The sequence below is a fragment of the Gracilinanus agilis genome, chromosome 2 (genome assembly GCF_016433145.1).
Source record: "Gracilinanus agilis isolate LMUSP501 chromosome 2, AgileGrace, whole genome shotgun sequence".
Classification (NCBI taxonomy): domain Eukaryota; kingdom Metazoa; phylum Chordata; class Mammalia; order Didelphimorphia; family Didelphidae; genus Gracilinanus; species Gracilinanus agilis.
This window is the reverse complement of record NC_058131.1, coordinates 332,576,872-332,648,960: the sequence shown is the minus strand read 5'-3', so window position 1 is coordinate 332,648,960 and position 72,089 is coordinate 332,576,872. Positions and strand designations below refer to the sequence as shown.

The 72,089-nt window shown below is 38.3% G+C and overlaps 1 protein-coding gene across 2 annotated transcripts; it reads right to left on the bottom strand.

Moving 5' to 3' along the window:
- Positions 1 to 26,110: 26,110 nt before the first annotated feature.
- Positions 26,111 to 62,984, bottom strand: NSFL1C (NSFL1 cofactor). 2 transcript variants are annotated; one of them, XM_044664275.1, is made up of 10 exons: positions 62,619 to 62,720; positions 60,940 to 61,037; positions 51,775 to 51,849; positions 48,826 to 48,831; positions 48,585 to 48,750; positions 46,660 to 46,752; positions 44,277 to 44,386; positions 41,399 to 41,536; positions 29,415 to 29,579; positions 26,111 to 26,534 (listed from the first exon to the last, which is right to left on the bottom strand). In XM_044664275.1, exons 1-10 carry the CDS (start codon positions 62,718 to 62,720, stop codon positions 26,372 to 26,374), a joined length of 1,116 nt encoding a protein of 371 aa, XP_044520210.1. In that variant the 3' UTR covers positions 26,111 to 26,371. The 2 variants fall into 2 exon arrangements, with proteins under 2 accessions (XP_044520210.1, XP_044520209.1); XM_044664274.1 differs by lacking the exon at positions 48,826 to 48,831 and having other exon boundaries at positions 62,619 to 62,984.
- Positions 62,985 to 72,089: the final 9,105 nt, after the last annotated feature.

Below are 72,089 nucleotides of genomic sequence, written 5' to 3'. Positions count from 1 at the left end.
TGCTTTGCTTGAAGTATTACTTTCTATGATCTCCCCTTTTTAAAAAAATGTTTGTATCTTTGAAAAGAGAAGCCAATCAGGAATGAAGCCTAGCTTGATAATAATGTTAAACTGAGGAACATGGGACAATGGAAGAAGAATGACAGAAGAAAGGCAAATGGGTAATAAAAAACAAACTTCTCTGACTGACTGGAAACCAGAGATATAGCAACCACTCTATCCTCTGCTACCAACTCAGTGGGTGGCCTAGGCAAGTCATTTTCCCTCTCTTGGCTTGTTTCCATCTTTATAAAAATAAGGGAGTTGGTTATGGCCCCTTCTAGTTCTGATATCCTATAGTTTGATGAAAAAGTTGGGATGAAAGCAGTGGTGTACTAGTAATTATTTTAAAAAACTACTCCCTGGGGGGCAAACAACACTTTTAATTTGCATTATTAATATTTTTTTCTATCTCTTTCTTAAGTCTAGGCAATCCACAATACAATAAATCTGGTCCTTATTTGTAGTGTTTGTAGTCCTGATTTTGCCAATTTTCCAGGCATAGATGCTCATACTGAAAATTTAACAATTGGGTCTACTAAGCCAGTTCAAACTTACTTTAGCACACCCCTGCCTGGTTGAAGATGACAGGGAAGACCAGGCCTGTGACTTGATTGGGACTTTTAAACTCTCAGAATAGCTCCTGAGTGAAAGAATGAGAGAACTGGAAAGGACCTCAGGGATCACCAAGTCCAGTTCCTGCTTGAAGAGGAGCTTCTTCTACACATTTCCCAGAAGTTGTTATCCAGTCTTTCCTTGGAGACCTGCAGGGACAAAGAGGCCACTACCACCAGTCCTAGTGTTAGACAAATGCTGTTGGGAAATTCTTTCTTATAGTGAAATGGACTTCTTTCTCCTCTTAACTTTTATACATTACTTGCAATTTTCCCCTCTAGGACAGTCTTTGCTTCATCTATGATGTGAAAGCCCTGGGAAAAGGCAGCACAGGGCTGGAGCTGCTAAATTAGTGTGCCTCCCTCTTGCTGCTAGAATTATAGAGGAATAACAATCACTCAAACTGCAAAGGATCTTTAAGATCATCTGGTCCAATCCTGAGAAAACTGAGGTCTAGAAAAATTAAATGACTTACCTAAGGACACACAGGTCATACCCATCAGAGCTGAGATCAGAACACAGTCTTCAAACTCATAGATCTTAAGGAATCTAATTTTACAGATGAGAAAAGAGGCAGCAAGCATCAGAAACAGACTTTGAATTCATTATCTTGCTTTATATCCAGTGCTTTCCACTAAAGTCAAGCTGTATTGGAAGATATACTCATTGGACAAATAATAAAAGTAGACAATTTAAGCATGTTAGTTTTGCTGCTTAGAAGAATATCTTGCTCTCTTCTAAGGACCTAGAAAACCAGAGTCAGTTTGTCACATTTTTTCAGATGGGGAAGTACCTTAGGATATGATAAGCATCATGGTACAGTAAAAGGAGCACTGAACTAGGAGTCAGGAGACCTGGGTTCTATTCCTAGATCAGCCATTTTAAAGCCATGTGAACCATTAGTTCCTTTCTCTAAGCCTCAATTTCCTCATCTATAAAATGGAGACAACAATCCTTTTATTATTCTTCTCTTGGTGGTTGTATAATTAAAACTCTTTGCAAAATACTGTAAAGCATCACAGGAATGTGAGCTGTTGCTATTACTGAACCTGGGGAAGAGAACACTGTGTCCTTCCTTAGCCCTTGGGCTACAATGCTAGAAATCAGACCAAGTAGACTATCAGAAAGTTAAACTTAATTGATGCCACAGAGGCCTGTGAGAAGTCAGGGCCTTCAGGAAGTAGAGTGTCTCATCAAAACTGAGTCAGGGAGTAGAAGAATAGCCACGGTATAGCCAAGATGGCAGAGTCACAAGAAGTTCTGCCAAGCTCCCACCAGACAACTGCTTTACAAAGATCTAGAAAATGTATTGGACTAAGTCTTGACAGGGAAATCCAAGGAAAAAAAACCACAGTGAATTATTTTTCCAGCCACGTTTGGCATGAGGAGACTGAAAGAGAGGTCTATGGCCACTGGAGGTGAGGTCTGGCTAGGAGAGCAGCCCTGCAGAGCCCAGAGCCTGAAAGAGGATCAGGTTGTGTCCTGGCACAGGAAGAGGTCCCAGGGGTTCCCAAACCAGTGCAGGGTGCAGGGATACCTGGCAGTTCAGCAGTTTACCACCCAGTTTTAAATCATAGGTCAAGGGCTGACGAAGGAGGGGTCCTCTACATAGGGTGTGGTGTTCTGCGATGATGAGCAGTTATTAGCCTATCTACTGAACAAAGAGACTGTTCAGAAGCAAACAAAAACATGTATCTTTGGACCCCAAGAGCAAAGCAGAGGCAGATCTATCCTCCACCCCAGTATGAAGCCTTCAGTAGAATAACCTGGGTAAGAATCTCAGACCAAATGGAAATCTATAGTTCTATCACTCTGAATCAGCAGTTTCCCAACTGGTTGATAGTGGCTGTCTACTTGAACTTTTGCAGGCTACTAGCAGCCACAATCTACTAGAACTACAAAAAAAGGGAAAAACCACAGGTCAATTATTGTTCAGACCCAGAGACAGGTCAGGAACTTGCAAAGCTCAGACCAGGAGGGCAACAATCAGACTTTGCTCTAGACTAGATAATTTTGGGACCCCTGAAAGTTTACAGGTTGTTAGGTTGAGGGAACCAAGAAAACAAGGTCTCAGTTTAGACATTTCTTCTCAAAAGTGCATAGAGTCTGATCCTAATATCAAGTCCATGTCCAAATAAAATTATCAAAAAGTTATGATTTCAGCAAAAAACTCAAAACACAAACCTAGAAGGAGAGAATGACTCCAAAATATCTATAAGCAAAGCCTCAAAGGAAAATACTGTTTGGATGTGTATCCAATCAGAATTCATGGAAGAGAAAAAGCAAGAGTTTTTTTTTTTTTTAAGAGCTACAAATTATTTAAAAAACTAAATGAGGAAAGAAAAACTTTGGAAGAAAAATACGGAAAAAGAATAAATATCTTTGAACAATAGGCACAAAACCTTATGTAAGGGGGAGGGGAGGAAACTCTCTGAAGATTATAATTGACCAAATAGAAGGTAATGACTCCATGAGATAAGAAGAATTATTCAGCAAAAATGTTGAAAAAAATCCCATGAGGTCTCATAGCAAAGTCAAATTACCTGGAGAATAGATTAAGAAGAGAAAATAGGAGAATCGTTGAACTGCCTGACCAAAAAATGAACCTAGATATTTGTTTCAAAATCTTCCAGATCCTTAGAGCCACAGGCCAAAATAGAAATAGAAAGACACCAGCAGTTACCACTTCTTAACTCCAAAATGGAAACTTCCAGAAATCTTTTAGTCAAAACCCAGAGCTTCCATGTTACCCTTCCCCCAACAAAATTCTTCAAGCAGCCAGAGAGAAAGAATTCAAGTACTAATTAGCCACCATCAAGATCACACATGATTTACCACTAAACAAGAATAACTTAACCCAGCAAAAGACAGTACAATCCTAAAAGGGGAAAAAGCGGATCTTTGATGAAAGAAAGTACTAAGAATTTTTATTAAAAAGAATAGAGATGCATAGAAATTCTGAAATTCAAACACAGGGAGCAAGAGAAGCATTAAAAGGCAAATATGAGTGATTAATTATAAGGGACTTAACAATGATAAACTATTTACATTCTAATATGAATAGATAATACATGTTTCCATCAGAACTCTATCAACCAGAAGAATTAGATAGAAGTCTGGAAGTGGTTGTGTTATATTTTGATGACCTTAAAAGAAGAATAGAAAGGGAAGGGAAGAGGAATACTTTTGGGGTGAGGGAAGGAGAAGAAAATTATTTTACATATACATATATACACACACATATACAGAGTTGGCTATAGAAATACCTTCATCTAACAGCTTATCAGTAGGGAAAAGATTTAAGGGAAAGGGGAAATAAGAGGACAGATAGATGAAAGAAGGGATTTGTTTAAAGCAGTGATTCCCAAAGTGGGCACCACCACCCCCTGGTGGGTGTTGCAGCAATCCAGGGAGGTGGTGATGGCCACAGGTGCATTTATCTTTCCTATTAATTGCTATTAAAATTTAAAAAAATTAATTTCCAGGGGGCTAAGTAATAATTTTTTCTGGAAAGGGGGCGGTAGGTCAAAAAAGTTTGGGAACCACTGGAAAGCAAAGCAATTTTTAAGGAGGTGAGAAACAAAGAGAATGAAAAATATTAGAGAATAGGATAGAGGCAAACACATAATTAATAATCATAATTATGAATGTGAATGGAATGAACTTACCCATAACATGTTAGAATGTAGCAGAATGGATTTGAAACCAGAATCCAACAATATTCTGTCTACAAAAAACACACTCAAAATAGAAAGAAACACAAAATCAAATTAAGGGGCTAACCATGATGCTATTATGCTTTAGCTGAAAGTAAAAAGTGGCAGGGTTAGCAATTATGATCTTAAATAAAGTAATAATAAAAATAGAACTAATTAAGAGAGATAAATAGGGAAATTAGATTTTACTATAAGGTACTATAAACAATGAATTAATATCAATGGTAAATATATATGCATTAATTAATTAATATTAGTGGTAAACATGTATGTTCCAAAATGCATAACATTTAAATTTGTAAAGGAAAAATTGTTATAGGGAGAAAAAGACAGTAAAATTATAAAAATAGAGGACCTTAATTTATCTGTCTCAGATTTAGATAGCTATATCTAAACAGAAAATAAACAAAAAAGAAGGAACCTTATAGAATTTTAGGAAAGTTAGATATGATAGACCTCTAGAGATTATTTAAGGAGAATAGAAAGGTATATGCCTATTTCTCAGTTGTGCACGGTACCTTCACAAAAGCTGATCATGTAACAGAGCATAAAAACCTTATATATAACTTTAACTACAGAGAAGCAGGAATATTAAGTACATCTTTTATGAAGCAAAATGCAACCAAATTTACAAAACAGAGCCTTTGGAGCAATGAGTAAAATTAGTTGGAAATAAATAATTCAATATTGAAGAATGAGTGGGTCAAAGAACACAACATACAAAAATCAATGATTTCACTAAAGATAATGACAACAATGAGACAACATACTAAAACTTTTAGAATGTAGTGAAAGCAGTTCTTGGAGAGAAAATGAATATCTCTAAGGACTTTCATTAATAAAGTGATCAAGAGCAGATCAACAAATTGGGCATGAAAGAAAAAATTAATGAACAAATTAACTCTCCAATAAACACTAAAAATAGAAATCTTGTAAATCAAGGAAGAGATTTAGAAATTGAAAGCAAAAAAATAGAATGAATAAAACTAGGAGCTTTAATTTCTAAAAACAACAAAAAATAAAATAGGTAAACCATTAGCTAAGTTGCTTTAAAAGCATGAAGAAAATCAACTTACCAGTATCAGAAATGAAAAGTGAACAAATAAAATAACTTATTAGAAACTATTTTGACCAATTATATGCCAATAAAACTGGCACTCTAAATAAAAAAAAATCTTTTACAAAAATATAAAATGCCCAGATTAACATAACAGGAAACAGAGGACAGAAATAACCCTATCTTGGAAAAAAGAAATTGAATAAGTCATAAATCAGCTGTGAAGGGAGATGGGGGACCAAAGGACTAGATGGATTTAAAAGTGAATTCTATAATGCATTTAAAGAACAATTACTTCTAATGCTACACAAACTAATTGAAAAAATAGGAAAAGAAGGGATTTTGTCAATTTCTTACTACAATACAAACATGGCCTTTTAAAAAAAGTATTAAAAATTTTTTATTTTCAGTTCAAATTTCTTTCCCTTCTTTCATTCCTTCTCCATCCATTGAGAAGGCAAGAATATGAAACTCATAAGTATGAAGTCATGTAAAATATTTCCACATGGGTCATGTTGCAAGAAAAAAAAAACAAGAAAAATAAAATAAAAAAAAAAGAATATACTTCAATCTGTACTCAGAGTTCATCATTTCTCTCTTTGGATCTAAATAGCAATTTCCATTATGAATCCTTTGAAATTGTCATGGATCACACTGATCGGAGTAGCTAAGTCACAGTTAATAGTATTACATTATTGCTATTACTCCTCACTTCACTTTGTATCAGTACATAGAAATCTTCTCAAAGTGATTTTTTTTTAACTCTTACTTTTTGTTTTAGTAACAACACTAAGACAGAAGGGCAAAGGCTAGGCAAATGGGGTTAAGTGACTTGCCTAGGATCTGGGCCTGGTACTCTGTGCCACCTAACAGTCCTTTCCCAGGTTTTGTTTTGTTTTGTTTTGTTTTGTTTTGTTTTGTTTTTTTTAAACCATACCTTTAGTCATTTCTTACAGCATAAAAGTATTTTTTCACAATCATATAACACAGCTTGTTCAGCAATTCTGAACTGACAGGTATCCCTTCAGTTTCCAATTCTTTATCACCACAAAAAGAACTGCTATAAATATTTTTGTACACGTGGGTCTTTAGGCCTTGTACACATAAGATCTTATAGACCTTTTAATGGTATTGCTGGACAAATATGGTCTTAATACTGAAACTAGGGGAAATTATATCAGAGAAAGAAAAGAATAGAACAATATTCTTAAGGAATATAATGTAAAATTTCAAATAAAATATTAGGAAGTAGATTAGAGCAACATACAACAAATATTATATGCCATAACCAGTTGGATTTATATAAAAAATGATAGATTAGTTCAACATTAGGAAAATTAAAAACAGAATTAACCACATTAATATAAAATAAATTATATAATTTATATCAATAGAAATAGAAAAAACTTTTGACAGGATACAACTCCAATTCTTATTTTAAAAACTAGAAAGCATAAGAATAAATTCCTTAATTTTAATAAATGATATCTATACAAAGCTAAGAGTCAACATTTATTTATTGGGGATAAACTAGAGGCCTTAACAATAAAATTAGGGGAAAACAAGGATGTCCATTACCACCATTACTATTCAATATAGTGTTAGAAATGTTAGCTATATCAATAATATAAGAAAAAGAAATCAAGGTAAGAAGTATAGGCAAAGAAGAAACAGAATGATCATTTTTTTGCAGATAGTATGATGATTTACTTAGAGAATCCTTAGAGAGCCAACTAAAATACTAATCAAAACAATTAACAACTTTGGGAAAGTTGGAGAATATAAAACAAACTAACAAAAATCATCGGCATTTTTTGGATATTACCAACAAAATCCTGCAGGAAGAGATAGAAAGAGAAAATCTACTTAAAATAGCAGGCACTATAAAATAATTGGGAGGCTACTTAACAAGCCCACAAAGGAACAATATCAATATGACTATATATCACTCTTTATACAAATGAATACAGTCCTAATTGATCATGAGTAGTCTGAGCCAATATAATAAAAATGATAATGCTATCTAAAGTAATGTGCTAATTCAGTGTGATACCAATAAAACTACCAGAAGATTACTACATAGAACTAGGAAAAATGATTACAGAATTCATCTGGAAGATCAAAAGATCAGAAACCTTAAAGGAAATAATGAAAAAAAAATAGGAAGAAAAGAGGTCTAACAGTATTTTTTATTTCAAACTATATTACAAAACTCTATTATATTACGAATATATTAAAACAATTTGGTAAATTTGGTACTGGGTAAGAAATAGATTGATTAGTGAAACAGGCACATAATAATATAGAAACAATTGAGAAAAGTAGCCTAGTTTTTAATAAACCCAAAGATTCCAACTACTGGGGCAAGAATTGCTATTTGACAAAATTATTGGGAAAACTTGAAGCAATCTATCAGAAACCTGATATAGAGCAACATCTTGAAATATATACTAAGGTAAGCTCCAAATGGGTAAATGATTTAATAGGGGCATCATAAACAAATAGAATAGCAAGGAAGATATTACCTTTTAAACCTATGGATTCAGCAAAAGCTTGTGACTGAAGAATTAGAAATGATCATAGAAAGTAAAATGGATAATTCTGATTTCATAAAATTATAAAGGTTTAAAACAAGTAAAATTGAAAAATGAGCTGGTAAATGGGGGGGGAAACTTTGTAGCAAGTTTCTCTGATAATATTCTCATTTCTAACATAAACATAGGGAACTGATTCAAATTTGTAAGAATCATTTCTCAATTTTTTAGGAGAAAAATGCAAATTATAAAGAACTATGTGAATAAATACTCTAAATTACTAATAATTAGAGAAATGCAAATTAAGCAAATCTGAAGTACCACCTCACACCAATCAGATTGGCATAGTTGACAAGTGACAAAAGTTAGAGATATTGTTAGAGAATGGATATGTAAATGCACTGTTGGTGGAATTGTGATGAATAACATTGTGCTATAAGAAATGATAAAGGGATGGTTTCAAAGAAATCTGGGAAGACGTATGAAATCTGATGCAAAATGAAATGTGCTGAATTAGGAAAACAACTCATTCAAAGACAATGAGAAGACAACCCTGAAAGACTTAACTCTGATCAACACACTAACCAACCACAATTCCAGAGGAGATGAACTCAGATTGACACTTGTAATAAGGAATAAGTCAAGGTAGATAGGTGAAAAATTTAGGAAGTATATTGGAAAATGCAAGTTTGAGCTGAACATTCTAAGGGCTTTTGGAATGTAGCTGAAAGGTCACAGGGCTTTTGAACTCTGGGATAGCTGGGAGTTTTTTTGCCACTGGTGGAGGAGCTTGTGCCCTGATCTCATTGGAGAAACCCTACTTGGACTGCATTTTGAGGAACTACAAATAGGTCTGGATCAGTAGCTTTGGAGGGTGGACCTCCAGGCCTGTGACAGTCTATCGGAGTGACCCAGTGGAGTCTGTGGACCATACCAACACCCTGGACCCTAGGACAGCTGAGAACATGGTTGGAGAAAGCAGTGAGATCCCCCAAACCCTGTCAAGATTGCATTTAGCCTAGTATAGTGTAGTATTAGTTTTATCTTCCTTGCCCTGATTTCCTGAACCACCTAAACCCGTTTCTTCCCTCCTGTAGCTGTTAAGAATAGTTTGCCACATTTCCCATTTGCCCCACCTTATTTTATTATTAAAATCCTTTAATGTTACTTCCTACTGTCTCAATATAACCCCAAAGGACTCCCAAAAAATTAATTAGTTTCCCTGGCCACGTTAAGTGTTTAATGGTCACACCAAGTATTCCTGTCTTCCCCATTTCCCTATTTCAGTTGGTACAACCCAGATGGGTGGGGAGACAGCTTAGGAAGTGAACTGAGCAAAGTCCAATTTAAGACTGAGCTCCAACATTCTATTGGGCTCTTCAGTGGTTGGTTGAGGCTTCAACATTCTAAGCCAACCAGTAAAGACTATTCTCACCACTGAGCTCATTCACAAACTCTCTTGAGTATTTTTACTGCTCCAGAACCATTTTTAAAGCTGCAGGAAAGGTACTTTAACTTTTTTTCTGGATTTTTTTTCTCCTGGTTTTTTCTTTTGGTGTTTCCATTGTTCTTGGTCTATTGTATTGCTATTGCTTTTGTGTAATTACTGTTCTATGTGTTAATTAATTGTATAGCAGTGGAGTTAAATACCACTAGTGCACTGTTACCAAGTTTGTGGAGTTTACTACCAAGCATGATACTAACAACAATGGAGGATATAATGGACAATTGTGTACTGATGTTATGGAATGTGTTGTGGGGTACTCTTTATTTTTCATTTAAAGGTATCCCTAAATATATAAAAGTAGGGCTTAATTTTGAAGGGATAAGGCCAATGTGGGAGGTAACTTTGTTGGATATGGTAGCACACATATCAGTGGTGCTTCTTTGTGGATATATAATATATAGGATGCATTGGCTATTAAAATGTTATATACCACTAGAGTGCTGGTAAATTGGTGGTACAAAGAGTCAGAATTGAAATTAATGTTATGGTTGATGCAGATACATATTAATAACATAGAAGAGTATGTGAAACAGGATAGATTACAGGATACTGGCTTTGGTCTGGCACAGCATTTAAAGGACAATAAAATGAAGGATACTGTTAAGGCTTCTGGTACTAGGGCAGAGAAAGAACAGAAAGCCCAGGATAATGGTGACATCCCTGTTAATTTGTTTCCACTTAGAGATTTACCAATTGTACAAGATGATGGGGTTTTCCACATAAAACATATAAGATTAAAGGCAGGAGAAGTGGAAACAATTAAGAGAAACACCCCTAATTACCATGATGACCCATGAAGATTTATACAAAGTATCAGATCCTTTATTAAGATGTAAGATCTGTTTTTCAGACATATGGTATATCTTGGGAGAGGTTATGTCTAAACATGATAGAGCAAAGATTGTGGAAGAAACTAGAACTACAGATGGATTAACACCTTGGCCTGAGAATTGGGAGGAGATGGAACTAAATTTGGTACCAGCATTTAGGACACTAAAAAAAGCTAGAAAGGCCATATCAAAAGTGCTAGAAAACAATGCTAGGTGTCCAAATGTGTGGTCAAAATTTGAGAAAACAAGGCAGACTGGTCAAGAAACACCAGCTTCATTCCTGGACTGAGTGACTGAGGCCACAGAGACACACTTACAGCTCAACACTCAGGAAAAGAGTACAGTAGAGCATATCAAAAGGATTTCCATATAGAATTCTGTCCCTAGTGTCAGGAAATTTTTTCTGGACAATTACCCAGATTGGGAGTTGCTTTCCTCAGATCAGTTAAAGCAGAAAGCTACTTATGAATATTCCCTGGAGAAGGATAGATCCTCTGAAGACAAAGATATGCAACCATCTGACAAGAGAAATACCACCTATAGCAGGGGTCGGCAACATATGGCTCTTTCTGCAGGAGCCATAAAGTCAATTTTTTTCAGGCACTGTTACAGGAACATGCACTGTTACAGGAGCACGCACTGTGAGCACTGTATGGCTCTCACAAAATTATATTTTAAAAAATGTGGAGTTTATGGCTCTCACAGCCAAAAATGTTGCCAACCTCTGACCTATAGGAATAGCAATGATAATAGCAACATATATCAAGGGCCAAGATGGTGTTTTTTGTGTGACAGAGTTGGACATCTGGTGAAAGACTGTAGATTTAGATGGCAATTTAATAGACAAAGATTTAATAATAGATACAATGGATATAATAATGGTTACAGATGTAACAATTGGAATAATGGAAATAATTATGGATTTAATGCACAGAATAATTTTCAGTGTCCAAATGCCTGTTGCCAGGGTATTCAAGCTCCATATATAATGCAAGATTATATAAAGGCCAGAGAGAGACCAAAATACAGCCACATTGTCCAGGGAAATGGTAATCATGGTAACCTGAATGGTGGGACAGCTTCATTATGAAGGTGTGCCCAAAATTCAGAAGTAATTAATCAAGGTAATGGGAATAAAATGAATATTGATGAAATTGTATGTATTAAAGATATTGATAATGTGATTGTGGATAATGGAGATGGTGCATTTGGTGTTAGTAATGATTTAATTGGTGATAATAAGAATTTAATTAATAATGGTGATGATTTGATCAGTGTTAATGTTAATTTGAATGCAATCAATGAAATTTAATCAATGTAAATGGTAATTTAAAGGGAATTAATGATACTTTAATTGGTTAACTAAATTAAACGGTGTTATTAATGGTAGTGGCAATTTACTTAATGTTAATGGTAATTTACCCACTGTTAGTAGTAATTTAACTAGTGTTTGTAATAATTTGAATAAGATTGATAATAATTTACTTGGTGTTGATAATAATTTGATTAGTATTGTAAATAATTGTGAGAAAAAGAAAAATTGTGTTGTAAATGGTGTTAGAAATTCTAATAATTGTGTTAGTAAGGAAAATAATGGAAATTGTGATTTAATTAAGGATAATTTGATTGTAAATAGAGACAATGATACCAAAATAGAGGTGAAAAGGACCAAAGGTGCAAAATTCTGGGAAAATTCTATAATTCAAGATGATGTTAACTTGAATGGACAGGAAATAGCTGAGCTTTGTTCTGATGTTACTATTTTAGCTTCTGTATTGGAAACTTTCCAGCCTCCCAATAGTACAGAACTACATGTGTCTGTAACTATTGGAGACGAGATTTATGACTTTCTTGTAGATTCAGGAGCCAGTAAATCAGTTTTGCAAAGTTTTCCTGAGAATTGTAGAGCTGTTGGTACTATGGATGTGGTTGGTGCTACAGGCATAACTTGGAAAGTAGCTAAATTACAGCCAAAAATGATAACCCTTGGACCTCTTTCTGTGGAGCATGCTTTCTTTCATATGCCAGGATGTCCAGTGAATCTTTTAGGAAGGAATTTGTTGTGTAAATTATGGGCTAAAATCCAATGTACTGAAACTGGTGATATTTCTTTACACCTCCCAGAGGAATCTTTGAAGGCCTTTCCATTGCTTTTCTTATATTCCAACAGTATAGAGGATGACCTAAGTACAATCTATCCAATACCTGAAGATATACCTAATGATTTGTGGTCGAGATCATCCACAGATGTAGGGTCGTTAAAATCAGCTATTCCAGTCAGGGTGAGGACAAAGGAAGGACCAGTTCCTTGTGTGCCTCAATATCCCTTGACTAAGGAAGCAATAGACAGTATAAGGCCAATAATTGAGTCCCTAACCCAACAAGGGATAATAATACCGTGCTTTTCTGAGTTTAATACACCAATTTTGCCTATGAAGAAGCCAAAATTATATGAAAATGGCCAACCTGTTTACTGATTTATCAAAGATCTAAGAGAGTAAATGATTATGTCATCAAGGCTCATCCAGTTGTTCTAAGTCCAGCTGCTATAATTTCTTCCATTCCAAGTCAGACTAGATATTTCATTGTGGTAGATTTATGCTCCGCATTTTTCTCAATACCAATTCACAAAGATTCTCAAAAGATCTTTGCTTTCACTTGGGAGAAAACTGAGTGGACCTGGACTCGTCTTCCACAGGAGTATACAGACTCACCTAGCCAGTTCTCTCAAATTCTAAATTGAGATCTAAAAATGATTAAGTTTAAAGAGAGTAAATTGGTGCATTTTTTGGATGATATTCTTTTAGCATCCCCAAATGCAAAGGTGTGTCTTAGAGATAGCAAGATTCTTTTGATTGAATTATATAAACGAGGGCATAAAATCACTAAGGCAAAATTGCAATGGGTTTTGCCTTCAATGCAATATCTTGGATTTGTGTTGTCAGAGGGTTCCAGAAGTATCACTCAAAAGAGAATAGCTGACATCCAAAAATTGAGTGCACCTAAAACTAAAAAACAACTTAGAGCTATTCTTGGAACTACTGGTTTCTGGAGACAGTGGATTCCTGGATATAGTGAGATCGCTAAGTGTTTGACAGATCTGATAAGGAATACGGAACCAGAACCTCTGAAACTAAAGCCTGAACATCACTTAGCCTTAGATAAGCTGAAAGAAGCAATTCTATCTGCCCCTGTGTTGGGAATCCCAGACTATGAGAAACCTTTTCAGCTATTTGTCAGTGAAACAAAAGGGATACCTTCTGGTGTGCTGACACAGACTCTAGGACAAAGTTATTGTCCAATTGGATACTATAGCTGTCAATTAGATCCAATAGCTGCAGGTACAGTACCCTGTCTAAGGGGGTGGGAGGTAGCAGCAGCAGCAGCAGCTGTGTTAGTCCAGAAGTCAGATGATCTAGTTTTGGGATGTTCTTTAATGGTCTATTGTTCACATCAAATAGAGGCACTAATGAGGAAGTTTCGTACTCAAGTATATTCCGACCAATGAATATCCAAGTATGAAATTATTCTCTTACGTAGTAAGAACATCCAGTTGAAGAGATGTAGTATACTCATTCCAGCTACTCTTCTTCCTGATTTACCTAAGAACGGTGAGCCATTGCATGAATGTGTTGAGGTAGTAGATCTTGTGGCTATGCCTACGATGGATTTAAAAGACACTCCGCTTGAAAATCCAGACTTGGTATTATTCACAGATGGATCATCATATTTATGTAATGGAATAAGATGTACTGGAGCCGCAGTTGTCACAGAATTTGAGACACTGTGGTATGGCTCATTACCTAGTAATCTTAGTGCATAGGGTGCAGAATTAGTGGCACTTAAGCAAGCCTGTCCTCTAGCTGAAGGTAAAAGAGCAAATATTTACACTGACTCTCGATATACATTCTCTGTTTGCCATGCCATAGGAAAGATCTGGAAACAACGAGGTTTTATTACTGCTCATTGAGAAAACCAATAGCTCATGCAGGAATAATAACTGAGTTGTTAGAAGCAATACAAAAGCCTAAACAGCTGGCAGTAATCCATTGTCAGAGTCATACTAGTGGTTGAGATTCAATCTCTAAAGGTAATTACAGAGCTGATATCACTGCGAAGTATGCAGCCCAGAAAGCTCTAATTTATGTAATGAATTTAACATCTATTGATTCTGTTGATCTAGAAAAAGCTTATGTAGACTTAGATATCCAGAAATTGAAGGATAAATTTGGAGCTGGGAAAGAACATGGGATATGGATTACTGATACAGGAAGACCATTGTTACCAAGAGATTTGTATACCTATTTGTGTCAAGCCATCCACACTAAAGGTCATTTTGGTACACAAGCTGTTGTAGATTCCATCAAGAGGCAATGGGTTGCTCCTGGAATAAGTACTGTTGCAAATAAGATCTGGAATAGTTGTTCAATCTGCCAAAAGTTCAATCAAAGTGCATTCAGAAAGAAAGGTTTGGGTGGTAGGCCTTTAGCATATTGTCCATTTGAGAGTTTACAGATTGATTATATCTGTATCCCTAAAGCTAGAAGATACAAGTATTGTCTTCTGATAGATTTGGTGTACAATTAACCATAGATTCAGATTAGGGATCTCATTTCACTCAGGATATCCTTAGAAGAGTCTATGAAAATCTAGGAATAACACCTAAATATCATGTTCCTTATCACCCACAAAGTTTAGGTCAAGTGGAGCATATGAATAGGGAACTCAAGACTATGGTTAGGAAACTCTGTGCTGAAACTCATCTCAAATGGCCAGAGATTCTTCCAATAGCTTTGTTTTACCTATGTATGAGACCAAGGGCAGATATACATATATCATCATATGAGATGCTCTTTGGACATGCACCACGACAAGCAAACACTTGTAAGGCTGTTTATGTATCACTTTTAGGAGGTGATTGCCAAATTGCTTCATATTTTAGTGCTTTACAGCAGAGGCTAAGAGAATTACAAGATATGGGAGTATTAATTCAATCTGGTCCATTGGATTATTCTCTTCATAATTTTCAACCAGGTGATATGGTCTATGTGAAAAATTTTGCCAAAACATCGGCAACAGAACAAAATTGGATAGGTCCTTATACAGTTGTATTAGTTTCACCATCTTCTGTAAAAGTTTTAGGTAGACATTCGTGGTATCATTGTTCTCATGTTAAATTAGCACATGGAATAGATAATGAAACTGTAGAGATTGTTAATAATGAAGAAGAAGAAGGAGGAGGAGGAGAAGGAGGAGGAGGAGGAGAAGGAGGAGGAAGAGGAAGAGGAAGAAGAGGAAGAAGAAGAAGAAGAAGAAGAAGAAGAAGAAGAAGAAGAAGAAGAAGAAGAAGAAGAAGAAGAAGAAGAGAAGAAGAAGAAGAAGAAGAAGATGATGATTTTGAGATCTTCAGTCAATTAGTCTGCAGTCAGAAAGTTCAGTAAGGAGAGGACCATTCCAGCGGAAGAGGATGTTTGGATGGAAGAGGACATGGATGAAGAAGATTTGGTGTACAATTAACCATAGATTCAGATTATCTGAACATTATGCAATGTTGTGTTAAATATACATTTTCCAATACTTGTTTGCATTTGTTAGTTAGTATACTATTTCTGTATTAGAATAGGAGTTGTGTTTGACATTTGTTTTGAATTTTGTGTTGATATTTAATTTTGCTACTGATTTTGTTGCAAATTTTGTTTTACTACTTGGTATTCTGTACTTTGAACTATGTAACTGTTCAATGTATTTATCCCTTTACTTTTCCTTGTTAAAATCCCTAGAGTAGGATAGAGTAAGCTAGTGATAGATAAGATAAGATAGAGATAGTGTAGGTTTGTTATTTTGGGTTAGAATTTTAGTTAGTCCATAGTGCACAAATACCAAAATACTGTATGGAACATATTTTGGCTTTGTGCAAAGGGGGGGGGAACTGTAATAAGGAATAAGTCAGGGTAGATAGGTGAAAAAATTTAGAAAGTATATTGGAAAAATGCAAGCTTGAAAATTATTCCTTTTGTAACTTACTATTCACAGGAAACTTTGAGTCTTCATTGTGATATGTGAGACAACCACAAAAATCAAACTCAATGGACGCTGGAAGGCAGGGTTTTCTAGCATTCATATTATGTACATTTGTAAAAAGTCACATTCATATACTCCTTGTTATCAGCTATCCACTTTGTATTTCTTTTTATGTTGTTCAGTTCGTTTCAGTCCTATCTAACTCTACATAACTCCATTTGGGGTTTTCTTGGCAAAGATACATTCCTTCTCCAGCTCATTTTATAGAGAAGGAAACTGAGGCAAAGAGGGTTAAGTGACTTATACAGGGTCACATAGCTAGAAAATGTTCGAGTTGGATTTGAAAACTTAGGTTTTCCCCATGCCAAGTCTGATGCACTGTATCACTTATTGCCTCCTATATTCCTTTATCTTTATCCTATGAGAATATATTTTTTAAATACAAAAAGATTCTGTATAAAATACCAGAGGTAATGAGTTTTCCCTTCACTTCCTGTCATCAACAAAGGGTGACTCCTTTTGCAGCATGCATAGTAGCCTGGAATATTAAAAAAGAACACAAGGGTCCACTAGGTGGCTCAAGGGTAGAGAGCCAGACCTAGAGATGGGAGGTCCTAGGTTCAAATCTGACCTCAGATACTTCCTAGCTGTGTGACCCTGGGCAAGACACTTAACTCCCCATTGCCTAGCCCTTACTGCTCTTTTGCCTTGAGTTGATACTTAGGATTGATTCTAAGAAGGTATGATAGCTATGTTTCCTAGTGCTATAAGTTTTCTTACGGTTTTGTGTGGGACACTTTAAAATCTCCAAATCACTTTCCTTGTTTGTAAGATGGTAATAATGCCTTTCCTGCTTTTCTCGCAGAGTGGTTGATATACAACTTTGAAAAATATAGTGCTTTACATGAAAAAGTGCTTTAAATCTTTAATAATTAGAGAAATGCAAATTAAAATAACTCTGAGGTACAACCTCATACCTAGAAGATTGGCTAAAATGACAGCAGGGGAGAGTAATGAATGTTGGAGGGGATGTGGCAAAATTGGGACATTAATACACTGCTGGTGGAGTTGTGAATTGATCCAACCATTCTGGATGGCAATTTGGAACAATGCCCAAATAGCGCTAAAAGACTGCCTGCCCTTTAATTCAGCCATACCACTGCTGGGTTTATACCCCAAAGAGATCATAAGGAAAAAGACTTGTACAAAAATATTTATAGCCACGCTCTTTGTAGTGGCAAAAAGCTGGAAAATGAGGAGATGCCCTTCAATTGGGGAATGGCTGAACAAATTGTGGTATATGCTGGTGATAGAATACTATTGTGCTCAAAGGAATAAAGAACTGGAGGAATTCTATGTGAACTGGAATGATGTCCAGGAATTGATGCAGAGTGAAAGGAGCAGAACCAGGAGAACATTATACACAGAGATGGATACACTGTGATAAAATTGAATGTAATGGACTTCTCTACTAGCAACAATGCAATGATTCAAGACAATTCTGAGGGACTTATGAGAAAGAATGCTATTCACATTCAGAAGAAGAACTGTGGGAGCAGAAACACAGAAGAAAAAGAACTGCCTGATCACATGGGTGGATGGGGATATAATTTGGGATATTGACTCAAAATGAACACTCTAATGCAAATATCAATAATATGGAAATTGGTCTTGATCAATGACACACATAAAATCCAGTGTAATTGTGTGTGGGCTATGGGAGAGGGTGGAGGAGGGGAGGGATAGAACATGAATCCTACAACCATGGAGAAACATTATAAATAAATTAAATTAAAATTAAAAAAACAAAGAAAAGTATAGTGCTTTATAGTAAGGGATTATTTCAATTCTTTCATGGATGCTTCAACTATCCACCTTGAAATTTTCCATTTCTCAACCTGAATCAGCTCTGGAAATGAAAGAGCTGAATTTTCCTCCCACACTTATACCTGTTTTTAGATTGTCTTTGTCTCTACACCTACCATACCGATACCAAGTAAGATGCTATGGAAATTGTCGAGTTGTAATGTTGGTGCAGTAGAAAGTGTGCAGGCCTGGGCCAGGGGGGACCTTGGGGGCAACTCGCTGCCTCAATGAGTCTGAGTTTCTTCATTTAGAAGATTAGAGGATTCTAAAACAATCTTTAAGGTCCCATTTAACGTTGACATTTTATTTTCTAAAGCTATTACCACATGGAACAATCTGTGATTATGACTCATGTGGGGTAAGAGTTTGAAGCCAGTGATGGGAATGCTGCTTGAGAATGATGCCACCCTGTGGTTCAACAAGGAATAAGCTGCTTTTGTCCTGAGCTGTTCTTGGAAGAGAGAGCTCCTTAGAAATGGAGGGTTCAAGAGCTGCCTGAAAACAGGGAAAAAAATTCAATTTTTTCTACTCGTTTGAAACATAACCACTTTCTCCCATTATAGTGAACAACTGGGGTGGTAAGTATACCATGTGTGGAGCACCTTGGTATGCTACTGTCAGGCCTGGAAGGTAGGGGAACAAGCAAATAACAGGAATGGAAATATAAATGACATTTCTTCTAAAAACCCTAAGCTAAATCAGTTCAAGGTCAGCTTTCAAAATAATTCATTTGCCTACAACCCTACGCACCCAGGTGTGTATATTGGAAAGAGCACTGGATTTTAGTCCAAGTTTTCCTACAAACACACTGTATGACCTGGGGTAAGTCACTGTCCTTCTCTGGTTTGAGTTTCTTGCTTTGTAAAGTGGGTCAGCAGTAGGTCATCTTTAAGGTTTCTTCTAGCACTGAAGTTCTATGCCCCATGAACTGTTCACTTGGATTTATGCTACACAAAGGTTCATGAGACCTCTAATATGCATGCTAATGATGGCATGTTGGCTTATTTATTTGTCTAATGGCTTATCTTTTCATTTGTGAGTTAGTCACTAATACTTGACAGCCTATAGGCCAAATGGAAAAGAGATGGCACCTTAATCATAAACTTTTTCTTTTTCAATTAATTTTTTAATCAGCAAAAATCTGCTTTTTCTTTCTCTTGGCTCCACTCAAACTGAGAAAAAAACAAAACAAAATCTTTGTTACAAACATGTATAATCAAACAAATTTCCTCATTGGCCACAGGCAAAGAAGTCTCATTCAGCACTTAGTCTTTCATTCCTCTCTCAGAAGGCAGGCAGCATGTTTGATCATTAAGTCCCCTGGAATTATGATTAGTCATTGAATTCACAAGCATCCTTAAGTCTTTCATAGCTGTTTGTCTTTAGAACAGTTATTACGGTATAACTTGTTCTCCTTGTTCTGCTTATTTCACTCTATATCATTTCATACAGATCTTCCCAGATTTGTTTGAAACTACCTCCTTCATAATTTTTTCCCCCCTTAAACCCTTACCTTTTGTCTCAGAATCAACACCGTATATTGGTTCCATGGCAGACAAGCAGGAGTGGGTAGGCAATAGAGGATAAGTTTTTGACTTTGTTTTAATATTTCTTGTCTCATGGAGTCATTAACTTCTATTTGGTTCATCCAAATTTTTAGATTATTTTCTTGGGCAAGATTTTGCACCTTTTAGGTCAAAGTATTTATTCCTTTTCCATCTTTCTTCCATAGAACTCTATTATTCTAATTTCATTCATAAACATTTTTAAGTGTAAAAAAATTCTTGCTTTATGTCTTCCAGGAATTCTAGTTGAGTTCGTGCCCAAGCTGTGTTTTTCTTTAAGACTTTGCTTATATTTTGGGACCATTCTCTTTTTTCTGGGTTTGTGTGTTGAGCATCCCTGTCACAACAATAGTTTTTTATAGTAGGATTCTTTTCTTGTTTTCTCATCCTTCAAGCTTACTTAGTAAATTAACATTAGGATCAGGGCCTGCAAACTTCTGGAGGAAATGCCCTGTTGCCTCTCTGTCTTAGGGATATTGAATATAATGTTATTTCAAGATTTCAGGAACAGCTCAGACAGACTGGGTAGCTGAAAGCTTTCTGTTCTCTAAGTGGCCTGATCTAGGCAAAGACTGATTGCTTCCTTTCTAGTCTGAGTTCTATAAGTTCCTAGGTTTGAGTCTGAATAATAGTAGACTACCATTGGTCTTAGCCACTATTAGCCAGCTGGAAAGCATTACTAGTTCAGAATGACAGAACTGTAGGTTCCTCTTTGGTCTGGGATCCCTGCCATGGTTATTATAACCTCTTCAGGCTTCAGACTGGACTAGAAGTTAGAACTCTGTGTCTCTCCTGGGGTTGGAGCCACCAAGCTGTTGCTTGCTTCCAAACTTTCTCCTTGCCCTAGGTACACAGCCTAGGGCCCTTGACCCCTTCTCACTGTGGAATAAGACCTACAGGCATAGATCTTCTCCTTAGTTCATCCTTGATCTCTTATCTAGAATTGAGTAGTAACAGAGTTGACAATTGGCACTTATTCTTGTACTCTTACAAGTTTGGGGTCCTAAATGCTGGATCTGGGACCTCTTCCTGTGCTAGGATTGCTCTATGGTGGCATGTCTGGCCAGACTCAGTCCCTAATATACATATAAATGCTGTCTCCCTATGTCAATCTGGACTGAAAAAATGACTCTGTTATTTTTTCTTGGATTTTCGATTTAGGATTTATTCTGGTGTATTTTCTAGATCTATTTGGAGGAGTTTGACAGGGATAAGTGTGGGAGATTGTACTTTTGCTACTTCTCCATTCTTGGCTCCACCTCCTTTCACATTCCTTTTTATATATCAATAAACTCCAAATAGATACATGAATTAGAGGGCGACATAAACAAATAAGAAAAGCAAGGCAGCGGGGGAAGCTCATGACCAAACAAGAGATAGAGAGAATTAACAGAAGATAAAATGGCCAATTTTGATTGCATGAAATTAGAAATTTTTTTGCACAAACAAAAAGAGTTAAATTTAGAAAGAAAACAAATAGGAGAAAAAACAAACATTTCATACCTCTTAAGATATATAATTGATTAAAATTTATGAAAAGAAATGCCTTTCTCTAATTGATACATAAATGATCAAAGGATATGGACAGGCAATTTTCAGAGAAATTCATACTATATGATAGAATGTCCCAAATCGCTAATAATCAGAGAAATGCTAATAAAAACACTTCATATACTACCTCACACCCATCATATTAGCAAAGCTGGCAGACAAAAAAAAGAAAAGGACAATTTTGAAAGGATTGTGGAAAATTGGTACATTAATGTACTATTGGTGTTACTATGAATTGGCCCAGTCATTCAGGAAAGCAATTTGGAAATTCTGTAAAGCCTTTGACCCAATGATAGCAGTACTTGGCCTATATATATATATATATATATACCAAAGAGATCAAAGAGGGAAAGGGCTCCTTATATACAAAAATATTTATAGCAGCTCTTTTTATGGTGGCAAAGAACTGGAAGTCAAGGTGCTATCTACCAATTAGGGAATGGCTAGGCAAATTATTGTATACAAATGTGATAAAATACTATTTTGGTATAAAAAATTATAATAAGGATGGTTAGAGATATCTGGAAGACTTGTATGAATTGATGTGAAGTGAGCAGAAGTAGAACAGTTTATACAAGAAAAACATAGCAACGACAAATAACTTTGAAACAATTAAGAACTATGATCAATGTAATGGCCAATCACAATTGCAGAAGGCAGATGATGAAAAATGCTGCCCATTTCCTGACAGAGGATTTAGACATTATTTTGTATGTGCCCAGTATAAGAATTTATTTTGATTAACTATGCACATTTATTACAAGTTTTGTTTTTTCTTTTCACTTGGGGTGGGGTAGGGTGGTGGTAGTGTGAAGGGAGAGAAAAGATTTTTAATTTAAAAAAAAAGGAATGTCTACCCTTGAAGAACTAAATAGTCCTAGGACACCTGAATTAAAATCCCAGCTACTCCCTTTGTTAGCTATGGGATCACAGAGAAATTACTTCTCTGTAGCACTATTTTTTCTCCTTATGAGAATAATACTTCCAGTACAATCACAGGGTGGTTGTGAGAAAAGTATGTTTTAAAGTTTATAACACTAAGTAAAAGTTAGTGATTAATGCTCACAAGAAACACGGTTTTCTTAGAAGTTAAATTAGTTATATTAAGGTTGAAAAGTATGGTGGAAATAGTACTGAGTAGAGCCAAAAATCTGGGTTCTAGTCTTGGTTTTGCAACTTACTTGTTACTTCCCCTCTGTTTTTCAGTTTTCTCATCTGTAAAATGAGATTTGGTTATCTGTTCTTGATTCTCCCTAGAAGAAATTACATCATAATTCTGTAAAATGTTATGCAAAATGCTTTCACTTCTATTGCCCTAGGATTTCAGAGTTGGGAGTCATCTAGCCCAATCCATACAAGAAAATCAATAAACTCTACAGCATACATAAGTGGCCATTCAACTCCCTTAAGTGAGGAGGAACTGAGTAGTCCATTTCACTTTTGAATAGCTCTAATTGTTAGGGGGAAAAATCCTTTTATCAAGCCTAGATTTAATACAATTGCTCCCATTTCTGCCTTCTGGGGTCAGACAGTTCATTCCTAATGCCTTTTCTAAGTGATCAACCTTTACATACTTGATAGCTAGTAGGTGGCCTACCTCAGTTCCTTCAGCTGATCCTCATCTGACATCTTGGCATTTTATCATTCTAACTGCTTTCTTCTGGGACCTCCCAATTTATTAACACCCTTTCTAAATTGTAGCAGCCAGAAATGAACACAACACTCCATTTTTGGTCTGAATAGGGCAAAGCACAGTGGGAGTTACCTCTGAATTCCCAAAACACTGCCTCTCTTAATGCAGCCTAGAACTGTACTTATTTTTGTTTAGCCTGCCATCTGCTAGCCATTGTGTTATCTCCCTCTCAGCTTATTTAAATTATCTATTCATGCCTCTCCCATCGTATACTTGTGGAATTAATTTCATATAAGGTTTTACATTTACCTTATTGTATTTCATCTTATTTGGTAGAGTGTTCTAGCTGGTCAAGATCTTTTAAAATTTTGTCATATAACGCTTTTAACTATCCCCCTGGCTTCTATTCCCATTAAATCTGATAAGCACGCCAATTCCATTTTTATCCAAATCACTAATAAAAATAAGAAATAGCAGAGGGCTAAGCACAGACCCTTAAGGGTTTAACACTGGAGACCTTCTTCCAAGGGTGATATAGAACATTAATGGCTACTTTTTGGGTTTGGTCATTCATCCAGCTCCAAATAGTTAAATTGTTTAGTCCACATCTCTCCATATTCAGATGAATAGCATGACACTTTGCCAGAGTCTTAGCAAACTATGATCTGAATGCCCTGAATTACTAGTTCAGTAATCCTATCAATAAAAAAAGCAGGTTAATTTGGCATGGCCTATTTTTGATGAAGTCATACTGGATCTTTTTGATCACTTTTCTTTTCTGGATGTTCACCAAACATTTATTTTATAATTCATTCTAGAATCTTGCCAGGAAACAAAGTCAAATTCACTGGCTTATAGTTTGGAGATGGATCTATATTACTTTCTTTTGAAAAATCGGTTTTCTCCAAACCTGAGAAATCTCTCTTGCTCTTTGCATCCTTTGATATCACTAAAAATAGCTCAATAATTCCATTTGCCAATTCTTTCATTACTCAGATGTTGTTCATTTGGGCCTGGTAACTTGAACTTATTCAGAGTAGCTAGATGCTTTATTTTCATCGCTCTCATTATCTTGGGGGTCTCACCTCTATTTGATATATTTTTGTCCTTTCATATGTTGTTCTTGATATTTAAAATAGAAGCAAAATCACAAATTCAGTAGTTTTGCCTTCTCACTGTGTTCAGGTATCATCCCATCCATCTTCAGGAGCCTTATTATTTTCCCCCTCTATAGTAAATAAAATCTCTTTATATTGTTACATGCCCTTTAATCTTCTATGCAGCTCTCTTTTCAAAGTCTACAAGTTCTCTGCACATCCAGTCTTTTTAGACAACTTTTTTTCTTCTTCTTATGAATGGCTTTTCTTCACATCATCTTAGCTTTATTCTTCAGAACTTCCTTGCTGACATCTTTAAAATTGCTATTCCCAAATCAATAACAGATGTCAAGACTCAATTTTCCTTTCCTCTCACAGTTGGGGATGGAACCCCTCAAGGTTCTCATTTTTCCTTCAACAACCACTGCCTCCCTGTTGAAGAGAATTTTATTCCGAACAGAATTTTCTCCTTTTGGACTCACTAATTTTTTGAATGGTGAAAGCAAGACCATTTTTAGATAGTGTGCATTTGAAAAAGAAGAATCCCAGAAGCTGTACTGAAAGCTGAAGTCTCACCAATACATCATGACTCAATACTAGGCTTGTGATGCTTCCTGAATTCATATTCCCTTTCGGAAGTGTTTGGACTTTGTTGACAAAGTTGTTTCTTTTCCCCTTGATCTTCACTCAAATGTCTCATACCAGTTCCCTCTAGTTCTTTGCTCTTCATATACCTTCTTAATATATACTTTTAACTTAAATTTGGATAAAGTATACCTTTCCAGGGCCATATTCTAAGTTATGCATCTCATCCAACCAAGACCTAGTTATACCTATGAAGTCAAATTTATTTCCTTGTATTAGGATCCAATTCCTTTTGTTTGCTGTCCATACTTTGTAGAAATATCTAAGAACATAGGTTATTACTGGCTTCTTTGGTCTGATTTAATCCTTACAACAGCCCTGTTAAGTATATTAACTATTTCTATTTTTCATATTAAAAAACTGACCTTCTTATGGCCAAATTGCTAGCAAGTGGAAGTTAGGAGTTAAACCCAGACCTCCTCAATCTTTTATTCAGGATTCTAATTCTGCATCCTTCCTAACCAGGATCATTCATAGAAGCTTGTGACTGCCATACCTTTGTTACCTGTATTTTCTAATCTGCTGAATTTCACTACAAGAGATGCTTCTAATGGAAAACTAGCACAGGATCAGATTCCTCTGGGACTAAGAGAATGGTCTGAATAGGAAGAAAATTGTGGGACCTACTATGTTCAGAATTTTATTGACTCCACCTATACTGCAAGGGCCTTTAATTAGTCTCCCTCATTCTAGTCCATCCTATACACCTTGTTTTTAAGAGCAAATCAAACCACGTAACTCCTAAATCGACTTCTATTGCTTCTAGGATAAAATATAAACCTTGCTGAACCTTTAAACACCTTCACAACCCTATCCCAATATATCTTTTCCTCCTCGTTGGGCATTACTCTTTCTTGCATTCTGTGATCTAGCCAGACTGGCCACCCCCTGATCCGCAGAATCTCTGCCTTTGCATTGGCCATTCTACATGTCTGGAATTTTCTCTCTACCTTTGCCTCAGAGTCCCTCTTAAAACTTAGCTCAATCATTATCTTTTGCATGAAGCTTTTTCTGATCCTCATTCTGATGACTAGTTCCCTTCCTCCCAAACTACCTTATATTAAATTACTTTGCATTTATTCATTTTTTACTTACACTGTATATATTTCTATATGTATTTGTGTTTGTTCCCCTCCCTCCCTCCCCTTCCAGAATGTAAGCTCCTTTTGGAGCAAGATTGTTTCATCTTTTTGTATTTGTATCCTCAGGGTCAGGCACATAGGAGGCACTTAATACATGCTTGTTGATTGAATGATGGTAAATCTTGCCACAATACCCAGGATGGTGGAGGAAAAGACATACTTATGTCAGAGGCAAAAATTTCCATGAAGTATAACGGAGACTCACTTTACCTCTGACATGGAACTGTGTAATCCTAAAGCAAATGAGACCTATTTCAGTGGGAAAAGCTTTTCCCACAACAGGCTGGTGATATTCTTTCAATTTTTTTTGTTTGTTTTTATTAATTTTTTTTTAAAGTTCACTGATCATCACAAAAACCCAATAAATGCAACTAAAGATAAAACAAAATGTCCAACCGAGATCTAAGAACCCAGAGCTAAGGGGAGACGTGACACTGTGCTGCACGGTGCGTACATAGGGCAGTCACGCATGTGCGCAGCAGACAGCTGTTGACAGAAACAAGAGGGAAAAGAGAGTGTGTGTGTGTAGGGGGAAGGGGGGAGAGGGCAAGTGTTATATTAACCGCTGGACAATGACAGCGTTGAGTAGGTTGGCCTCCTTCAAGGTCTGGCTCTCATCAGCCAGCTCTTTGTTCGGAAAGGTGGTCATAAGGACAAAGCTCATGGCTGCCATCGCTGGCCGAGCGTCGACAATGAAAAGCCGGACATCGCTGATCCTGGTACAAGAAAGGAAAACAAGAATGTCACCCTGGTACACTTTCTGATGCTGAAAAGGAGGTGGTGAAAGAGTGGAGGGACCCTTTGACCCCAGTTCCCTGGGTCCTCCCACCAATGTTACTGCCTGGAGATGGGAAGGGCATAGGTGGCTGTCACCTATGAATTCTATCATGGACAGTAACTTCTGAATGAAAAGAACCATGGAATATTAGAGGTGGAAGGGTCCTTGAAATTTTCTAGCCCTGGGATCATAGTTCTAGGCCAGGGAGGGACCTCAATGTGCTCAATGTCACATAATGAATTAGTGGCAGAGCTGGAACCATGACCCAGGCCAGTGCTCTATTGGGTCTCACACTATCTGCCTGGAAAATGTGCTCAAGAGACTTTGTTGGTTGTAAATCTATAGATTTAGCTGGGAACGGACCTTTCCCCTATCTTTTCCTTTCCTCCGACAGAAATGTTTCAGATCCCATCCAAGCCAGCTGAAGTCTGCATGATATCAAATATTTTGACCTTATAGAAGAATATGGTTCTTGGTAAGTACATGGTTTATGCAGCAAGTCACCAGGCTATTTCCTTCACAATCCTGTGAAATAGGAGATCCAAATATCATCTCAAAGGGTTGACATGACCTGACCCACATCACATGAATACATGAGTCCAATATTCTTCTTTCTTCATGAGCTTGGCCCACATACATAAAGTTAAGATAAACTATTATCAGGAAAGTATATTAGCTAGCAAATTCAGGTTCAGTCTGAATAGTGGCAAGGTCTTATGGGACTTCAGGGAGGTCCAAGAGGCCCACTGTGTGAAGTAGAATCTGTTTGTCTGAGTTGCAGGGAGATCAAAGGATGACTGAAAAATTTTCTCAAGAAATCGACAGTTTGCATTCAAACTTGTAAGGATGGGGGATGGGACAAAAAGAGCCAGAAGAAAGCTGTTGGTGACTCTCTATCTCCCCTCTATCATTAACATTAATTACTGACTTAATTCTTACAAACTGAACAGTGGGAACAAAATCTCTCTAGTTTTAAGTTTCCTCTTTGGGAAAAGAAGAGTCCTTTAGGACTTTGTTGGTTCCAGCTCTAAACTCCAATGCTAGAAGCTTTCTATAGCCCCGGTTCAAATGTCCTTGTGGTGCCATGATCCCAGACAGAAAATATATGAAATGGTGCTGGCTGGTATGTTAAAGTCTACACCTTGTGGGGATGCCACATTTCCAAAGGCATGACCTAGTCAGTCACTAGGCTTTCCTAGATGTCTTCAGAGCCACAAATCAACGCTATAACTAGGAAAAGAAATTCAGCCTAAGTATCCATGAAAGTGTGCAGAGTGAAAAGTATTACAAAAACTAGCAACTATTTCTGGTGAGTTGAGGCAAGAGTTTTACACACATTATGAAAATAAAGAAATGAGATTGTGTAACCTCAGGAAGGGAAAATGACAGTAATAATAACTCGGTAATCCCACAATGCTTTATAGTTACAAAGTGCTTTCCATTAATTATTCATTTGAACCCTGAAACAATACTGTAAGGGCAACAGAGTAGGCTTTAAAAAATATTTTTATAGAAGAGGAAACTAAGTCTCAAAGAAAGGAAATGACTTGCCCAAGGTAATACAATGAACAAAATGGAAGAACTAGGAATAGAAGCCAAGATTCCTAGATTTCATTTTTGTGAAAGGGAGATAGTGGGATTTTAGCTAAGATTCCAAGTATGTTCCTTCGGAAATGACCTCCACTGGCCTGTCTATAACTTGTTTTGTATGTAGCTGTTTGCATGTTGTCTTCTTCCCTTACATTGTAAGCTCTCTGAGAGTAGGGCCTGCTTTTGCCTTTCCTTGAATGTCTAGAACTTTGCTCAATAGGTTCACAAATGCTGGCTGACTTGACTTCAATATAAAGATATTCTACTGCTACTAGTAGTTATATTTCAGGTCTTTAAATCTTAAGAAAACAAAACAAACAGATTTTTTGTCAACAGAATCAATTTGTATATGATATGAATACAGTAAAGAGCCAGATTCAATAGTTCAAGTTCATAAAGGAAGGGGAACATTCACAGGTAGCTTTTTCTAAGGTTGAAATGTTTCTCAGATCTGAAGAAACAAAAGAGGCCAAATGAGGTTATTTCGTTCATCCCCTTGCCATGAGGCTAGACTGCCCAGATTGAATGGCACCCTATTCTATAATGATTCTGTCAATGAAATGTAATGTGCTTCTGAGTCTATGAGAAATGGTACAAAAATATTTACAGCAGCTTTTTTTGTGGCAGCAAAGAATTAGAAAGCAAGGGGGATGCCCATCAAATGGGGAATGGCTGAATAAATTATAGCATATGATTGTAAAGGAATAGTATTGTTATAAGAAATGATGAAGACCTGGGGGCTTTTTGAACTGATGCAAAGTGAAGTAAGCAGAACCAGGAAATACTGCACAGATCAAAAGCATATTGTAATGATGATCAATTGTGAGACTTAGCTACTCTAATCAATACAGGAATCATGACAATTCTAAAGAATTTATTATGAAAAATGATATCCACCTCCAGTGACAAGTGATGAACTCTGAGTACAGCATGAAGCAAATCTTTTCTCTATTTTTTTTTCCTTAACAAGGTTAATGTGGAAATAGATTTTGTATGATTTCATATATATAATGGATATTGTATTTCTTGCCTTCTCAACTGGTGAGGGAAAGGCTACAGGGAGAGAGAAAATTTGTAACTGAAAAAAAAAAAGTGGTCTCCATGCTCAAAAACAATAAGAAATCTAAACCCATTCATATGAATTTCAGCAACCTTGAGCATGTTTCAGCCCCTGCTCCAACTATTAGTACTAAAGGTAATTTCTGGGTAAAGAAAGTTCCTACTTTACCTGTGACGATGGTTAAACTTCTGTACCAGTCTCCCGCCATCTGCGAGCCTGATTTGGATGTTGGTTGTGGGCTCTGACTCATCAATTGTGATGGAGGAACTAGCTTTGGCTTCATTTTCTGCCTGCTGAGCTGGAGAGCTTGTGCTCAGTAGCTGCGGGGTAGTGCTGAAGAAGGAGAAAGGCATCAGGGCCATGAACAGAAAGATCCATCTTTTGGAATAATAATGAACCGTTTTACTTCTTTTCATAGCTGCTCACCAGCTCTATAGAGATGTTTCCTTTCTTGTAGTTTTCAGCATCTTCACAATGACCCAAATAATTGGTATCCATCAAATGGCCTAAGTAACAAATATCTTATGCTGTAGGTAAAGTTAGCACCACCCTATCCTTGAATTCTTGTTTTGTCATTTAACTTAATTTAAAATTTATAATCTTATTTCTTTTGAGTCTTGAGCTCATTAATTTTCTTGGCAACTTAGTTTCTGTTGCTTACCTTCGATAACTGTTTTGATTACTAATAACTGTAATTACAAATATAAATTGCATGGCTACAAGTAACGAAAAACTATAGTCTAGGACAGTGATGGCAAACTTTTTAAAGAGGGGGCCAAAGGAAAGGAAATGCTCATCTGTCAGTCTGTTTCTAAGGCAACTCTTTGGAAGTTTCATTGTATTGTATCCTACTCATTGTATTTGTCAGATTAGGAAAAATGTCACTCTGCCAGATAGAACATTTCAGGGGGCTGCATCTGGCCCACAGGCCATAGTTTGCCCATCACTGGTCTAGGAGGAATTCAAAATAAGTATCCCACACAAGGCAATGAAGAGGTGATGGTGGGTATGAATAAGCTTCAACAAATCTAGAACTTAGAAGTGGAGTTAAAATATGCCCAGGGAAATGTGATCAACAGAATCTCTGTGACCAACTTAAAGCATAGTCAAGATGGATGGATTGTGATCATCAATGCTGCAGGGAATATCTAAACCAATGAAATTACAGACCAGTTTGAGTACTAAAAGCAATAAAACAATATTTTTTGGTAATAAAATACTTTATAAACACATCTCATTCAATCCACAAAACAACATTATACTATGCCAAAAATCTCTTCTTATCCCCATTTCAGAGACAAAGAAATTGAGACCAAGGTTAAATGACTTCCCCAAGGTTAGCTAGTAAGTGGCAGAATGGAGATCAAACCTGAGTCAGTCCAACCAAACCTATACCATCTGGCCTCTCAGTTGCTGGGTTAACACTTGGAAGACAGACTCCATACTAAGGTTTTGAATCAAATCACAAATTTTTTTGAATAACTAGTGCCAAAGTTACTAGAGGATAAAAAGATAAACATAATTGTTATCTCCTAGGATCTCAAGTCTAACTGGGAAGACAAAATATAAACACCAGGAGAGTTGAACATAATACCAGACAAGACTGGTAAAACAAGATGGTTCAAATACATGAAGAATACCTGGAAACCAGGAGAGATAAGTTAAAGAAGTCAGCTGTATCAGAAAAGGTGCTGGATATGGAGTCAGAAGAAAATAGTCTAAATTACCAATTCACTTAGTAGCTATGTGACCATGTACATGTCACTTATCTCCCCTGTGCCTTTATTTCTACATCAGTTCTAAGCCAGGGAAATAATATAGAGTGGTGAAGAATCAGAAACTGTGCCCATCAATTGGGAAATGGCTAAACAAATTATGGTGTACAAATGTAACAGAATACTACCTGTGCCTTGTGCAATGATGAATGGGACAATTTCAGAGAAATACAGGGAGATCTGTATGAACTGCTGCATAGGAAAGTAAGTAGAACCAGGAGAACAATTATGCAATAATAACTTTGTAAAGATAACCAACTTTGAAAGACTTAATTCTGATCAAGGCAATGACTAACTATAATACCAATCGACTAATAATGAAGGAAGCATGCAACTCAGATCAGAAAATGAAACATATATTTTTAACAATCTAGGAATTTGTTTTACATGATTTTATATATATATATATAATGAGTCTTGTGTTTTTTTTTCCTCATTGAGGGGGAGGAGGTGGGATGGAGAGAAAACAAATTTCTGTTCAATGAAAAAAATTAATTTTTAATTATTTTTTAAAGTTAAAAAACTACTTTCCAGAGTAGTAAAAAATACTTTGCGCATTATTTTTTCCCTCAATTTGTTCCTCCTTTAATTACTATCTGTCTCTGATGCCTCTATACAATTCGCCTAATCTCTCACATTTCTCACTTCTCATATAAAAGCAGTTACCAAGTCCTATTGCTTTCAATTCTTGCATTTCTTCTCTTCTCTATTCCCTCTGCCACCAACCCAATATAGGCCTTCATTTTCATTTGTTTAGCCTTTTATAAGAGCTTCTTTAAGAGATCTTTCTCACATTTACTCAGCTTCCTCCCAGTCCTAACGACAATTTATCCATCATACTATTGTTACAAATAATCATTTTCACCCTTAGATTTGGACATATTACTTAATTGCTTAAAAACCTTTGTCTGGAATTCAAGAGTTTCTACAATATGTCAACACTAAACTTTTCTGGCCTTATCTCCTATTACCTAGCTCCATGCCCTTTACACTCCGATGAAGCTGGGTTCTTTTCCCTTGCCCCCTACCAAACAGGAACTGTGCTCTTATGACTCCTTGCTTTTGTTCATGCCATTCCCTATCATACAACAGAATGTCAACTGTTGTATATACCGCTATCTTTTAAAGGGCAGTTCAAATGCCACATCTTCTAGGAGAGCTGAAGTTAGCCTCTGCTCACATTAGGGGTTTGCAATAGGTGGTTAATTAGTAATGAAAGGCAGCTGAGCATGTTGGGATCTTATTAAGAAGGGGGGGAGAAAAAAAAAAGAAAGGTGGGGAAGACATTAAGTTTTTGGCAGTGCCAAAAACTGCAATATTTGTACAAAATGCAGGCTGATGTCCCTCAAAGAAGAGACAGTAAATGGTTATAGAAATGTCTTAATTCCCTCCAGGTTATCAAGGGAAATGAAGTGTTCCTCAAAGAAAGAGAGTAAGTTTTTCAAGAAGAAAAACAATTTGAAGAGGTAGAGAAAAATAATAACCTGTGTCAGAAGGATGAAGGGTTAGAAGAATGTAACAGGAAAAAAGAAAGGAAGAATGACCACTGAACACTTGGAGCAATATAACAGGCATGAGAATCTTCCATCAGAGGGGGGAAACTGGACCATAGCAGGACATTCTGAGCTCTAAGGAATGATGCTGTGGATATAAAATGTGGTACCACCAGGAAAAGATATATCATAATGGTCAGAGGAAGAGATAAGTAGTGGTGACTTGGTGCTTTTTTGCTGGGGTAGCTAAATGAAAAGTCATTTATGAAAAATCAATTGTCCTCTCTTCTCTATATGTTCTCTTATTTACTTAACAGACTCAATGGGTTCAATTATCATCCCAAAGCAGATGATTGCCAATCTTAGATCTCCTTGAGATCAAATCTTGCATCTCTAATTGCTTATCAGACATTCTGAATTGTAAGTCCTGGGCAAGAGACCTACTAAGGTCATACATGTTTTCATCACTGCAATCAAGTGAAAACAGGGATTTCAGAAGAGAAATGAAGGCATGGGGATGAACTGCTATCTAAGAGGATGACATATGAGAAAGGAACTGGAATTTATTGAACACAGCTTAAATTAAGAATAGACTCTTGGTTAGGGATGGAAAAATTCTATTAAGGATTAATTTTAAAAAAAGAGAGAGAAAACCACTCCTTTATCTGGATGGCCATATGCCACAAAGATATAATACAGAAAAACAGTAGTAGGGAAGGACCAGAAAAAACAGTATGTAGGAGTCAAAATTCAAGAAAAGCTAATTAAAGTCATATTAAAAAATTTTAAAAAGTAAAAAAAAAAATCAGACATCTCTATACAAAAGCACAAAATAGAGGTAAAAACAAAGCTAACTAGAGATCCTAAAGTAAAGAAGCAATTTCAATCTTGTAGGCATCTTCATTGAAACTTGGTAGATTAAAAAGACACATGAGCAATGGAGTTGCATTAAGCATTAAAAAGGAATATGAGGAAACACCAGAAATAGAGGGCTTGGGAAGCATGTGGTTGAACATCAAAAGGAAAAAAAAGAAGTGATGCTGTGGGAATCCACTGAAGAACTAGATGGAATGAGGAAACACAAAGTATTTTTATTCAGGAAATAAATAACAAACCCAACATGAAGGCAATGGACAGTTAACAGGAATTGAGGTCTTCCACTACGCAAATATCTGTTTGGAATGTTCTGCACAAAAAGCAAAGCAACTGAAAATTCCTACCTTGCTTTAGTGAAAAATATCATTCTTCAGAATGTGAAATCCATAAAATTGTTGTTGTTCTTTTTTTTTTTTAAAACCCTTACCTTCCATCTTAGAATCAATACTCAGTATTGGTTCCAAAGCAGAAATAGTGGTAAGGGATAGGCAATGGGGGTCAAGTGACTGGCCCAGGGTCACACACAGCTTGGAAGTGTCTGAAGCCAGATTTGAACCTAGGATCTCCCATCTCTAGGCCTGGCTCTCAATCCACTGAGCCACCCAGCTTCCCCACACAAAATTGTTCTGATCAACAAAGTGGTATTGGTTTCTGAGGTGGAAATGATGCAAATACTTAAAAGAAAGTGGCTATTACATTTTAAGAATTCATGATAGCAAGCAGAGGAAAGCTGAGTATACTTTTATAGAGGGGCAGATTTCAAAGGGTTCAAAGGGATAGTTGGATTCACATGATCTAAAATTCTATAGAAGAAGTCAGCCTAAGTCAGATGGCAAGCTCTCAAGAATTAAATTCTTAAGACACAAACAAAAACTATGTCAATGAGGAAGAAAAAAAAGGGAATGGTCAAAAGAAACAAGAGGATGCCCAGGGAACTCACTGATATTTTTAAGACACATACAGAAGATGGGAGTGAGCAGGTAACAGGATGAAAAAAAAGAGTAGTAGTCTGTTAAGAATGCTAGAAGGATTGTACACAGAGACTGATATACTATGGTAAAATCAAATGTAATGGGCTCCTGTACCAGCAGCACTGCAATGACACAAGACAGCTCTGAGGGATTTATGGTAAATATGCTACCCACATTCAGAGGAAGGACTGCAGGAGAGGAAACATATAAGATAAACAATTGCTTGAATGCATGGACTGAGGCGGACATGAATAGGAAAAGACCCTGAACAAGGACACTTGTTAAAACCAGTGGAAATATGCGTTGGCCATGGGTGGGGGGAGAGCGGGGGGGTAAAGGGGAAAGTAGGGGCATAAAGTATGTAAACAGATTTAAAACGAATATTAATAAATGTCTAAAAAAAATAATAAATAATAAAAAAAGAATGCTAGAAGGATTATGTTAAAACTCAGAATGAATTGAGGCTTATGGATTCTAAGAATAAAAAAATCTATGGGTGGAGAATACGATTGTATTGTAAGAAATGCTGAAGAGAATATTTTCAGAGAAATACAGGAAAACTCATATAAAATAATACTTAAGGGGGCAGCTGAGTAGCTCAGTGGATTAAGAGCCAAGCCTAGAGATGGGAGGTCCTAGGTGCAAATCTAGGCTCAGACACTTCCCAGCTGTGTGACCCTGGGCAAGTCACTTAACCCCCATTGCCTAGCCCTTACCACTCTTCTGCCTTGGAGCCAATACATAGTATTGACTCCAAGATGAAAGGTAAGGGCTCTAGGGGAAAAATTTTTTTCTAAAATAAAATAAAATAATACTTAGGGAGTGAATACTTAGGGGCAGAACCAGGAGAACAATAACAACAATGTTGTAAAGATAAACAAGTCTGAGTGGGCTTAGGAACTCTGATCATTGCAATGACCAATAATGACAGCAGAGAACTGATAACCCATGCTTCAAAGGAATATTAGAGATGACACAAGACTCCTACATATTACTTATTCTAAGGCTGAAGGCAAAGGTTTAAAAAAAAGAGAGAAAGAGAGATAAGGAAATTGAGGCTTTGGGACGCTAGTGAGCTGTCCATCCAACATTAGAGGTAGGACAAGAACCTAAATTTTCTTGAATTAAAGTCTGCCACTCAATCCATTATGCCACACTGTAAAGACTTAGAAGTTACAGATCTTATCTCTTACCTAATCTTCCATCATCCACCACAGTACTCTGTACAACCGACCTGTTTATTGTTTGTTGTAGTGTAAACTCAACATGCTATCAACAAATACAAGGTATGGTTGTTAGAAAAGGGTTGTAAAGTTTTGAATCTGGTCTGGATCTCATGGGCAATGGGAAACCCTGAAGTTTTTGAATAAGGGAATAACCTCTAGGGTGATGAATTAGGATACTAGCACTGGAAATATCCACAGGATAGACTGATGAGCAGGAGATCCATTAGAAAGTTACTTCAATGAGTCAAATACTACACAAAATCTCTTATCTTAAACCCAAGTCATCTTAACCCAGCCGACTCAAAATTTAGTATTCTTGCCACCACCCTACAATTCCTTCTCAGCTATTAAGGCATATCTAGGACCAGTGGTGAGAAACTATAAAGTCTTAGTAAATTTCTTAAATGGAGGGTCTGAAACATCAGTGTAGGCAACTTCTTCTTAGGGTATCTTTGACTTGGAACCCAGAATCTCATGTTAAGATTTTATTTCTACCAGAAGTCCACATGGAGTCCCCCCTTCTGACCAGAAACAAATCTGGGCATATTTGGTAAATTTTCATTAATTCTGGGAGAACAAAAGCTACAGCTGCATCTAGAAAAATAGCATCCACAGCTAGAATGAGGTAGTATAAAACCAAGTGAGGCATATTTCATCAGGCTTCTTTGAGAGGACAAAAGATAATTGTGAAGCCATCAGAAATACAAAGATAGAGAAGCTTTTGACTGAGAAAACTAACAAAGAGGAGAAAAACTATTTGGGTTTTGTAAAACTTATCTCTAGAAACTACAGATACATGTACCATGTCTTTAGGATAGCTATGCTTTTTGAAAGGACAGTATAGTGTGGGAAGATGGTCACAGTACCAGTCAAATCTGTTCCCAATTGTGGTGGAGTGAAAAGGACACTGGACTGGGAATTAGGAGACCACTTGGAGTTAAGTTCTGGCTCAGATGCTTATTAGCTGTATAACTGTGGGCAAGTCTCCTGTGATCCTAAGTTTTTGCATTTGTAGAATGATAGTAATGATGTTTGTACCCCTTGATTCACAGCACTGTGCAGAAAGCACTTTACTAGAAGCTGAAAGGCTTCATTTTGAACCATGTTTCTGCAAATGAGATATTATCAGCAAGTAACCCAGAAGTCTAGAATTTTGAAGTTGGAAAAGACTTGTGAATTCTTTTAATTTAACTCCTACTGGAACAAAAATCTGTTCCGTTCTACAGTATCCCTGACAAGTGTCCATCTAGCAAGCTAATAAACTTCTCTTATAAGTTTTAGCAGCCAGTTTATTTTTTAATGTACTGATTATACTATGATGCTTGGCACATTGGAACTATTTTTTATATGAAACAAGGGCTACATAGTTTCCATTCCGTGTATATTGACCTCAAAATCAGAGCTGGAAAGGACCTTGGAAAACAGAATATTAAAAGCTAAAATGAAACCTCAAGGCTGTCTAATTCAATATTCTAATTTTTATAGATGAAGAAACTGAAGGTCAGAGTTGATCAATCTTCACTATTTTTTTATCATGCCTCTTTCTTAGAATTTAGTGGTTCCTTATTCTTGGGCCATTTAAGTGTGCTAACTGGCAGTCCAGTTTCTCAGTATTCTGAAACTTAGCTTCCCAGCTTCCCTAACAACTTCCTGCTCATTCAGACCTTTTTGTACCTTCTCCCCAACAAAGAACATGACCTTTACTTCTGCCTAGATTTGGTCTCACTTCCAATTATTCAAGTCCTTCCTCTACAATAAAGTGAAGGCCTAGGGATTTTAAATGATTTTTAGGCTCAATAAGAACAAAACTGTAAAAAGCAAGCTAAAACACAAATAGAATTTTAGGTTAGTGTGTAGAATAGGGCAGGTAGGTGGCCCAGTAGAGAGGGCTAAGCTTGAAGTCAGGAAGGTTCATCTTCCTGAATTCAAATTTGGCCTCATAGACTTTCTAGCTCTGTGACTGGGCAAATCACTTAATCCCTTTCCCCTCAATTTCCTTATCTGTAAAATGAGCTGTAGAAGGAAAGAGCAAACCTCTCCAGTATCTTCTCCAAGAAAATCCCAAATGGGGATCACAAGGATTAACTAAAACGATTGAACAACAAAAATGAGTAGAATGAGAAGAGTAAGAGTCCTATGGTTCTCTGCAGTCAGACTTTATCTGAAGTGCTGTTATTTCTGGGCATCACATTTTAGGTGGGACTTTGATAAGGTACACCTTTGTCCACAGCTCTTCACTCTTCAGTGTCTTAGTTCTGACACTTATCAACTGTATGATCACAGAAAAATTTTTAACTTCTCCGAGTCAATTTATGATATCTGCATTGCTTACTACACAGTTATTAAGAGGAAAGTGATTCTTAAACCTTAAAGTACTATATAAAGTTAGGTTTAGCTTGGAGGAGAGAAGACTTAAGAGAGGTCATGATCTGTCTTTAAATATGCAAAGGGAGATTTGAGGTTTATAAGGTGCTTTCTTCACGACAATCCTGCAGGATATGACTTAAGAGTATACCTGAAGCCCCAAAGCTATGAGACAATTTAAATCATACACAGGAAGCTAGGGATTCAATAAGGTAGAGATGAGAGAGTGTTTTTTCAGGAAAGGAAATAATTGGTAAAAAGGCAAAAGCAGGAAATGGGAGCTCTGAATTCTAGGAACAGTTAATAAGCCAATTTGATTAGAATGTAGAGTGCATTAAGTAAGCAATGCCAGACCCTAGACAGCTGGATAAGAAATTTTAAACATAGGTGTTTTGACTCCATGTTCAACACTTTTTCCATAATATTGCACTTGTCTCTAATTATACCTTTTCTGCATATTTCATAGAGAGAATGGATGGAAAATTATGAATAAGCAAATTTTGGTTTACCAGGCAAAGGGTCAGTCTCTGGGAGAGATGATAAAACAAATCAGTGATGGTCTAAGGGCTAGAAGCCACGTCTCCTGATTGTTTGGTGTTCTGAGATTCTTTACTTCTTACTAAATGAAGAATGCTATTACAATAGACTTTTTGAAATACTGATTTTAGCAAACTGAAATTCTTAAAATTTTCTTAAGGGTGAGGATTATCTAAAGGGTAAAGATGCCTAGGTTCTGACCTTTGTCAGTCTTTTAAAGAATAAAATCTTAAAGAAAAACAACTTAAGGTATTATCTATCATTTACGACTCAATGTGATTTACCTGGGCATACCAGCTTTAAACAGCACTTTTTGCTTATTTGTTCTGAGTGACAGGCAGGCCTGTGGGCCTTTGGACAATCAACTAGCATTTGCTGGATTTACTGGAACTAGCATTATTGCCTTTTATCAATTCAGCAAATATTTACCGAGAACCTATATGATATGCATTGAAGTAATACAAAATGAGTATAAGGCATAGCCACTACCCTTAAGGACTTTTCAGTTTACTTGGGGAGACAAGAGAATTAGAAATAATGTAGTCATCAATTAATTCTGAATTGTGTAGTGGAAAGGCCATGACAAAGGAGATAGGACCTTGAAAAAGTCCTGTCTCCTCTGAGCCTGCTGCCTTTTGTACTACTGGGAGGTTAAACTGGATGACCCTCAACTTCTCTGCTAACACTGATGTTCTAAGGTTCTTTCCAGCTCTAATATTCTGTATATAGCAAAAAGAGCACTGGATTTGAAGCCAGAGGGCCTGGGTTTGAATCTTAGCTCTGGAACTTATTACTTGTGGTGTGTCACAGAAACCTCTGTAGGCCTCAGTTTCTTCATCCGATTCAGGTTTCCGTTGCACTATGTGGTCTCTATGCTCTCCTCTACCTTCAAGTCATCAGCCTGTAGGTTCGTACATTCTAAGGTCTCTTCTAGTGTGAGCCTTTTACATTTTAAGGTGCCTCCATTTTAGGCAGCCCAGGATTCTGTAAGTCAAGAGAAGGGGGACATCAATAAGGGCTCAAGTCACCGGGCAGGTTCTGTGGGATTCACTATTCCCTTGTTCACAATGATTACTGAGCGATTGCTGCTTCCAAGCAGCTGCCTCTGAAAACTAACAATGCACTCCTTTAAACATCACAAAAATACTCTTCCTAAGCTTGACTACACCCTTGTGTTATTAAAGAACAACCATCAGATAGCTGTCATATTTACATTACTCAAGGAACTGTTTCCCAGATTCTATTTTATTCATGTAGACACAGAGATTTTTGTCTGGGCAGAGCACTCAGAAACTTATCACTTATAATTCTATCAATCTTATCACCATAGGAAGGAAGGTCAGGAAAGGAGAATATATTTGAGATCTCAAGTGGCAGTTTCATAATGCACTGCTCCCTGCAGCATGAAACTTTCAAAATCTTTTTTATTTAGCAAAATAGTATCATGCTAAACTAGCAACAGCCACGTATATTACTCAAAAGCAGCTTGGTGCTGTAAAGTGAGCTGTTCTTCTCAAAGAGTGGTTTGTCTTAATACTAATAGCATTTCACTCATGGGAAAGCTGAGCTAGGATCAAAGGGAGGAAAAGAAAAAAGGAAAGAAGAATGAACAATTTTCATGGTTCAGTGCCTTTTTTGTCGCTTTGCAAATATCAAATGATCAAGTTAGAGAAAAGTATTATCTGGAGTACAAACTATCCTGGATGATTTCTTTTCCTTTGAAGTTGAAGTACCTATTACCTTCTACTGTGCTTTTTTGTTGTATGTTGCATGTTCTCTAAGCCCTAATCTAATAGTTGCAAAGAAACTTCTAAGATATACAGAAGTTATTTAGGGGAAAAAAAAAAAAAGGTCCAATATACCCAGACATTTGACTCCCTACACTCACTCATAGGCTTCATCTTTGAATCAGAAATTATTCTGAACTGTGGCAGAAACCTGAGGAATCATATCTTGTTCAACCTCATTTAGTGACCTGCCCAGGGCCACAAGGCTTTATAGTAAGCAGCAAAGTCAAGTTGTATTCTGGTCCCCAAGCCTTTTTTTATATGGAACTACTTCTGAACTCCTCCAAAAGGGTGATGATGGCTAATAGGGAGAGGGAGTAGGGTTGAGGTGTTGAGAATGAAAGTGATTAATAATGGTCACTGCTGACCACCTTTATGCTTCAGAAGGCTGTGGAGAGTGGTGAAGGAGGGGTCAGTTGGCCATGTTCTCCTCAGGAGGAATTCCTTTGTTTGAATTATGAAGAAATACTGTGGGAGTGGGGTAGAAGTTATAAGATTAGAATCAATCATTAAGTATTTAACAAGCACTTTCTAAGTGCCAGGCCTTGCATTAGAGGCTGGGATTACAAAAATAAAAAATGAAAACTGTCTTTTCCCTCAAGGAGTTTCTGTTCCATCAGGGATACTAGGTTTCAGTTCTGATTCCATCACTTACTAGCCTTGTGACCATGGGGAAATCATTTAACCTCTTGAGCTTCAATTTCCTTACCTGTAAAATGAGGAGGAGAAGAAGGAAGGAGGTTGGACAATGTAAATTTTAAAGTCCCTTTCAATTTCAGGATTTTACAATTTTTTTTTTAAACCCTTAACTTCTGTGTATTGGCTCTTGGGTGGAAGAGTGGTAAGGGTGGGCAATGGGGGTCAAGTGACTTGCCCAGGGTCACACAGCTGGGAAGTGTCTGAGGCCAGATTTGAACCCAGGACCTCCCGTCTCTAGGCCTGACTCTCAATCCACTGAGCTACCCAGCTGCCCCCAGGATTTTACAATTTAATCAAAATGCACTACATGGTGAGCCTTGACAGGGTTTGCTCACCTAAGACCCAAACTTCAGTGCATGAAGATGGGGATCCCAACTGATGAAAGGCTGATTATGGTTCCTATCTCTGCTGAGGCTACTCTTACCTGCCCAGTTTCTGTCCCTCGCCAGTGAAAGCTTTGAAAGTTCCCTTAGGCTTTACAAAGTCCTCATCTCGATGGTCCTCCATGTCCAAGTTGACCTGTCCCCCACGTGATAACCTTCGTAGTTCTGTAGGTACTTCCCTGGAGAAGAAAGGCAGCAGTGAGATTCAAAAAGAGAAGCTAGCAAATGATGTAGTCTGTGCAGAGATGAGGGGGAGAAGAGAAAGTTAACAATGAAAGGTATTTACAAGATGTGGCATAATCTACAGGATAACAAGTCAGCTTTCCTCATTCAATCATTAGTACCTACTGTGTGCAAAATAGTTGCTGCTCTTCAAACCTCTCATGGCTCCTACTTTTCTTCCCTCCATTTTCCTTGCCTCAAACCTTACTTTACATAGAAAAAATTGATGCCATTTGCTGTGAACTCCCCTTTTATCTATCACTCAGATGCCTTCTGCCACTGATTTCTCCTGTCTCACATGGAGTGGACTTTCTCCCTTACTAAGGAGAACTCCTTGATTTCTCAAGCAATCCTATTCCATTCTATCACTTTCAACAGACTTTACCTTCTGGTATCTCTATTCTTCCACTTATTTTCAATCTCCCCCTTTTTGCTGGCTTATTTCTTGCTACTTGCAAAACATACTCATGTCTCTTTCATTATGAAAAATCCCTCACTTGATCCTTCCATCTCTGCTAACTTTCACTTCTGTTCTTTGTAGAAAAATTCCTTGAAAAGGTTGGCTATGATAGGTGCCTCCAATTTCTGTTTTCACACCCCCTGCAATTTTGCATTTTGACTATATCATTCCACCTAAACTGTTCTTTCTAATGTTAACAATGTGCTCTTAATTACCAAATCTAATGGCCCTTCCCCTCTCAATCTTTATTCTCTTTGATTTCTCTGTGGCCTTTGCCATTGTTGATGACTCATTCCTCCTGGATACTCTCTTCTCTCTAGCATGACACCATTCTTTCCTGGTTCTCCCCGTCTATCTGACTGCTTCTTCTGTCTCCAGTGTTTGATCCTCACCTAGATCATGCCCATAGGTGTCCCTCAGGGTTCCTGTCTTGTGCTCTCTTCTCTTCTTCCTGTTTTACTTCATTTAGTGATCTCATTAGCTCCCAAAGACTTAATTATTGTCTTTATGCTGACGATTCTCAAATATATCTATCCAAAAATCTCCTTTGACCTCTAATCTTACATCTCCAACTGCCTTTCAGATATTTCAAATTGGATGTCCAAAAGACACATTAAATGAAACATGTCTAAAACAGAACTCATCTTTTCCCCAAACCTTCCCTCCCTACGGACTTCTCTATTATAAGGGAGGGCAACACCATCCTTTACTCCTTTAGGCTTGCAACCTAGAGGCCATCCTGGATTCCTCATTCTCTCTCACCCTGTGTCCAAGGTGTTGCCAAGAGACCTCTCGATTTCACCTCAGCAACATCTCCTGAAAAGCTCCCCTCTCCTCTGACACTGCCACTAGGCTAGTGCAGGCCCTCATCACCGCATGTCTGGATTATTGCAATAACCCACTGGTAAATCTGCCTGTCTCAAGTTTCTCCCCATTCTCCACTTATTCACTCAAATGACTTTCCTAACACTCAATGATCATGTCACTCCAATTGACCCTCCTACTCAATAACTTCTAGGATCAAATATATAGTATGCCTTGTTTTGTATTCAAAGTTCATCATTATCTATCTTCCTCCTACCATCCAGACTTCTTATACCTTACTCCCTTACCATGTACTCCATCTGGTGACACTGGCCTCCTGGCTATTCTATAAATAAGACATTTCATGTCTCAGCTTTGGACATTTTTTCTGGCAGTCTCCCACTTCAGGAATGCTCCCCTTCTCTGTTCTGACTACTTTCCTCTCTGGCTTCCCTGCCTCAACTAAAATCCAGGTTTTTTTTGCAGGATGCCTTTCCCAATCCCTCTTAATTCTAATGCCTTCCCTCTGTTACTTCCTATTTATTCTGCATAAAGCTTATTTGTATATATTTGTTTTCATGTTCCCTGCCCTTCATTAGACTATGGGATCCTTGAAGGAAAGGATTGTCTTTTCCTTCTTTTTATATTCCCAGCACTTATAACAGTGCCTAGCACATTGTGGTTGTTAAATAAATGTTTACTGATTTACCAAACCTACCATATGCCTATATTTAGCATCTACCCTTTCCCCTCCTCCTACTATTGGTGGTCTCAATAGGAGAAGCAAGCTTGCTAGATTAGACATCTAGTAAAATGTTAGAATTGGAAGAAATCTTAGAGATTACCTAGTTCAATCTTTTGATTTATGCAGAAGAAACTTTGGCGAATGATTTATTCAAGGGTCATAAACAGTTCTGCGAAGAGAGCAACTCCTAAGTAGTACAACTTAAAAGAAAAAAAGTAACTTCTAGCATGAACTCCCTAGTCAGAACCCTTCTTCCAAGCCCATCCTCCCCCCCTGCTCTTTTTGTAGAAATAGACTGTGGCTTTGTGACAAAGGTACAAAGTGTAGGTAGGATCTTTACTAAAAAAGCATTTCTTTTTGTAGTTAGTTCATTGAGGATATATTCAAAATCTCAAAGGGATTCTTCACACATAAACTAATATAATATGTAAAGTATCATTTCAATCTTGGTCAGTTTGATCTTAGATTTAGATAAATTAGGTGGAAATAAATTAAAGGCCAGAGAGGTAGATTATGAAGAAATCAAAGAGGCTAACCTCATATATCTTTATGTAAAATGCCTGAGGAAAAACCCTGATGATTTTAAAACAAAAGGCTGTTGGAACTGCCTTGCAGAAGAATGTATATGGAAAGAGCTGGATTTCCATCACCACCACCACCCTTGGGCACAAAGGCTGCTGCTGCCTACCCTCTGCGGATAGACTCCAGAAACTGGGCATTAGATGGGTCTTGGTAGCTTCTCAGCTCACCACTGTCCAGGCTGAATCCACTCTTCCAGAGCTTCAATACTATATGCACCTGAAATTATAAGAAGACAGTCAGCATGTTTAGAATAAGCCAGCAGTATTTCAATTACCTTATTCAAATCAGTAGCTCCCATATTGGAAATTTAATCTCAATCTGCCAAAATTATCCTTTACTCTCAGGACAATTAGAGTCAACCTGCTTCTAAATGGTGTCATTGGTTTCATTTAGAACCCACCCTTTCTGCCTCATTAGAAGCCCTCAACTATTCTTCAGACTAAAAGAATTTAAACTTAAAGAAAATAATGAAGGAGCAGCAGAGCTGAGTACTAGGACCTAGATATTGAGCCTCTAGGTCAGTGATGACAAACCTTTTAGAGACTGAGTCCCCAAACTACAACCCTCAGACTGCATGTAAGCTGCACTCTTACCCCAGTCAGGGGAGGAAGGAAAGCATTTCCAATGGGCTGCTGGGCATAGGGGTGGGTGAGAAATGACCTCAGACAAGGTACAGAGGGGAAGGGGAGCACAGCTCTAGGTCATTTCCTCTCTTTTCTCAAGAATTTCTCTACACAATCCTCTATAATTTTGTTTCTCTATCAAAACTGCCCTCTCCAAAGCCATCAATGATTTCAAAATTTCCAAAAGCTTTCATTCCACGTCCTTTTTGTGCTCTCTTACTAGATATTTTCTCCTCCCTGGGTTTTTGTGACTCTATGTTTACCCCTTCTCCTCCTCAATCTTCTTCGCTGGGTCATCAACAATATTATAATATCTATCTGTGGGTGTCCTTAAAGGTTCCATCCTGGATCTTCTTGTCTCTATATATTCCTTCTCAGTGATCTCATAAGTTCCTATGGTTAACCTATTATAGATGATTCCCAGAACTATATATCTAGGCCTTCTCCTGAGCTCCAGTCCTGCATCATCAACTATATACTGGACATTTCTAATTGATGGTCTTATGGGCATTTCAAACACAACAGGTCAAAAATGGAACTCATTATCTCCATACTCCACCACCTCTATTATCTCTTTCTAAACTTCGCTATTTCTGCTGAGGGCACCACTACTGTTCGTTTCCCAGGCTCACTCACACCACATCACCATTCAGTTGCTAAATCTTATGGTTACCACTGTTAGACCTGTGGCTGGGAATACCCGAGTTTGCATTCAGACACTACCTGTGTAATGTTGGGTAAGTCATTTAAGCTCTCTGAGCCTCCGTTTCCTCATCTATAAAATGGAGATAATAAGAACAACTACTTCCCAGAGTAGTTGTGACAATTAAATGAGATAATACATGTAAAGTACTTTACAAACTTGAAAAGTAATTATGTAAATACTAGCTATTATTACCACATCTCTCCTATCTGTTTGCCTCTCTCCACTTATAGTAATCCCTATTCTTTAGGCCCTCATCTTTCATCTGAATTATTGTCTCCAAATTAGTCACCTTGATTCAAGTCTCTCCTCAAAGTCTCTCATTTCTTACCAGCTGTCCTCCATAAACATATTTTTAGCCAAGCTTGTTTTCTTCATTCTTCTCCATTTCCCCTCTATGTGCCTTCACATAGGCTAGGTTCCAAACCTGTCAGAAGGATACTTCCTCTTCTCCCTGGGCTCCTGAAATCCCTAATTTCCTTTGAGGCTAGGCCTAGGTACTACTTGTTCGCGTCTAAAAACTGTTCTCTTCCATCTCAGTATCAATTTCAAGACAGAAGAGTGGCAAGAGCCAGGCAACTGGGGTTAAATGACTTGCCTGGGGTCAAATAGCTAGGAAGTATCTGAGGCAACATTTGAACCCAGGTCCTCCCAACTCCAGGCCTGAAGTTCTATCCACTGTGCCTTAGGTGCCTCTTTCTATGAGACCCTTCTTGATTTCTACAGCGTTACATATGTACATACTGTTTCTCCCAGTTAGACTGTGAACAAACACCCCAGGGGCAGAAATGTTTCACTTGTGTCTTCATATCCTTAGCATTTAGCACTGAGCCTGGTATATACTAAGTACTTTTAAAATGCTTATTGTTCAGTTCTCCTTTTCTGTGCTCCTTCCATGCAAATTCATTCAATATCCTCTTTCTTCCATCCATTTCATCCTTATCTTTCAACCCTAGTCCTCAAATGACTCAATCAGACAATTTAAAAATGAGTTGTTGGAAATTTTTATTCCATTATTAATATTTATTCAATAACTCTAAAAAAGCTTTCCCCTACCTTACTGTGATTTGACCACAGAGGTCTTTAAGTAGGAGACAGCCTCCTTCTAATAAAACAGAACATATTTAGGAGTGTCCCTTCAGAGGTAAGAGGAGGATACTCACGTCTTGGCCAGCATATGACCGCCTTTCTCCTGCTACATAGGCAGACTCCTCCTCTGGGGCTGCCCCAAGACGGTATCCACCCCCTGCAAATGGCTGTAAGAGATGGACAAGCAAAATGAGCAAAGCAGAAATTATGAACCACCATTTTTGGGTCTTAAACAATGGCTGGGATTTTATTAACAAGAATGATTTAGAAATAACATGAAAAATGTCTTTAAAAATTAGAAGGGCTGTCACAGAGATGGAAAATTAGATTTATTCAACCAGAGAAAGAACTGGGTCCAATAAGAAGTTAAAGAAGGAAGATCTAAGGAAGAACATACAATTAGAATTGCCTGACAACAGATGTTTATCTTAATGAAGAAATGGCTTTTCAGGCACTTAAAGTCACAGAATCAAAGGATGATAGAACAAAATGAGCTATCATCCAGTTCAATCTCTTAGTGTTACTGATAAAGACACTAAAAGCCATAGAGGTTTAATTACTAGCCCTAAGGCTGAAAAGATTAAATAGCAAGACCAGGAGCCTTTTTACCTCCTCCTGGGGGTGAATGGACAGACAGAAGCTAAGCTGGGTTTCAAATCAGCAAGCAGTAGGCAAAACTTCAGTGGCCCCCAAGTTCAACCCAGACAGAGTGGATGATTTCTGATTATTGAATGAGAGTTGTAGCAGGTATAGTGTGACTAATATTGCCTGCCTGTGGAGCCCTCACCATCTCAAGGGAAACCAAGAGGAGTACACTGTGTTCAAGAGTCATCACAATAGACTGGACATTGATCTAACCAAGAGGTTTTTGCCATGAGTGAGTGGATTTCTTGCTAGCACTCTGAGGGAGCAGCAGTGGGCAAAGGAACAGAACCTTGATTTTTGTTTATTTGTCTGCTAGAACTGAAGCTGTTTGCTGCCTTCTCTGGACAGGATGTGGGGAATGACTGAGCTGGGTGTGTTAACATTGCCTATTTTATTCATTCCTAAAATTCTGATTCAAGTTTTATACAATTAAAAAAAAAATAGCAAGACCAGGTTTCACATCCAGGTCCTGACTCCAAAATCAGTGCTCCATTATAACATCTTACCTCTTTAAACAGTCTAGATTGTCCCACGATAGGGGTTGAAGACAGGATTCTTTTATTAGGGGAGAGAGTTGAACTATTAGCTATTTAAGGTCTCTTCCAATTCTGTGATTTTAAACCAATGCATTTTAGAGTGGGAGCTGTCTATATCTTTTTTGTACAGCTGTTTGCAAGTTGTCTCATTAGACTGTGAGCTTCTGAGAGCAGAGACTAGTTTTTGGCTTGCCTTTGTATCACCAATGCTTAACACAGTGCTTGGCACAGAAAAAGTGCTTAATAAATGCTTATTGACTTGATGTCTTAATGTTCTTCTCCTATGGAAAAGGCTGTAACTGTTTTCAACAAAAGGACAATCCTAACCATTACAAACAAATAGTAAACAAGTTATCCTTTTAAAAAACCCTTACCTTCTGTCTTAGTGTCAATTCTAAGACAGAAGAGTGGCAAGGGCTAGGCAATAGGGGTTAAGTGACTTGCCTGGCTAGGGTCACACAGCTAGAAAGTGTCTGAGACCAGATTTGAATCCAGGTTCTCCCGAACAGGCCTAGCATTCTATCCACTGTGTTACCTAGCTGACCTAAAAACAGTTACTTCTGGGGTAGAAATCATCACTTGGGAAGTTAAATCATCTTTCTGAGCCTCTCATTTCCTCATCTGAAAACTAGGGCTTAGATGACCAGTCCTGTATCTCCCCACAGGAGACTGTTGTGAGAATCAAGTGAAATGAGGGAGTAGAGCACTCTGCAGTCTCACAACATGAGATTGACGATAGTTTTTGTCATGAAGGGCTCCTCCTTTACAAATGGAAACAGCGATGCAAACAGGAAGCAAGCATGACCCCGCCTTCTCACTTTTGGCTTGCTAGTCTCGCCAGGGCTCTTGGCCATTCGATCGACAGCCACTGCTCCATGCTCCTTGGCACCTTTGAAGAGATCTTCCACCAACTCATTAGGGCTTTTCTTTCTTGGGGGGCCAACAATCTGTTGTCCACTTCTCTCTGAGCCTCCGGCGTAAAACCTGCACAGAAGAAAGGCCTCTGACATTGAAGGTTTGGGATTATTAGATCATGCACTGGGCTTGAAATCAACAGACCTGGCTCTGAGTCCCAATTCTAACACTTACTAGCTGTGTGACTGGACAACTTCCTTTACTTCTTTAAACCTCAATTTTCTAAAATGGGAGTATTAACCCCTTTCCCCACTAGTTTACAAGGCAATTATGAGGATCAAATGAACAACGTATGGAAAGTGTCTCAATCATTACTATGCAATTGAAGTTATTATTTACTTATTCATTTGATCAGAAACTTTCCAGGATATAACTACAGGTTTGAGTTAGTAGGGAAGTTAGTAGTTTGGGAACTAAACAACTGTTGGGAATTAGATTCAGAATTAACTGGTAATGCTTTATACTAGTAATGCTTAAGTATGAAGCAAAATATGCTATAATTACTATATAAATTCAACAAATAAACCATGGGGGAGAGAGCCTTGTGCTAGGGGAGATATAAAGATGAATAAATGCAAGCTTCACTTTCAATAAACTGGAAATCCAGGGTTATTTCATTTTCATCCTTGCAACAACTGAAGAATAAATATTATTTCCACTTTATAGATGAAGAAACTGAGGCTCAGAGAAATTACATAGTAATATATTATTTTAAAACTTCAGTCCCTGGCTCTCACCAGTATGGACATAGGATGTTATAAAAAGGAGGGATCAGTAAGATTGAGGGCAGATCCTAATTTTATTTACTTCATTCTCAAAGACAGTAATAAGCATGGACAATTTATATACTTTTCTGATTAAGGTTTTTCAATGGATAAGGGTCTTTCTTGTTATTTATAATACAATGAACATCTGTTAAATGACCTTAGTATACAGAGCACCATGCTAGGCATTGGAAGCAATAAGGCTTATATGTGATTCTTGACCTCAAAGAGCTCATAGTCAAGGAAGGGGATAAAATAACACAGAATAAATATAATACACAACATTAATAAGGGTATTAGATACAAGAAAACTACAATGTAAAGTTGGGGCAGATTTAGTGTAAGCAGTGTCACCTGAGTTTGTGTAGTACCTTGGGCCATGCCCTAGAAAGTAAAGTTGCCAGCCTGCCAGTAGCCAGAGCTCGTTTCATTCCTATATCCCGTTCCACTCTGTGACTGTCAATAGCTCAAAAATAGGAAGCTATGAAAATCAGTTTCTGCCTTTGCTAACCTAAAATGTTAAATTATTTCTTTGATTTGTTCCTTGGTGGTGAGGATATGAGGTCAAAGCTCTCATCCAGATTAAGACAAAAGCATCAACTTCATTTCCAATGTGAAATACTAAGGTTACAAGGATCAGAGTATTGATGTGTTGGTGGTTGGGGAAGGCCTACTATATGGAAGTAGACTGGGGGAATGGAAAAGTAGATCTCAAAAATTAATGTGCTTTCCCTCAAGAGACCTCAAAGCCCTAAATGCTCACTTATTAACCTAAAGTCCCCTAAGAGGGAACATGGAAAAATAGAGAGCTGGCCTCAAAGGCAGACTAAGATCCTTCTGACACAGTCCCCCTTCTAACACACACATGCCTTTAGGGAAGTCACTGGATCTCTCAGTACTCTGCCTCCCAGAACAACTTTATGACATGAGAAGCTTCAGAGGAAGGGCTAAACTGAATGTATAGACAGCTACTCTCAGGGAATTTCCTCCACCAATTAGATAGCAGATTCCAATCCCTATCTCTAAAAGGAAAGACCAAAGTATTTATGGCTGACAAGACTGCTTTGGAAGTAATCTAGTTCAAACTCCCTCAACTGGTAGCTAAGCAAACCGTAGCTTGGGAAGTTACATGACTTGCTCAAAGTCCCACAAGCATTAAGTACAAGACTGAGGATAAGAAACAGAAGCTTCCTGCCTCAAAATTCAATGTTCTTTCAATCCCACCAAGTTATACAGGAAGGTTCTAAAGCAGATTTAATAACTAGTGGGAAAAGTCCTAGAGGCAGGAGCCCCAGGTTTTAGTCCCAATGCTGCTTACTAAGCATCTGATCTCAGACAAGTATTTCTTCCTCCTCTTGGTAACCCATTTTGTAATCTCTAAAAGAAAGAAGGTTAACCAAGAGTCTAAATCCCTAAGAAGTTGTAATTCTCCAATTAACTTGTAGAGTCACAATGCGAATGATAAGAAATCCTATATGATCCCAGCTTTTCATCTGTTACCTGTATAACATTGCACAATTCATTTAACCTTCTCCCCACCCCCTCAGTGTCTTCACTTGTCAAATTGGGAGTTCACTCTAAAGTCCCTTCCAGATCTAAAACTATGATTTTTCACTTTACTTTTCAATTAAGTAGTAACCATGGCATTAGAATATTTCCCTTAATGGCCATCATCTTGTATTCTCCCCTATGTAGGAAGAGTATTCTCTGCATGGAGTAGATGGTTAGAGTTTTATTGAATAAATGAATGAACTAAAATATATGAAAGGAGATCTGTTCAGCTCACTGCTGTTGAATTCAAAGACAGGAATAGTTTAATTTTACTGCAATTAACAGTGCTTTGTAATAACATTGCAGATACTAACCCCCAACAATAAGTCCCACTATAATATGATTCAGGATGCCTCCCTTTCTCTACCTAGCCTCTTGTTTCTTCTTTCTTTTCTACTTCAGTATTGTTTCTACAGAATTGCCCACTCTAAAATACTGTCTCTGTCAGAACTGATAAATAAACAAGGAAGAAAAAAGCCACTAGGCAGGGTGTACTTGTTTAAGAAGTTCTGTTTAACTAGGTTATGGGATCCCTTATAAAATTATTTCAGAATCTTATCTGAGAAACAGATTGTGACCAATTTGAAACAACAATGGACTTTCACTGCATAGGAACTTGTTCAGAAGATACTAAGAAGGATTATTTAACATAATGAATGATAATTACCTGGAATACTTGGTGGATATATCAATGGGACTCTATTAATTATAGGTCTCACAGTGCAAATGTATACTTTTCTGAAAGACTGACAGCATATTTTAATGAAGACTCACTCACCTCTGACCCTCTTCATCATCTTCATCATCTTCTTGGGCATGAACAAGGTCTCTGAATGATGTCACCCTGTTGTCACTAGAGAATCAAAAGGGAATAAAATGATTTTCTGGATCAAAGAACACTGAGCTCCAACTTTTAGAGTAGGAGTGGGTTCTTGAAGTATATAAGCTTTTTAAAAAAAAAAATTTGAAAATTTTACTTCTCTATACAGCTATTCCTTCTATATTGTGAGAATTAGAGACACAGCATCCCTATGAACTGAAAAATCTATACAAAATTTTTTTAACATTCCCTTTGTACCAGAGAAGTCTGAATTTTTTTTCATGGTATGTTTATAGTAGTTTATCATAAATTTTGGGTTACAGTGGAATTACAGTTGGCTATTGGGGGGGGGTTGAAGAGGAAGAGGGGAGGGAAAAAACATGAATCATGTAACCATAAAAAAAATCTAAAAACTAAAAAAAAAATTAAAAAAATTGGGGGGTTAAGTATGCATTTCTGAGTTTCTAAACTTTTTCTGTTGTCTGTGGCTTCTGCAAAATTCCCTCAAAATTCCCATTTAATTTCTTTCTTTTAAAAAAAAACCTTATCTTTCATATTAGTATCATTACTGTGCAGAAGAGCAGTAAGGTCTAGGCAAGAGGAGTCAAGTGACTTGCCCAGGGTCACACAGCTAGGAAGTGTCTTGACACCAGATCTGAACCCAGGAACTCCCATCTCCAGGCCTGGCTTTCTATCCACTGAACCACTTGGCTGCCCCCTTCCATTTATTTCTTATTCCATGATTTAATTAGTTTACTTTGTTACCTAATTTGTTTTGCAATCCTATTTAAAAATGTTCTCCTAATAAGAAGTCAATAGACTTTACTAGACTGTGAAAGAAGTTGATAGCATAAGTACTGGGGGTGGGGGGAAGAGTGAGCATGAGCATGAGTATGAGTGTGAGTGTGAGTGTGAGTTAACTCCTGGTCTAGAACTTCTGCTTTTAGTTAATATCATCACTAAAAATAACAGGAGCAGCTACTCACATTATACAAAGCACTTTCTTCACAACTCCTCTATGAAATAGATAGTTCAAGAATTATTATTCTCACTTTACAGAGGAGGCTCAGAGATTAAATGACTTGTCCAGGGTCACATAGCTCTGATGTGAAAAAAGGCTGGGACTCAGGATCTGACTTCCAATCCAGTGCTTTTTGTGCTACATGTTTCCTCTGAGAGGTACAATGGAAGTATCTGATGACACTTTTGTGTAAATGTGTCCATACGTTAATAATATCTAGGGTCTGCTCAAAGAGGCAGTATGCTACAGTGATTAGTTACCTTGCGACCAGGAAGACATGGGTTCAAATTTCATCCCTGACATATTTAATCTCTTTGCTCCCTAGGCCAGAAATGTCAAACACAAGCAGCCTACAACACTGCCTGCCCAAACCAGATTAAAATATAATGTTAATACATGGGTTTTCTAAGTTAAAACATGGCCTGTAGGCCATAGAGTTTAGTGGTCTCTGTTTCCATCTGAGTTTGCCATCACTGCTCTAGGCAACTCTCTAAGACTATAATTTGCATTAAAAGTGCCTACTGGGGGCAGTTGGATGGCTCAATGGGTTGAGAGCCAGGCCTAGAGATGGGAGGTCCTGGGTTCAAATTAGGGCGCAGATACTTCCTAGCTGTGTCACTTAACCCCCACTGCCTAGCCCTTACTGCTCTTCTGCCTTAGAACAGCAGGAGGTAAAAGTTTAAATTTAAAAAAAAAAAAAAAAAAAAAAAAAAAGTACTTACTACTCAAGTAAAGGGAACTGACTCACCCAAAAGTTGTCTTTATCAACAAAAGGACAATTTCCATCCTTGTCCTGTTCAAAACAATGTTATATTTTTCTCTTCAAGGGATATATCAGAAAACCAAAGAAGTCGTACTCTTCTGAAGAGGAATGCTACTCCTTTTAAACAGGGCAGCTTTACTTTAAAGCTCTTATAAAAGCTATCCATACTAGGTAAATAATTTACTTCTAGTGTGTTGGACTCATTCATATTTTTCAGAATATATTGTACAACAACACTATTAATCTATACAAAAATCAAACTGACTAATCATGAAATGGGTTAATTTACTTTCTATAATTCTGGTGCAGTTTTCCTACTACAAACCTGTCCTCAAATATTACTCTGAGATTCTCAGATAGCCAAGTTACATATAAAGACTATCTTTCCTTGGTATCTTAGAAAAAAAGAAAAAATCAGTTTCATTGTAACACAGGAAAAGAAAAAAAACAACTCATGCAGACCAGAGAGGTTAGATACAGAGGAAGGAATTGTTTCACTAAAAACTAATCTCAAACTGAATTAGAGGGGGAAGGGAGGGAAAAACCAAACACCATAACAAAGAGGACAATTGGGTGACAGAAATCTCTAAAGTTCTATCCCTCTAGAAATAACTGGACAATGATAGTCTGAGTCAGCAAGTCAATTCCCTGCCAGGGCTGGCTGAATTCCCCAGAACTTGCATCCAAGACAGTTCAAACTAGTTTCAAAGATGATTTATGATTTTTCATGAGAAAGAAATCTTATTAACAAATTTCATGATTTGAAAGTTTTGTTAGATTTCAAACTCCAACCCCCTTCAAAAGACTGAACAAATCTTCCAAAATAATCTCTTTCTCCCAGAACTATTTACTTTGGCCAATGGTCTCTGTCCCTAAGTCCATTCCTAAAAAAGACACAGTTTTTATCAAGAGTCTGAAAAAGAGTATCCACTTAAAAATGAACAGAAAATCAGCCTTCGCTCTCTACTGGCTCCTTCCCCAATGCTGCTGTGCCCTTGAGTTATCAATCTATATTATCTTGAAACTAGAAAAAGTGAGTGGTTTCCATTTACTTCATATACTTCACTGCTATTTACTTTGAAACTCTTGCAATCTGGGCTTGCAACCTAAGCACTGTACTTGAAAAGGTTCTTTCAAAATTCACCAATGACTTCCTAATGGCTAAATCCAAAGGTCTTTTCTTATACATATTTCTCATACATATCTTTTGATCCCAAACAACTTGTGACTACCTCTTACCTTAGCTTGTGACATTTCTCTTTCCAGATTTTCCTATTTCATCAATATCCTACTACCCTTAAGTATGGTTATCTGCTAAGGCTCATTTCTTCTCTCTTTCCCTCACATTACTTCCCCTGACGTTACCCCTTCTGGCAAACTCAATCATTGCTTGCTATCCAGATGATTCCTAATCAAATGTATGTAGTTGTCTTTTTCTTGAACTTTCAGCCACAAACAAGTCTCCAAATGCTGCTATCTATCTTCAACTGAAGTACCTCAAATGCAACCTGAGTCAATGCCTTTAACAAAAATCCTATCTTCCTCCCACCTTTGGTATTTCTATTACTATCACCACCCCTACTCAGGCTTAAAACATCATTGGCATTTTTTATTTTTCTATCCCTCACTCTTCCCCTTCAATATTCAATCTGTTGCCCAGAGATGTCTTGCTGATTTTACATCTACAATATCAATCCATTCAAATTGCCAACACCCTACACTTTCTTTTATAGTACCTTTTATACTTATCTGTTGATGTCATTCTCCCTACTCAGAAACCTCTAGTGGTTTCTTACTGCCAAGAAGTCAAAATACAAACTCCTTGACCCAGCATTTAGGTTACAATCTGTCTCCAATCTAGTTTTCCAAATTTATTTCATGTTACTTTCTTTCACAAACATTAATTTTTAACAAACCTCAATACTGGAAAACTTCCTTTTCTTTTAACTCAGCATATATTAAACATTTACTATGTGCCAGGCACTATGCTAAGCATTGGAGTGCTAAGAAAGGCAAAAAAACAAGTTCCTGCTCTCAAGTAGCTACTAGTCTAAGTAGCAAGACAATCTGAAAACAGCTAAGAACAAACAGGATACATACAAGGTAAAATGGAGTTTATCTCAGAGGGAAGGCACTAAGATTAAGGATGGGGAAAGGCTTTTTGTAGAAGATGAGACTTGAAAGAAACCAGAATGTGGAGATAAGAAGTGAGAACATTTTAAGCATGGGACACAGGAAGCAAAAATGTATTAAGTTAATAATAGATGGAGTACCTTAAGAGAGGAATAGCAAGAAGGCCTAACATCACTGGAGTACAAAAGGAGGATATAAGTGCATTGGAAAGACGGAAAGGGGATGATTGTGAAGAGCTCTAAAGGCCAAAGAAAGGATTTTAAAGTTGCTCTTGTAGATGATAGGGAGGTTATAGAGTTGACTTGAATGGGGGATAGAGGCAGAAGGTGTGACATGGTCAGGTCTAAACTTTAGGAAGATAAGTTTGATAGGTTAATGTGGTAGAGCAAAAGAAACAGAGAGAGTTGAGGCAGGGAAACCAAGATGTGGCAATATTAGAGGAGAGATGTCACGGGAGAAATATTTTATATATATATATTACATATATATATTATTACGAAGGTAGAAAGAGGATTCAATGACTGAATGGATGTGGGGAGTGAGAGAGAATGAGAAGTTTGGGATGCTATTAGGTTTTGGGGGTGGGAAGGGACTGAAAGGATGATGGTACCCTCCTGGTGGGAGAAGGTAGGGGAGAATTTAGAGAAAAAGATAATTAAGTTTTGGCTATGTGGAATTTAAGATGGTAAGGGAATGTTTATTTTGAGATGTCTAACAAGCAGCTGGAGATATGGTTAGGAGTGAGAGGTTAGGGATAGACAAATAAATCTGAGTATCATCTGCATAGAAGATTGAGTTAAATCCATGGGAGCTGATAAAATCAGTAAGTGGAATAGTATAGAGGAAGAAGAGGAACCAGAACAGAATTTCAGGAGACATCCAAGGTTAGCAGGCATGACCTAGATGAAGATCCAGCAAAGCAGTCAGAGAAGGAATAGCTTGTCAGGAGAACCAAGAAAGAGCCAGGCTAAGAAAGCCTATTGATGACAGCATAAAGAGAAGGATCAAAGTGTCATAGGCTGCATAAAAAGTTAAGAAGTGAAGACTGAGAAAAAGACCATTTGATTTGGTAGGTAAGAGAACATTGGTAACTTTGAAGAGAGCAGTTCAGTTGAATGATGAGGCTAGAAGCCAGACTACAAAGAGTTAAGAAAGTTGAGAAGAAATGAGTCAGAGGAATAGATTGCTGACAGCCTTCATATACCAACTTCAAGTCACCTTTCGGCTCTACATTCTTACAGGCCTTACTCCTATGCAACCGTTTTTCTTAAGTCTCTCTCTCTCCTCAAACTGGTTATCTTTACTCCCAAAACATCCTATTTTGTATCATACATATCAGAGACCACATGTTTTTAGCTTTGTATTTATTCCCAGAACCAACCATAGTTCCTTGTACATTAGTAGGACTAGATTTTTGTTGAATTTGAAACTAGCATACCTTTCAGCAGGTTTCAAATTTCAGTTGAGGGCAACAGCATATTGAGTTGGATGCCACTTAGGTTTTTTTGGGGGGGAGGGGACATGACACGACTAATCAGAGGACTATGAATAGAACATTTGAATGAAGCAGATGGCAAGGGAATGGCGAATTTGAGGTGAGACTGGGAAGGAAACTGTGATAGATTGCAGAGGGCCTTAAAAACCATATTGAAGAACTTGAACTTTATTTTAAAGATAAATGGCAATGTTTTTTAGGCAGGGTAAGGAAACAATCAAAGAAGTGGAAGATTAATCTGGTAGCCATGCAGATGAAGTATTAGAGGCTGAAGGGCTAATTAGAAGGCCAATGATAACAGAGACAATGGACAAGACAGAGGAACTGACTGAATACAGATATAATAGAATCAATTAATAAGTATTTTTAAATTGTCTATGTGCCAAGTACTATGCTATTTTCTGGGGATACAAGGACAAAATAATACTTATTTGCAAGGATGATAGGAATCCCTTGACTTGAATTCAGAAACTTTATGATATTTCCAAATCAGACTTTATTTGAGGTTAGTTACAAGGCACTAAGGCTTTGATCCAAATATGCTGGGCACCCTAAAAAAAGAGCAATGTTAGAAGACCTGTTATTACTGCAAGATCAGCCTTACTTGTACTCCCCTTCATGTACTCCATGTTCTAGCTAAACTAGATGACTCCATTTTCAATCTTCTGCCTCTGTTCATGCTGTTCTCTAAGCTTGGAATAGAATCCAGTACTCCAAATCTGTTCTGAAGTTCCCTCTTTCAAGGTTTAATGTCTACCACCCTCTACATTTACACATCTTCTATATTCTACATCCTGATTAACCCTGGACCCCAAAGAAATTGATGTTGCCCTCTTGTGGTCTCATAACTTTCTCTACATTTTATCATGCTCACTTTGTTCCAATTGCTTCCCTTCTAACAGTCTGGCACCTGCTTAGCATAGAGCTTTGCACACATTAAGTGCTTACTTAATAAATGTGTTCCAAATTGAACATTCCAGACCTATAGGAGGTAGTGTTTTGTATATGGCTAAGTGTTAACAACTTGGTACATAAAGAATCTTAAGAGTCAGAAGGGACAGTAGAGGTCATTTCCCTATTTTTCAATAGTATCCTGGGCAAGTGGTCAACCACTCTCTGACTGTTAAGAAGTCCTTCCTCATATTGTGCCAAAATATGCCCTGATAGGGGGCAGCTGGGTGGCTCAATGGATTAAGAGCCAGACCTAGAGACAGGAGGTCCTGAGTTCAAATTTGACCTCAAACACTTCCTAGTTATGTGGCCTTGGGCAAGTCACTTAACCCCCATAACCTTACCACTCTTCTGCCTTGGAGCCGATACACAGTATTGACTCCAAGATGGAAGGTATGGGTTTAAAAAAAAAAAAAGCCTTGATAATTTCCACCCAGACTACCCAATTCTCCTCTGGAAGTGGAAAAGTATGGGCAGCAATAGTACAGGGCAGATTCCTACATATTATAACAATGCTAATGGTGATGTTTGAACATAACTTTTGCTAGTAATTAACTTATTTTGAATTAGTGAAAAGTATACTGAACTTGGAATCATAAAATTGGGTTGGAATCCCTGATATGCCACTGACCAGTGTGCTAATAGTTGACCTAGTAACCTCTCTTTTATGGGGCCAAAAATCTACTTTTATATGATCAGATTATCTGCCTACTTCTCTCTTCCTTGGAAGTAGGAAACAATGGGCAGAAGTGAAGGGCAGGAAGAGAATCCTGGGTTTCCTTAGTGTGTGATAAAATTGGCAATAAGAGATTGGGGGGTGGAGAAGTGAAGAGAAGAAAGAAGGGGAAGGGGGGAGAGAGGAAAGGGAGAGAGAGAGACCCAGTCAGAGATAGAAACAGAGAGACACAGAGTAAGAGAGACAGAATGTGTGTGTGTCTATGTCTGTCCATTGACTCACTCTGGGCAAATAGATATTTTATCTCTACATATAGAGCTAAGAATTTAAACAAAAATGTATTATTTTCTGTTCAAAATATATACTAGTGAGCAGCAGTGAATACGATCACAGCAGAAACAGCTATTGGAAACGCCTATGTTCCAAATGGTGATTGAGTGTTGGATCCGATGCCAGGAAGACCTGAGTTCAAATCTATCCTGACACCATCCATAACTAGTTGTGTGCCCTGTGGGGAGAAGTCATTTAATCTGTTGCCTCAGTTTTGTCAACTGGAGTAAAGTGGGGTTAATAATAGTACTTAACTCTCAGAAATGGGAGAATCAAATAATATTTATAAAAGCACTTAGCACAAGGTCTGGCACATAGTAAGTACTACATAAATAATATTTCATTTCTTTCTCTTCCTTTTAGGAAGTCTAGAGGTATTCATAAATCATTCTATCTGTGTGTTTTTTAGGGGACCAGATTATTGAACACTGGCTTCAAGAGATAGTAGATATGGACAAAAGCATCACTGCTAACTAGTGACTTCAAAATATATGAAAGTACATAATTCATAAATCTGGCCCCCTATGTCAATTGAAAGGGAATGAATGCCTGGAATATCTCCTTTCTGCCCACATATTCTCAGGCTGCAAATAAGGCTGCTCTTAAAAGTCACTTTAATATGATCCAAGATACCCTTGGTATGGCCCTATATAAGGACACCACACTTTAAGAGAAATACAAAGTAGAAAGGAACTTAGAAATTATCTTCTGCTGTCAATGCAGAAATCCCCAGTATAGCATGTTACCTCATTCAGTCTTTGTTTGAACACTTCCTATGACAGGGAATATCTCTAATTTTTATAATGGCAGGGTCTGACTACTTAAACCTTTCTGAATTCAGTCATATATACATTTAAAAGAAATGTATAATATGAAAAATCCCATGAATATTAGGGTTTTTTCTTATCTAATTTTAAGATCATCTTCTAGATTTTTCTATTCTTATCCCCTATTAGTGACTCTAATATATTGATAAAGGAATAAAACTTTTTAAAGCCTATAAGAACAGTAATAATAGCTGGCAGTTATATAGCACATTAAGGTTTTGTGAAGAGTTTTACATATCTCATTTGATTATCACAAAAACCCTTAGTGATAGGTAGATGCTATTATTACCATTTTTTGGATGAAAATTAAGGCTGAGATATTAAGTGACTTAGAATCACACTGCTGGTAAATATATGAGGCATAATTTGAACTTTTTGACTCTAGGCCTTAAGATCTATGCATTGTGCCACAGAGTTGCCTCAGGTCTATACCATAGCTTGTCATTTTCCCCACATCATATTTGAATAGCATTAAATAAGAGAAGACAAAATGATATGGTCCATAAAAATACCCAAAGATCCCACGTGGATGCTAAGGACTGCCAAGATAGCATGAAGGAGTTGTCATAGGAGTTAGGATTTGAAGAAGGGGTTAGATTTCAATGGGCAGCAGTGAATGTGCATATGGTTTAGTGGAGGGGACAGGAGAGGAGTAGTTTGTGGTGGGAAAAGCCTCTTGGAAAAGGAAAGCACCTTGAAAGAAAAGGAAAAACTCAGGACATATTAAAGAAAGGCAAATAGTATTGTCAGATAGACATCTGAGGCACAGGGTTTGCCTAAGAGAGAAAGACTAGACATGGCTGCAGGTAGGTTCTGGAGAGTCTTTGATGCTAGGCTGAGAAACTTAGACTTAGAGGAACACAATGGAAAGCCCTGTAAAATGATATCATTCAGAGTGGATTGATAAGATTAGAAGCCAATCCTTACCTGGGAGCTGTGCCTCTGGACACTGAACTGGGTGCTGGTTGGGAAAGTGAAACAAGGTCTTCATCACCTCCATCCTCATAAAAGCTGGCCAAGGCGATCTGAAAGAGAATCACTGGCCCCTTAGAAACATTCCTTCATTTACCTGTATGCAATTAGGAAACACCAGAATGGCAGTTTTTATTCTGGTAGCATAGATTATCTGAAGAGACTATGTAGCTTCTGAAAAAGGCTAGATACATGGCCTCTGAGGTCCCAACCACCTGTGAGAGTCCCTAAGTTTTGTCCAAGCAAAGCCAGTTTTCCTATTACCCCAAACACAAATTCTAATCAATCATGACTACGGGGAAGAAAGTTATGTAGAAGACAATGGGGGTAGTAGCCACTTGAGATCAATCTTAAAAATACTATTACATTCCCTGATAACCAAGTTCACCAAGGAAGAGGATGGGTTTTAGCTCTGGGCATTTAAACTGGGCCAGATCTTCCCACTAACTGTTCCCTGGAGGGAACGCAGTATTTCTTTATTGGGAAATTCAGTTACCAAGAAAGGTAGAAAAGAGGGAGGAAGTCTTGAACTGGATGGGGAGAGGAGAGACTACTGAAGTAATGCTCCTGAACCCAGCCAAGGCTAGAAACGTACTAGTGAAGGGTAAATCAAGATGTCTAGGTCTGCTTCTAGGAGCCTAGTTTTAGATTCATCTGAAAAAATACAGCCCTAGAAACTGGTTTAAAGCCTCTTGAAAAGGAGGAAAGGGGTAAAGTAGGAAAGGAAGGGAAGACTGGATAGAGACATTGGGAAACACTGGAAGAGAGGAGCATCACAAATAGGAGTCTGAGTCTTGGACTCATAGATTGTGAGATGTGAGTTCAGTTCGGGATTTATTAGTTGTATGAACCTAGTCAGGTTATAACCTGTTAACCTCAGTTTTTTCATCTGTAAGGAGGAGATAAACCTTGCATTACCTCCTTCATAGGCCTGTTATGTGCAAATTGCCCGGTAAACTTTAAAGCACTGCAGATATATGAGTTATTATAATTATGGGCATAGAAGCAGCCTTGATGTCTCAGAGAAAGTCAGGGTCGGAGGGAAGTGTCAATCAGCCTTTCTGCCTGCCTCTGCTTGTATGTGTCAGTGATGGTCAGTGTCACGGTGTGTCAGCATCTGCGTGGGCTGCCTGGGGTGGGCGTTTACTTGTGGATCCATCTGTGTGTGTCCCTGCAGTGTCAGCATACGTAGGTGCCTCTGCCCACTCGTGCACGGGTCAGACTCCTTCCATGTTCGGGTCAAATACATACAAATGCACATGCATACAGCGTCTCCAAGGCCGCAGCAGGGCGTGTTCCCGTGTCTAGGGGCTGGGTCAGGCCTGCTCGTCCCTAGGCGGAGGCCAAGCCAGGAGAAGCCCTCCCGCAGGCAGGCGCGTCCCGCCGTCTCCCGGGGAGACGCTGCCCCAGGGCGGGCTCGGGCCGGGCTCTCGGCAGAGAATGGGGGGCGAGGATGAGGGCGGGGCCTGGGACTGGAGCCGAGGGTCCCCGCCCCCATTCCCCCCCCACCTCCACCCGGCCGGGCCTCCCCCAGCCCCGGATGACTCTGCGCTTCGGTCGCTGCGGCCTCTCCCGCCCGCCCCAGCCCCGGTTCCGCTCGCCCACCCACCCGCTCGTGCTAATCCCGCTGCTACCTGCAGGTCCCATCCAGCTGATTCGAGGAAGAAGCGGGCCCGGTCCTCCTCGGCCCCGGTCACCGCCACGAACTCCCTCAGCGCCTCCTGCCGCTCCGCCATCTTGCCCCCGGTGCGCCGCCCAAACCGCTCCGGCCGGCACCGCGCTTGCCCCCGCCCCCGCCGCGGCGTTCCGGCCGCAGCCCCGCCCTCTCTCGTCCTGGACCACGTGCGGTGTCCCACACAATGCCCTCCGTGCAGGAAACGCCCGCTGCCTCTCGGACCTTCCGGCGCCCCCTGGTGGGTCGCCGGCAGTAGCCGCAGTCTCGTGACCCGCATTGGAGCACTGAGGGCCAAGGTGGGCTTGGCTACCGCATCCCTCGTCATCTGCGGCAATATCTCAGCATTATAGGCCGTTCGAGCTGGAATCGACTTTGGAGAGCTTGGGCATGCTCTGTTTATGTTTGCTCCGTCTATGATTTTGTGTAACGGGACACACACTCTCGAACTCAGTTTCCCCATTTGTAAAATGAGCAGAATGGATTAGACTTACAGCTCAGACACTGCACGCATTACTAACTTTCCCCTTTCTCATAAGGAACATTTCTGTGGGTGATGACAGGCATGGTGGGAGTGGGGGGAGGAGTAGCCGGACTGGGGAAATCCTTATCAAACAGTTCCTTGGCATGAATAGATTTAGTGACGAGGTCTCTTCCAGGACTATTGAGATAGTATGACTCATTGTGCTCACAAACCATAAAATGTTGAAATGAGGTGATAATTATTGAAAAGTCCAGAACCAGGGAAGATGAGCACAAGTTTAATGCCCCCTTACTTCTTTAGTCTGGTTATTTGGGGTGAATGTCACAATCTCAAAATCAGAACTTGAGGGGAGACCGCTGGACCCCTTCCCTCCTTTCATCCCCTGAGGTATGCACAAATGTCAGTGTGGAAAGCATGCCCTTCGCACCACCTCTACTTAAGGAAGCAAGGAGAATTACCTCTGCCATTGGCGTGGCCATTTATACTCCTGCGGTTCCTCCCACTCGACATCTTAGTTACTTTTTGGATTCAGCCCAAGTGCTTTTCCAAAATAAGTCAAAATTTTTGTTTTTCTCTTAATTTTTTTCCCCTGCCATTCTCTCCCAATTAGAACCCTGGCCCCTTTTGAACCACACTCTGAGCCCAAACACAACCACTCCATCTTCTATAACTTTGACATGTTTAATGCACTCCTTAGGTACTATTGCCAATTTAACTAGCATTTAATAAGGACTGCTGTGCCAGGCACTTTGCTATATACACCACGGGGGAAAATAAAGAAAGATAAAAGTTGTCTTTGCCTTCAGAGCCCACACCTTAAGAGACATGTGCAAACAAGATGAGTACATTGGAAATGAAAGTATTCAATAGACTGGAAGGCACTATTATTAAAGGGGACCAGCAAAGGCTTCTTGCAGAAGGAGAGATTTTAGCTAAAACTTGAAGGAAGCCAGGGAAGCCAGGAGGCAGAAAGAGCTGGGAAGTTCAAGCATGGAAGACAGCCAGTGATAATACCTGGAGCTTCTTGGGTGAAGAACTGTATGGAGGCCAATGCTAATGGATCATACAGAGATTATATAGAAGAGAATAAGATAAGAAGACTGGAAAGGTAGGAAGGGACCAGGATATGAAGCCAAACAAGATTTTTTTAGACCCTTGGAGTTTATTGAATGGGAGCAAGACATGGTCTGACCTGCATTTTAGAAAGATCACTTTGAAGGATGGCTGGAGTGGAAAGAAACTTGAGGCATAGAGACATTAACTGGGAGGCTTTTGCAATAGCCCAGGCATGAGATAATGAGGGATTTGCATCAGGGTGTTGGCTATGTCAAGGGAGAGAATAGGGTGTATGTGACAAATGTTAGGAAGGTAAACTAGATGGAACTTGGCAACAGACTGGATATGTGGGATGAGTGTGTATTAGAGTAGTTTGTATTTGTGTTTATTTCCCTCCAACCCAATGAGTTTTTTTTTTTAACATTAATCTGTATATCTCTCCTAGTAGTCAGCAAAGGCTGCAGCAAACCATAAGTGTTTGTTGAATGCTTAGAAGAATAGGTAAAAGTTAAATGAATCTTTCTTCAACTAAGAAAACAATTTCCCAATTTGTAAAGGATTCTTTTTCATTCAGATGAAATAACCCCAGAAACAAGAGTATGGGTTCTACTGTGGCAGACTCTGTCACTTAGTCCTTATCACAGGGCCTGGCACATAGTAGGTACTTAGCAAATGTTTTTTGATTGACTGACGATGGCATAGCCTTTCCTCATAATTGCCATTCCAAGTAAGTAGGACAAGTATTATTATCTCTCATTTGATAGTAGAGCTAACTGAGGCTTAGAGTTATGACTTCCCTGTGTTGCACAAGGTAACAAGTAGAAGAGGGCAGAACTTGAAGCTAGCCATCTGCCTCCAAGTTCTGTGATTCACTATAACATGACATCACTGTCTCTAAATATATTATGTACCCAATGCTCAGGTATAACCTTGTAGTCCCATCCCAAGTATGAAGGAGAGTTAGGGGTGTCAGAAAAGGAGGAAGTAGAAAGGGAGAAGGGAAAAGCAAAGTTGTTTGTTTATTTAAGTCCTTACCTTCTGTCTTAGAATCAATACTGTGCATTGGTTCCAAGGCAGAAGAGTGGTAAGGATGAGGCAAATGAATGCTAAGTGACTTGCTCAGGGTCAATAGTTGGGAAGTATCTGGAACCAGATTTGAACCCAGAAAATCCTGTCTGTAAGTCTGGCTCTTAATCCACTAAAATAGCCAGCTGCCCTCTGTTTTTGTTTGTTTTTAAATCTTTACCTTTGACAGATGAGCAGTAAGAGCTAGGCAATAGGAGTTAAGTGACTTGCCCAGGATCACACAGCTAGGAACTGTTAATTTTGTGCCCAGGACCTTCTGACTCCCAAGTCTGGCTCTCTGTACACAGTTGGAAGGAGGTTTGGTTTCAGAAAGAGCTTTGAGCACAGAAGCTATATTGTTCTCTAGTCCCATCCCCAAGGGAGAAGATGGGAAGCATCTGCCTGCACAGACTAGGACAAGAGTTTCTCAGAACCTGGGTGAAAATATTGAGGCTTCACTTAAGGAGATCAGTACCTACTGGGAAGAGAGGGAGACAGAGACAGAGACAGAGAAGGAAGAGAAACCGACAGACAGAGACACACAGAAAGAGAGAGATATGGAGAGATGGAGAGATGGAGAGAGAGGGTAGGGGGAAGAGAGAGGGAGAGAAACAGAGACAGGGAGAGAGAGACAAACAGACAGAGTCAGAAAGAGGGAGAGAGACAGACAGAAAGGAAGGGGGTGGGGAGAGAGAGAGAGAGAGACAGGGAGACAGAGAGACAGAACAGAGAAGGCTGTGACTTCTGGAGGCAGTTGCCTCTCTTTGCCAGCCACCCTGGCTCCACCTTTCCCAGGGAGTGCCTCTCCCTTTTGCCTGTTGATTCTCCCAAGACAAAAAAGGTTTCCAGGGCAGGAGTCTTACATCATACTTCCATTAACCAGTCATAAAGGCTTTCCCTGTGACTAAGTGCCATCTTCTCCATTCTCTTCCTATGTCTAGAATCGCTCTTCATCTTCTCCATTGGTTGAATTCCTACCCATTCTTTATAAAATTATTATTTTTAAAAACTCTTTCCTTCCATTTTAGAATTAATACTATGTCCTGCTTCCAAGGTGGAAGAGCATTAAGGGCTAGGCATTGGAGTGACTTGTTGAGGGTCACACAGCTGGGAAGTGTCTGAGTACAGATTTGAACCCAGGACCTCCTATCTCTAGGCCTGGCTCTCTGTCCATTGAGCCACCCAGCTGCTCTCATTCCTATTTATTCTTCAAGGCTCAGCTTGGGCAGTATCATCAACAGAAAACTTTTCTAGATTTATGCCCCTCTCCCCACCCAGTCAGAAGTGACTTATCCCACTCTGAGCTCACAGCATTCAGTGTTCTTTTTATAGCCTAATTCACAGTGCTTAGCATACAGGAGGTGCTTAATAAATGCTTACTTGATTCATATAGACTTGATTTCCCCTTATTAAATGGTGAACTGCTTGTGAGTTAGGGCAGTGCCTTGTTTATATTTGTGTCTCTTTCAAGTGCCTGATAATGTTTGGAGAAATGAATGAATGGGGGCAGTTAAGTCGCTCAGTGGATAGAGAAGCAGGTCTGAAATGAATATAGGATCATAGGATTATTTTTTAATTAAAAAATTAGAATTACTTGGAAGCATTCAGAATGTCAATAAAACAGCTGCAATTTTCTTTTGTTGTTGTTGCAATTACATAGTGCTATTCAGTTAACAGAACAATAGTTATTTCATATGCTGCATCAACAACAACTGAAGATGAAAATGATCTATACCATCACATATAACTAATTTGTATTAACAGTAACAAGAATCTGCTAACCTGCTTTAAAATTCCATATGCCAATTTACAACCCCCTATTCTGTACTAGACAAGTTAGTGACTGTTGAGAAAATACTGTGGTGGGAAGAGACAGCTGGGTAGCTCAGTGGATAGAAAGCCAGGACTAGAGAAGGGAGGTCCTGAGTTCAAATGTGACCTCAGATACTTCCTAGCTATGTGATCCTGGGTAAGTCTAACTCTAACCTAGCTCTAACCACTCTTTTGCCTTGGAACCGATACACAGTATTGACTCTAAGGCAGAAGGTGAGTATTAAAAAAAATACTGCTAAAGGACAGGTCTATCTAAAGACATCAGTAGTGTGTTAATTTTTTTTAAAGGTACTGTACAATTTAAAAAACAAAATCTCCCCAGTTTTATATATATATTTTTTAAAGGAATGAGTTGTGTACAGGGAAGTTAAAGGTTTTTTAAATAAGGAAAAAAACTGCTCTAGAACCAACATATTCATTGTTATCATCTTCCTCATCTTCATCTGCCTTATCTTCTTTCTCCTTTTTTTCTTGCCTATCTTAGCTTTGACATCTCCTCCCTTTTTACCCACAATCAGGTTTCCCTATATTCCTGGATATAGTGATATCCTTTTCATATTTTTCCTTCAGTTTAATAGCCTTCCTTTTCCTAAAGATTGCTTGTCATCTGCAGCAGTGCTATTCCACAACTCCCAATTTTTTTTTTTTTTGGCCACATCTCCAGTAGAAAGACCAGGATATTCTCTTTTGATTTTTGGAAAATACTGGGAACAGAAGAAGAAAACTATCAAAGGAGGTCCCTTCATTGCATTGGGATCTTTGAACTTTTTTGTTTCATTTTCTCCTTTAGGTGGCATGTAGATTTTCATTTCTCTTTCATAATGAATCTCATCATCTTTTCCAAAATTTTCCCCAATTTTCCAATTTCTCTTTCTTTCTAGCTGATGTTGTCTTCCATCTTTCTGCATACTTTTAGAAAATTCTGAGAAGCTTGCAGAAGCATCTGGGTACTTCTTCTGCCTCCTCAAAGGTTTGCACAAGGAAGACAAAGATATTTTATCTTTCCTCTTTGGATCACTTTTGCCCATTTTTAAATTGTGGTGCTGTTGTTCAGTCATTTTCAGTCATGTCTGACTCTTTGTAACCTCATTTGGCATCTTTTGGCTGAAAACTGGAATGGTTTTCTATTTCCTTCTCTACCCCTTTTTACCTATAAGGAAAGGAATGCAAACAGGATGAAGTGTCTTGACCAGGATTATGTGAAGATAGGATGAACTCTCCCCTTATCTATTTAGCTAATCAAATCAAGACCTTAAAGTACTACTACTTACTATTATATATGAGAGTTCAAAAGTCAATTACTAGAGTAAGCTCCCACCTCCAAAGGCCCCTGCCCCCCCCCCCACTCTCTGCCCCCCAACCCCTCCTTACAATGCTAGGCAAATTGAAAGACTGCAATTGGTTTCTGTGAAGAGAAGAGTAGAAGAGACAGGAAGTGATGTGGAAAAAGGGGTATAAAAAGAGACCAACATGGTCTGGAACACCACTCCTTTCCTGGTATATGGAGTGAGTGGCTGAGATTCCTTTCCTGGTGTTTGAAGGAGACCTTTCCCCTGGATCCTGCATAGGCTTGCTGGGTGAGTGGCTGAGATTCCTGTCTTGGCTTTGGAAGAGATTACATTGTTGGAACTCTGGCTGAAGACATTACCAGGATTTCTGTATTACTGGGAAATCCACTTGGAGATAGCAATTTGGGGAAGCCCCTGCTGGGGCTGAGCAGGATTTCACTGGAGAAGGGCAGGTAGGCTTGTCAGGAATCTGTCTCTATCTACATTTTACACTTTCACTCTTTACATGTCTTTGTAAATAAAATCTGCTAAAAGTCATTTTGACTTAAACTATAATATTTTAAAATTGGTGACCACAAAATTATTTTATAACTCTCATATTTAAACATAAAAACCTAAATTTAAATATTACAAGTGTCTGAGACCAAATTTGAACTCAGGAAGCTGTCTTCCTGACTCCAGTCCCTGTGTCCTATCCACTATGCCACCTAGCTGCCTATTTTTTAATTACATTCCCTTAGCTAGGCATTGAGTAACTTGGTGCCTGTCCATTTTTTGGTGACAGGTGCTGTCTCTGTGGAAAATATTTATTCCTTTTTTCCTTCTTTTTTTCCTTTTCTTTTTCTTTTTATTTAGAATATTTTCCCATGGTTACATGATTCATGATCCCCACCTTTCTCCTCCCCCTCCCAAAGCTAAGAAGCAGTTCCATTGGTTATACATGTATCATTGTTCAAAATCTATTTCCATGTTATTCATATTTGCAGCATAGCAATTCTTTAACATCAAAACCCTATTCAAATCCCTATTGCACTACGTGGTCAATTATATATTTTTCTAATGCATTTCTGGTTCCGCAGTTCTTTCTTTGGATGTGGATAGCATTCTTTCTCATAAGTTCCTCTGGATTGTCCTGGGTCATTGCATTGCTACTGGTAGAAAAGTCCATTACTTTCAACTGGGCCATAATGTATCAGTCTCTGTGTACAATGTTCTCCTGGTTCTGCTCCTTTCATTCTGCATCAATTCCTGGTGGTCTTTCCAGTTCATATGGAATTCCTCCATTTCTTTATTCCTTTCAGCACAATAATATTCCATCACTAACATATATCACAATTTATTCAGCCTTTCGATGGACACCTCCTCATTTTCTAAATTTTTGCCACCACAAAGAACGTGGCTATGAATATTTTTGTGCAAGTCCTCTGACTCTCGGCTTGGGTTAATTAGATCTACCTGGATTAACTAGGGGATCGTAGCAATTTACCTACTGTGTTAGATTCTTATTTCCTTATTTCTTCTACCTTTTTCTCAATTGTAAATAAATTTCCATAAAAGTCAATTTTGACTTGAGGTTATTCCTTAATTGGGCAAATTTCCCCTGGTGACCAACCTTTTAATATATTCAATCCAAGAAACCTCTTTTCCCCATTACACATTGTTATTGCTTTCATCATTGTTTTTGTTATTGATGTTTTCATTGTTGTTGTTGTTTTTCTTCTTCTTAGGTAATTGGGTTTAAGTAACTTGTCCAGGATGTTACAGTTAGGAAATCTATGAGGCCAGATCTGAATCTTTGGTCTTCAAGCTCTCTATCCACTGAACCACCTAGATACCTCACTTAATTTTGTTATTGACTTGTTCCTTTACTAATTGCTGCCTCTGTGAGCTTTCTATCTATATGATGATGGGATTGAACTAGATGATCCTTTCTAACTTTCCAAATCTGTTCCTGTGCTTGTGTTTGACTCTTTGGGACCTCATTTGGGGTTTTCTTGGCAAACATATGGAATGGTTTGCCATTTACTTCTCCAGTTCATTTTATAGATGAGGAAACTGAGGCAACAGGATTAAGTGACTTGCCCAGGGTTGCAAAGCTAGTGCATAAGGAATTTAATGGAGGAAGGGAGGGAGAAAGGGAAAGAGGGAGGAAGAGAAGAAGGGAAAAAGGAAGGAAGGAAAGATGGAAAAGAAGGAAAGATTGAGAGGGAGGGAAGATGGGAAGAAGGAAGGAGAATTTATTAAGTTTTATTGAGTGCTTACTAGGTCCTTGGTACAGTGCTAAATGCTTTCCCTAAAAAAAAGAAAAGAAAGAAAGAAAGAATCCCTCCCCATAAGAGCCTATATTATAATTGAGAAACACTACACAAATAGGGGTGTGGTAACCAAGGAAGAGAGTCTGAGGAGCCACTAGGAAAATAACAGAAACTAGGAGGGTGAATGGAGGAGAAAATAGCCTGGATAATTAGGTGGGATGTGAAAGAGAAGCACCGACTGGAGCTAGATGGGCTAGTTTGTATTTCATCATCGATCAAGGGCAAAGAGTTCCAGAAATAAATGAATTACTAACTTACCCCAGAAACTTAAGGTCATGGAACCTTTAGGGCAGTTAGGTGGCCCAGTGGATAGAGTCTTCCTGAGGCTAAACTCTTCTTCCTGAGGCACAGATCTTCAAGTTCTTTTTATTGAATCGATTAATTTAATTTTTAGACCTTCCCCTGTTTGTGTGGAGATGGAAAGCATGGAATCCCTGCGGAGATACAGGGATAGCCCTGGAATTCTGGGTGAGGCTGTCCCTGTGTCTCCGCAGGGATTCCATGCTTTCCATCTCCACACAACACCTGGGAGCGGATTGGAAAGGATGGAGAGTGGAACAGAACACTAACTAATGATAAAAAACAATCTCTGTAGCCAACAGACCTCTAGAGGGCTTTAGGTAACTGCTTAAGCAATCAATAAATCAAACAAGTATTTAGGGAGCATGCATCAGCAAATGGACTCTGATTCAGGAAAGGATTGGATGAGATGACTCTGAGCTCCCTTCTAATTCAGAGATTCTACAATTCTGTGAATGAATGAGTTAAATATAAATTTCTAGATTCTCTTGGCTCTTTATCACCTTTGCTGGATTCTTGTTCAGAGCAGGGCCTTTTACCATAGATGTCTCTCAGTGATCTGTCCTGGGCCATCTTCTCTTCTCCCTCTATACTACTTGGTGACCTTATTCCTCCCATGGATTTAATTACAATCTCCATGATGAGGATACTCTGCTGACCTCCAGTCCCACACTTCTAGCTGTCTTTCAGATATATATTTCCATCTGGGTCCAGGAAACATCTTAAGTACAACATGACCAAAACAGAACTCATTGTCTTTTCTCCTAAAACCTCCTCTCTTCTCCCTTCCCAATTATTGTAGAGAGAAATGCCAATCTCCTTGTCCCTCAGGTTCAAAATCTAAGGGTCACCCTTAACTCTTCAGTGTCCCTAACCCTCCTGTGTAGAAGCTGTTCCCAAGGCCTATAGATTTTGCATACGACCCCCAATTTTCTACTCTGATACTGCCTCCACTCTGGTAAAGGCTCTCATCATCTCATGCCTGAATCACAGTAATAGTTTGCTGATGGATCTGTCTGTCTCCGCCATGCCAATCTGCTGTGGGAAAACACACCCAAGTTTGTAGCAGGGTCTTACTCCAAGAATGAGAA

Bases quoted from the DNA above. Each gene is read 5' to 3' on its own strand.
- NSFL1C (XM_044664274.1), bottom strand. From the start codon at position 62,984: ATGACGAGGGATGCGGTAGCCAAGCCCACCTTGGCCCTCAGTGCTCCA. The intron at 61,038-62,618 runs GTAGCAGCGGGA...ATTCTCTTTCAG, and splicing joins CAGCTGGATGGGACCTGCAG to ATCGCCTTGGCCAGCTTTTA. The intron at 41,537-44,276 runs GTAGGCAGCAGC...TTTCTTCTCCAG, and splicing joins CTGGAGTCTATCCGCAGAGG to GGAAGTACCTACAGAACTAC.